Raw genomic sequence first — 64,684 nt, forward strand, 5'->3', positions numbered from 1 at the left:
CCCACAGGCTCCCCCAGAGCCCCCCACAGGCTCCCCCAGAGCCCCCCCCGGCGGCCCGTACCCGTGTTCACGTCGCCCACCGTGGCCTGCTTGTAGTGGCTGTAGACATCCAGCATCTCTTGGTCCGAGGGCTGCGACTTGAGCTGCTTCACCTCCTCGGCGGCCTTCTGGAACGCAGCCTAGGGGGGAGGGAAGGCCCCGCAGCGGGGACGGGTAAGCAGCGGGACGCGGAAAGGGGAAGAAGGGGCCGGGAAGGGGAAGGGGAAGGAGACGCCCGCAGCCCGCCGCCCCCAGCCCCTACCTCCGCCATGATGCCAAGCTCTGCCCCGCCGCCCTGGCCCCCTCACCGCCTCACCCCTCACCACAGCGCCCGCTGGCCAATCCCAGAGCCGCGTGCTGCGCCACGCCAATCAGCGCTCTGCAGGGGCGGGGAGAAGCTGGGCAAAGGGCCAATGGGAAGGCGGCGCTGCCTCACGGGAGAGCTTTAGGGTGGGTGCCGCGCTCAGCCGAGGTGAGCCCGGACATGGGGCCGCGGGAAGGGCGGGGCCGCTAGGAGAGGGGGCGTGACCAGAGAGGCTCGCAGCCAATCCGGCGTCGCAGCGCGTGGGGAAGGGCGGCAGGACTCGGTTGTGATTGGCGGAGGGGCCGCGCGGGGGCGGGGCAGAAGGGCGAACCGCGGTGGTGCCGGCCGGGGCGTCGCAGTAAGGCTGGGAGCAGTGGGGGTGTGGGGGTGGCCGCCATTTTATGCGGGCTGGGGGCTGAGGGGCGAAGGGGGGTGGCTCGGGCAGCGCTGCGCCTGAGGGGGCCGGATTGGAGCAGCCTCTGCGATCTGTCCAATAAATTCGAAGATTCCCAATTGTGTGCGTGTGTATTTCTAAGATGCTCCTCCAGGTTGCTCAGGCGGGTTTGAGTGCCTGTTCTGTTGCACCCTCCAGATCTCGACCTAGGCAGCAGCACCAACAAAGCATCTCCTTCTCTGCTCAGTGTCCCTCTGGGTACATTCGGGTGCAGAGAAGTATTCTATCAGCATCGTTTCTTTGTGGGTTGCGACTTATTTACAAGGAAAATGGAGCAGGGCGATGGGAATTACTGGGCAGCGGGGTGTAAACCCGTGTGAGGATGTGGCCCTGTGGGGTGCCAGCTCTGTCTCTGCAGAAGCCATTTGAGGAAAATACTCCTGTTCCCCTTCTTCAGGGTGCAGCTAAGATAAATACAGAAAGACTGGGAGATAGCGGATACCTGCACGAAGCTGGGGCGTTTAAATTACCACCCCCACCACATTTATTATTATTACTATTTTAAAGCCAAAATAAAAGCCCATAAAGGGACGAAATACGCAAGGGAATCCCTTGTGGAAGTGGTGAGTGAAAAGGCTGCCGATGGCTGGGCGGGGTGCGGAGGCCGTGCTGTGCTCCTCTTGATGTTGCAGCCCTGCGGTCTTTTCTCGTTTGTGTAGCACCTACAGCGCTTTAGCGTGTGAACAGAAAGCAAGGTGGCTGGGACACCTAACACACACAAAACAAGAAAAAAAAAAAAAAGATTGGAAGATTGCTGGGGTGGGAAATAGCTCATTTTCCTGTGGAGACAAAGAAGCCAACCAAACAATGTGTGGTTTGTTTAAAGAGGCGCTTGGGCTGGTAAAATAAATCCATTGTTGGTTCTGCTCTCTGTTAAAGCAATATGAACCCTGTAGAGCCATTCCAGATAGCTATTATTGTTATAAACCCGTGATTATACAGTATTACTCCAGGAAAATTATTTGTGTATTGATTTACTCTCTGTAAGGAGGTGAAAATGAGTGTTGTGTAACAGCTTAGGCATTTTTCGGGGTATTATGCTCTGTACAACATAAGTATATTAAAAAGGTTTTGGTTTTGTTCATGGTAGTGCAGTCTTTTAGAGCGCAAGGTTACTCACTTAGCAGGTAAAATCCTCAGCCACCTGAAAACCGAACAGCATATTTGCATTTATCCATAACATTTTTGTCTGTTTAACAGAGAGTCTGATGTAGTACACAGCACAGGTACAAATCCTGGAATATTTCATGTGCAGTGTTAATAATATCCTCGGTCTCAAAACTGTTTGCTTTGCGATTCTAGTTTACTGCTTCTGTAGAACTACTAAAAGTGAAGTCTTGGAAGACCTAACACTATTACACTTCTCATCATGTTTTAATTTTTGACAGAGGCTCATCTGCACCTTCTTTTTTAGCTGTGCTCATGTGCTGAGGAAAGCCAATAATTCCTCTTTGATGTTTTCCAGGTTATTCCAAATTAGTTCTCATGTCGGCAGAAAGCTCAACCATCACAGTTCGTCTTGTTCGCTCTTTTGAGCACCGGAATTTCAGACCTGTGGTGTATCATGGAGTTAACTTGGATCAGACAGTGAAGCAGTTCATTGCTTTTGTACAGAAGGGTAAGGGACTGTTATTTATTTGCTTGTCACTTATGTTGCCATCCCTGCACAAGAAATAGGAGGGAAACAAATGAGTGGGAATTCTGTGGCTTTGGTAGAGATGCCAGAGTTGCATTTATATCCCCTGTGTACTCTCCCACCTTGGACGAGAGGTGTCGAGTTATTAAGAGCTTCCATGGTCAGCATGCCATGCCTAGATCTGGGTAGGCTGCTCCACCTGCCTAAATCATCATGCTTACTCCTTTTTTACTGAGAGACATTGCTGCATTTTGCTCTGTGCTTAGGCTCCTTGAGCAGTGCTCTCGGTCAGCTACTCAGAAATTAACAGGGGTAAATCAATAGAATGTAAGGAGCCTTTGATCCACAGGAGCTACACAGTATGTGGAATGTGGGAATGAACATGTGTTTGCTATTTGTGAGAAGGAAGAGCACTGTGAAAATCGTTTCTGACACTGTGAGGTCTTGGTCTGCATGTTGGCTTCTGTGTTTGTCTACATCTGGAGCTTTATGGTGCGGATTTACTCATCTCCGGACCTTGTGTTTCAGAAGCCTGGATGAAAGTGACAGTGTATCTGAAAGTTAATAAACGTAGACCAGCCCACGCACCAACTCAGTAGCTAGGGTGTTAACTAACCTTGCAGGTGTATTTTTCACACATCAATGGAGACATTCAAAGTGGGCAGAATAGCAGGGTTTTATTTAATTATTATTTTTTGCATGGTGTCAGCTTAAACAAGTCTGGAACTGTTGCAGCTGATCACATTTGAGCAACTCATGGGATGTTGCCTTGGGTCTTACAGCTGTATTGTGTTTTCAGCAACTTCCTTACTTGTAGACAGTGATTGGCATGGCTAGATCTTAGGTGGCTTTTAGAAAACTACAAGCACTTTCAGAACATATGGTACAGCTGCTGTTACAAATAAGAAAATAAAAGAAACAAAGCTAAAAAAAACTTGCTTTTGATGTGTGCAGTATTGCAACTTGCTGCTATTTGAGACAAAGCTAGTGTCTTGAGTGAGGCTTTTTGGAACCTCATTCCCCAGATGGGCAACGTTGTTTCTGGCCCCAAATCCAGGTTCCTTCCTTTACTGTAATCTGTTTTCAAGGAGGAATTTGAGATAAATTTTTATACTAATGAAATTGTGGATTCATCCATGTTGCTGCCAAGCAGGTGACAGGCAGCTGGGCCTTCCAAGGCTCTGCTTAAATCCCTGGATGTCACTGGGGATGCTAGCACCAGGGAGGTGTTGATGTTCTTTCAGTGGCTTATTGGCTGTGGCTAAAGAGTTAATTTATTACCATTTGGCTTCCTTTTTGTGACTGGTTCTGTGTTTACTGAACAACTAGTTATCAATGGTGGTTATCAGGATGCTGTTGGTAGAAGGTAGTGAGAGACTCTGAACTTTGGACTGTACAAACCACAACAGGATGTTTCTGGCAGATTTTTGAAGGATCAGACTCCCATGATCATATCCTAATTGCATTGAGTTGCTGTCCACGTGGGTCATGCTGTTCAGAGGAACTTTGTGCTTGGGTGAAGTTAAGCTAATATGGAGCAACTGTCAAATATGAGCCAAAGGCTGTGTTTCAGTATTTATTGCTCAAACAAGTCACTTGTGCTAATGATTGATTTTGATGTAAAGGGTGTCTAGGATGCATGCACTGCACTTAATGTGCATTACTGGAAATTAAAAAAGACAACTTTGTTTTAACTTGGTGATTTTATTTTAATAGATGTGCCTTCAAGAGCAGGACTTCCCCCTCCTTTTAAAAACTACAAGTATGGTAGGTACTTTTTCATGCTTTAATTCTTGCAAGATGCATCTGGAATCATAGAATCTATACCAGTTAAGATCTATACCAGTTTAGACGTAATCTATACCAGTTTAGACATTTTAGGAGGTAACTATTTTAGCATACTCATGCTGGTTACAGTGCTTGCCTGTATTTGCAGCTCTGTCAAGCTCATGTAGCTGGGGCTATGCCACTGGGTTCTATAGAACCTGACCATTGTTTTGACTTTCTGTATTAATCTTTGAATTAGGCTGCATGTTGTACATTCTTAGCTAATTGGTATTGATGTTTTTTGGTATTATTTTTTTATTACTTTCATAACCACCTTTTAACTCTATTTTTACTTTACGGAGCAGCTTGTGGCCTCAAACACTTTGAATTTGTAGTTCTGTTCGTACTTATGTATTTCAGTATCTTTTTACTAATTGTGAGGTCAAAAAGGATCATGAAGCAGAAGCTTAAGGCAGTAAATGGAAGATGCATAAAACTCATATTCTTAAATAATTTACATAATATGAGAGGAGCAGGGGAACATTGCTCAAAAGTAGGTTAGAAAACTCTTTAGAGCTGATGGAAGTAAATTGTCTGGTGTCAAGTTTAGACTGAATTTATCTTCTAATGTAAATGTACGTGTGTATTTTCCTTTTGTGGAGCTTGGCATGAATGTGTGCAATTCATCTGTTTGGGATAGAAGATACTTTCAAAGGAAACTAAACTAAGTTATTTCACTTCATGGAGTTTGGTAACTCAGATGTCCGTCGCTTACCTTCTCCTCAGCCGACAGTTCTGAAAGTTCCCTTGGAGCTTTGCTACAAGTGATCATCTGTCTCCCACGTTCTTGGCGGTAACAAACTCCTTCCTCTACAGTGATTCGAAGAAGTGAATGAGGAACCTTCTTAATACGTGTGAATGGTGATCGACTCTATTTGCCTCTTAAAAAAAAAAGCAAACATTTCATACTTTGTTCTTGATGATGGTGAAACAGTACAAAATGAAAACAGAAAAAGGGTCAGGGATTAAGATTTGCACTGTATCTCTGACAAGGACTTGAATGTTATTAGTTTTAATGTATTACCTGATGTCTTAAAATCTAGGTAACTGTAACTCTGAATTTGGTGCTGCCTTTCAGCCCCGATATCTGTTGCTTTGGGTAGATGAGGGAGCCCCACATAAGGGCTGCTACCAGTTGTATTTCTGGTGCTGCCTATCCCTGCTGCTAGTTCTTTCATCACTCACAACATCAGTTTAGTTTTGCTGCAAGCATATGTTGTGGTTGAGCACCTGATTGTGCTGCGTAGGACTGAGCTTAATGTGGGTGAAAAACACGGCAGAACTTTAAAACTTGTTATACCAGTTAGTGGGGGCCTACTTTTAGTGGGATGGTGCCAGCTATGCTGAAATTTCCACACAGGAAAAATCAAGCCCAAGTTCCTCACCTTCCCCTTAGGCTGTGAATCATCCAGGTTCGTGTTTTTGGCATCTCTTGCGTGCTCTGTTGTCTTTCTTGTATTTTGGTGATCAAGGGGCAGTAAGACTTTCGCATGAACACTGCTAATAAGAGTCAGATTTCTTTCTGCTTTGTTTGGCAGTGCTAGAAATCCCAGTTGGACCTTGCTGGTTTTTATCTTGACTGCTTTGGCTTCCTTCTGTCCAGAATCCAGCAGCACTTGGTTCTCCTGACCTCATATATATCGCCATCACCTTTTTCCTCTTGGCTTGGTGCTCTGACTCGCATCTCCAAGCTTATGACTTTCAAATTTTCATTTCTTTGTACACATCATTAATGTCCTTGATCTAGAACTCTTCTCAGTCTATCTCCTCATCTTTGTACCCTGTCATTACCTTCTTTTCACTGATGATGGGTGCTATCTTGTCTCATAATCAGCTTCTGATTTTTTTTCCCCATAAATGTGGAGCACTATGGTCGATACTTCACAGAGACAGACCTAGAAAGTGATTTCTTACCTATTGTCATGGAAGGTCTGTTACCAGAAAAGGAAAAGATAAAAAAAATGGAAATATGATTGAGTGGGACTAGATTGGGACTGTTTGATATAGCAAAAGCAATTGAGAGGAAGTAACTAGGATGAGAAGATACAGCAGTTTTATCTCTATAACAGAATTGGAGGAGCCATTTAATAGCTCAAATGAAGATACAGTGAATTTCTGGATGCCAGTCATGAAGATGTGGACAAGTAAAATTGAGTCAATAGTTCATAGAACAACTGTGCAAAGACCAGATAAAAGGGAAGGTGGTGAAGTAGATCTAGAAGTTTAAAACTAAGAGGCAGAGGCTGGATGGTATTTGCTGTGGGAGCAAGGTTTCATGATTACAGTATGCTTTTGCTGCGATTGTTGGTCTTTCTGCAATGCTTCTATGCAAGATGGATCCTGGTAATTGCAATCAAATATGTGCTTTGCTTCTAATCCTGCAGCTAGGACTGCATGTCAAGAATGCCTTTTCAGTGACCTCTGCAGTGGGAATATGGAGTAGTTTTGACCTTCTGTAATATTTTAAATAAAACATTCAAAAGGGGCCAGAGTATTACACATTTGTGCATTGAAGGTACGGAAACAAACTCAGAAACAAAATTGCGCATTGAAGGTATGGAAACAAAATGCACAAAAATATCACAGGTAAATATGAAGAGGATGTAGAAAGAAAGGAGAGATTATACATATTCATGGGAAAAGAACTTGCTCAACACGTTTTCTAACACGGATATTTTCTTCATGAGAAGGAAGATTTCAAATAATAACCTGAAGTGGTCAGGTTACTGTGTCTTAATCACTTGCTGTCTGTCAATTCAGCTGCATTTGTTGACAGCACATAAATGCAGTTTGTCCTGCCCCAATTGCATGTATAAAACCTGTTAGGTTAAAACACCCTAGCTGGCATTTAAATTGATGTGTTTTGACTGGCAATTGGGATGGTCATTTAGCTACTTATTGTAACTCAGCCAGTAGACAGAAGCCCAATAAGATGGTGGATTGACTGCTTTAAGGCTGTGGCTGCAGGACTGGGAAATTAAAATGTTTTCTCCTCTTTCAGACTGAGTACGTAAAATTAATAATAATAAACAATTTTTAAACCTTACCCCTCTGTTACTGTCTTCTTCCCCAAGCATAACTTCTGGTGTTGCCCGCATATTAAAGTTTATTTTAGGAAAACATTGTATTTTCTTTCAGATACAATGAAGATTATTCACCAAGCACACAAATCAAAGGTATGGTTATTAGCTATTGTATTCCCCTTTTACATGCTTTACTGCAGGCAGACCTCTGCTCTGTAAGACAAGACCGGGACAGAGAGACAGTAAATTCTTATCTTTGTATTCTGGTTCTCTAATTTGTAGACTGGTGAACTTGTAGTGAGTTTGGAAGATGATGACAAACTGATTTTGAAAGAAGAGAGTACGTTGAAAGCAGCTGGAGTAGGTATGAGTACGTTTATATTGACTGAAGGTGCTGTTCACTGTGGTTGTCATTAAACTGATAAGTGGCTGATTATGTTTGGATAGCCTGCTGAAAAGTAAATGGTATTCCTGATTCTCTTTACACTACTTGGTAATTATTCAGGGAGGAAGGGGGGATAACGTACATTGAAATCATTGAACTGAGGGCAGCAGGTATCTGCACTCCGAATGTTCAGAATGCAAATTGTGATTTCAGAAGGTACGCTTATAATTCTGCTGAGAGTAATTTTAAATGATTGGCAGATAGATTATTAGTACCGTGTCTGCTCAGTCTTATCAGTAACATTTAAACCGATGTTTTGGTTAGAAATGTAAGTAGTGGAACCAGTATGGAATAATGAAATAGGATTTGATTTGTTTTAATGTGCAACATGCAGTCCTTGGTAGTCAGATTGCTTAGGAAGACTCGAGGAGTATCATTTAGAGAATGTGCTGAACGCAGCATGGAGTGGAAACTTGACCTGATTTCTCACATTTTGACAGGGGATTGCATATAGGGCATGTCTTTTGGTAATAATGTAAAGAAATGTCTGTCATGATAAAATTGATGGTCCCTGGATGTCCTCTGGGCTTCTCATAAACGTGGCTGAATGACTTTGTGGCAGAGGGGTACTTGAGGGATGTAGTAGCATTCCACCTTGTATAGACATTTGCTCATTTGATTCTGATTTGCCTCACTATGATGTTTAACCACCTGCACTCTAAGTGCAGGGGTGTCACAGAGAAAACTCCCTCTGCTTCCTGATGCCCTCTGATTGCTCCCCAGAAAGAACAGGTTTTCTTTCTCATGGTCATATAGTCTAAAAGGTTTAAAGAGTTCAACTTCTGACATTTGGCCAGTATTCTGCTTGCATCTTTCTTAGAATATTGGACCTCAGTGTTCTTGGTTATATTTTGTGACATGGTTGTAAGCCACCTCCTTTTTCTCTTGGCCACAAAAACAAACAAGCAAACAAAACCCTGATTTTTGGGGTGTGAGAAAGAGGACCTGATTTTTCATAAGTTGGAGTTTTGTGTTTTGTTCTTGTTGGTGATGGGGTGTTTTTTTTATTTTTATTATTATTATTATTAGTTCTGTCTTTCCCCTTTTCATTGTTTCAAGATTTCTACTATTTGCTTTTCACTTTAAAGTGATTTGGAGTGCCTCTTTAATGTTTCTCTCTGAAGTGTACTGCACCTGCCCTCAGAATACCTTTCCTAAAGGTCTTTGGGCATTCTTATAATATGAAAAATAGTTATTTTCTAGCGGCTTTTATTTATTTATTCATTTATTTATTTTACCAAAACCAGGTAAACTAGACCTTTTCATCTGGAAGAATGGTTCCTCAGGAAGGAGGATTATTGGGACTCAAGTCTTACATATTTGCAACGTAGCTAGCAGAAGTTTTACAATTAGTCGTTAGGACGTAGTTTGTATTTGTGACAGAAGAGAAAAACTCTTGCTTTGTAAATGACAGCATGCTATTATGCGATTTTGAATTTTGATATGTTCTGGCATATTTTGATATGAAAATTAGCTAAGTTAAGAATGACGTATTTGTAGTAAAATCTTGCAAAAGTCCTTCTTCAACAAGAAGTGGAAAATGGGAAACCAAGGAAGTGAAGTGTGATGGCATGTGCCATTAGTCCTCGTTTTGTACATTTCATTTAAATCAGTAAGATTTGAAATCTCCTATTGGCATATTGTCAGTGTTTTTTTTTTTTTTAATATCTAGTCTGGACAGGATCTACTCGAATAAAACAGAGAGTTTCTATTAGGAAATCTGGGAAATTCTGAGGCGTGCAGACCATTTTTTTCTAAGCTGCAGTTGATTGCCCTTGGCACTTTATAGGATTGGGCTAGAGAGTTATAAATTATGAGGACATTAGATAAGTATCCTCAGGAAAGCCTCTATGGTAGTGATTATTATTACAGCTATTATCTACTCAGCAAAGTTAACGCTTGCCTGTTTTTTATTTTTTTTAAGAGTAGGGTGTATGTTAATCAAGTGTTCAGCATTCATTGCAAACAGTCTTGTCTGTTTTCTAGTTGAGAGTCTAAAACCCCTTCTACTTTTTTTTTTCTTTTTTTTTTACAAGACAGGCAGACTTCATTAACTTCAGGTTTAATTTAAAAAACGAACGTGGAACTTATTGGCTCAGCACCTTAAAGAATTCCATGTTTAATAATTGTGAAGGCTTTCCATCAGATTTGTCTCTGTTCTGAATTAGTAATGTTGCTGACTTACTGTTTTAGAAGAGGAAGTCCTTGACCTACTGGGTTGAAAGAATTGTGACTGCTCTGAACCTTTGTGGGTCCTTTAGCTCTGCCATATCCCCTGTGAATAATTAGAGGTATTTGAAGGTATTGCTGGAGAAGCCAATTTGTGTCTTTCACTTTGCATATTGTTGAAGCCTCATGAATTAATCATCAGCAGGGCAAAAAATTAACTTCTTCAGACACATATTTTGATGGGTCATGAGGGAGAATGTAAAGTGATCTGTAAAATATTCTACTGATCCTCTAAGTATTAAATTATTATACCTACAGGCTAATTTCATGGAAAAAAAAAATGTTTCTTTTTCTTTCCTGGAAGAAAAATGCACAAAAAAGAGAAAATCATGCTTCATTATTTTTCTAGCATTTGAAGGCATTAGAAATGCAATCATTTTATTTGCTGAATGCTTATACAAACAATTCGGTCAACTGTGTTAAACAAATCTTGAGAGATCTTGTGTACATATTTTCTTCTATATGTTCAGGTTCTTGTTTTCTTAACATGGTTAAACTGCATCTTTAGTACCGGAATCTTTTTGGTAAAAATAAGCTGGGGAGGTTGGGAATTGTGTGGCGATGCATAATTATTGTCTTTGCCCCAAAAGTTGCCAATTGTCTTCTCAGATTCTAAGTCGCTTGTTGTTGGGTGGTTCATTTACTGGTGTGCTAAATATTTCATTTTTTATTCGTTCTAGCAAATGAGACCGAATTAGCATTCTTCTGTGGGGAAGATTACAGAAACTACAAGGCTAATCCTGTTTCGGCCTGGTGAAGATCCCAAGAGATTGTTTTGTTTTCCCCTACTCATTGTAAATTTTCCTTGTTCTGCTTAATGAGTTTTGTTTTTTTTTTTTTAAAGAAAAAAAGATCAATAAATCCTAAAGGATTGCTTTGCAAACAGTGCAATTCCCTTCCTATAGAAATTAATTTCTGTCAATATGTTAAGACTGAGAGAAGGAAGACTGGGGGGCGTACATGCCTTTTTTTTTCTTCCTCCCACATTTCTTTTTCCTTTGCTTGCCTTTTACAATGGGGGTGGTGCAACCAATGTCTGACCTGTGACGCACATTCTTGGTAGGATCCTACAGCAGATGCTAGCTACGTACTGATATTACACAATGCACAGTAGAAGTCCCTCTTAGCAGTAACTTCTAGTGAAAATGGAAACTTTTTGTGATGCAATCGCTGGGCATTTTAGAGAGTTTGACAAGAGAGTCTGTTTCAAGTAATAGATTTACTTCACTCTCTTCATGTTTAGGCTCTTTTGTTTAAATGGTGCACACTGGCAAATGTTTCAGTCTATTCACTGGTGAATGCTTTCCTTTATACTTTCTTCTAGCCCTCTTTAGCATGCTCAAAGAGAAAATGACTGTTAGAGGCCCTTGTGTTCAGGGGCCAGCTCGCTTGTTACTACATTACTTCATGGAGACACCTTCACGTAAGTGGTAGCAACCTGAGTTCTGCCAGGGCATCAACATGCATAAATAGGAGTCAGGATTTATTCCAAATGTTGTGAAAGCTCATGGTTTCAGTTTCAAGAATGAAAACTGAATGATTGCATTTTTGCAAGGAGAAGCCAAATCTGCACAACAGATGTCTTCAGGACTATTCTTTCCTGCTTTCCAAGAGCCAAATGTTCTGTCACTGTATGTTAGTTCTTGGTAACTCCAGGCTTTCCTGGAATTAGCCAAATTTAGGACACTAACCAAATTAAGAACAGGAAAAAATAGTCATGCTAACAAAATAAAATAACTCGTTTAGATAGACACTTAACTGCTCGTTAGAAGGTTGCCAAGATGGGACACTGTGTCTTTAAGCCTCTCTTCAGGGAAATAGAAGCGATTCTGGCTCTCTGCCTTGTAGGCTTTTTGGGCATGGGCTCTGCTAAATCAAATGTGACCTCATGTGCAATTGCTTTAGACCCAGACATCTACCCTCAGCACTGGGTGAGAGCTGACAACACCATTTCCACTAGAGACTTTCCAGAGAAGTAAGCTTACAGTTTCCTAGAACTTTGATTTTTATTTCATTTTTTTATTGTGATAGACAGGTGATAGTGAAAGCAGATGTGTGATATCCAAAGCTTTTAAATAAAAGTTCTCTTTACTTTAGATGTAGGGCCAAAGAAACCTCTATGCATTGTTCCCACCTCATTTTCTTCATCCTTCATGACAACTCCCTGGTGTAGGCTGGAGACCTCTCAGGTAGCTGGTGTTACTCCCCAACAGCTTTGCTTCAAATAGTGTTGTATTCTCTCATGAAAAAGGTTACCACATTGTTATCTGCTGTTATAAAGGTGCTTATATCTTTGTCTTGTAAGGAGCCCTATACCATTGCGTTCTCTTGGGATTTAGATGCTGATATGCATGCTCTGATCAATTTTCGGGGAGAATTTAACACTTCCTCCATTTTTCAGTCCATGCCTCCTTTCTGTGGCTGGTACCTGCTCCCCAAACGTGGCCCTACATCTCAGCTACCTTCTTACACAATCTGACATGTTTGCCAGCTCAATATGATTAATGAGTGTTTGTACTCATCTTTGCAGACGGTTAAAGCTAATGCATTCCACTCCAGAATATGCCATTTTTTTACAATATTTTTTACTCCAGATTTTCAATAATGAATATAACTGCGTGGGAAGCAGATGGCATACTGTGGAGATCATTGTCTTGGGCTGTCCTACCACGGCATCTCGGTGGTGTCCCTCAGCATGCTTAGGCTCTCTGAGCAAAGGTTGTCATTGTTTTGCTCCTGTTGTAAGGATTTTCATTTGCTCTCCAGCCCTTTCAGACAGATTTGGATTGTTTTTGTGATCCCTTCTCTCTAATGTATTCATGTTGGACAGTCGCCAAATTTTAACGTGTCCTCTCTGTAGTTACAGCTAGTACAGTTACAGAAGTTCAGCGTGACACTGAGTGTGTAACCGTGAAAGTTCCACAACATCAACAAGAAAAACGTAAATGTTTTAATGCCAATTAATAATTATTTGTCTGTCACTCTAGATTAGTTTCTCTTTCTAAGGAAAGAGTTAAACTAGGGCTCTGTGAGCTCTGTTCACTTTGGCAGTGGCACTTCCTTGGCTGCTTTCTGCCTCAGCACAGTAGAGCTTTTAGTAATGCTGTCAATGACCATACTTGAAACTGGATTCTTCCTGAAGTGCTTCTACTGTGTTTTTTTTTGTTGTTGTTTTTAATTGAGGCTTTAATAATGCATGTTTCCAGAAAAAATGAAAATAAAACTGACAACCGAAACAAAGAGCCACCATAAAACCATAGGTAATGACAGAGCTTGTTAAGATAGATGCTGCTCCAACGTGTTTCGGTGGGATATGGTGGAGCCGTACGTAGCCTCATTTTAGAGTGGGTTGGATTCCAGGATTGTTGCACACTGAATGAAATCTAGGAACACTGGCTAATAAATCAGTAAGGACTGAGATGTCTTTGCCTGTGTTGTTATGAAATCCTCTATTAAAGGAAACCACCCACCAACCACATAGCTGGTACCAGGGTTTGTTACCCTGGCACAGGCTGTGATCCACGTTGGTTCACAACTGCTGTTGATCAAAGGTGGCCTCTATAACATATACCAGGATAAGTTATGTAGCTTTGTAAGCATTCTTAGGCATTGTGGTGCAAATAAGGATCTGTCTTACGATATGATGTCCCACGAGCTTTTCACCAGCCTTTTATTTTTATTTATTTATTTATTTTTATTATTTTATTGTTTATTTTTATATTATTTATTTATTATTTTTATTTTTTTAACAAAAAGAACAGTATCCTGGCTGGATACTGAAATAAGACCTGTGTTCTCAGTTATCACAGTGTAGCAAGGAAGGGTGGTCAAATGGGGACTGGGGGGAGCTATGGCGTTCCTCGGAGGAAGAGAACTACATAAGAGACTGGAGTTTTCTTTAGGAGGCATGGAAGAATACCTACTGAAGGAGGAGAATATATTAGGAAAGGGATTACCATGAGGAAGAAGAAGAGGTAACGGTGTAACTGAATAAGCACAGAAAATGGTAAATGTACAACACCCCTGGCACATATGTACTGGAATAGTGTTTTTATATCATTATGAATTTGAATCATTTTTTTTAATAATTGAATGCAGAAACAGGTGTAATAGGTTATTTTTTCTCAGGCTCTGATACAGTGCTTTCTACACGCAGCTGTCTGTGTGCAGTTTTCCGTTCAGAGGCAGTCACATTGCCTCTTGCACATGCAAGAGCACAGGTAGCTGAGTTAGATGCTGACAGTTACTGATGGCAAAGAGGAGTCCTCAAAAATCAGATATGCACCACAGATAAAGTTGAAGAACTGCTTTATCTGATGAAAATGTTCTTAGAAGTGATCCAGAGATAAGTTGTAAGCTGTGATGTTTCATTCTCAGAGCGTTCAGCACATCCCAACAGATCCTTTGCTTAGTGACCTTGCAGGTCACAGTCCCACGGTGACACAGCCGTGGCAGGACATCTGGAGCTTCTGTCTTTGCAAGCTAATAGCTACTGAAATCCTGGATGTTCAGAGATCAAGAATGAGAAAACAACCTGCGACGCTTGTTCTTGCTCTCATAGGACAGATAAAGTCAGAGTCTGTGGCAGCTGGCTGGAGGCATTACAAATGCTTAAGGCAAGTGCACGTTTTTGCTTATTGAGGTTTGTTGGGCTGAGCTCATTCTGGTTGAATGGTACCAGTTGGCTCCAGATCTTCCTTCCATCACTTCCTTTTTGTAGTGCTGCTTGGCATGGATGTGCAGATGACTGATGAATCAACCAAAGATGATCAGTAGATAATTTCATTACTATTCAGGTGATCAGGACACTGCCTTTTCCTGCGACCTACTTTCCCAGTGTGACATCGGGGAAACACACTCCCTTTTTTTTTCCTGCCACTTCCCTTTCTTTCATGCTGCCATCTCTGCTTATTTGCAGTGCTTTAATGGTTAGCTTTGTACCTCATCTGCTATACAACAGCAACATTTTCTGTGGCAGTGGATGATCTTTTTTAATTCAAGAAGGAATATCCTGTGAAATAAAGAAGAGACCTTTTCTACAGCTTAGCTAACTGTGCAGAGCAAGGGATCCTTTATTGCTTTACAAAAGGACTTGCATATGACAGCACTGTCCACTGGTCAGTGGAAACAACAAAGTTTTTATCATAATGCTCTGTATCTTGCAAGGAAACAGGAGAGATGTTATGTGGGGGATTCAAAAATCCAGCGAAAAAACGAGACCTATCGCCATAAACTGTCTTTGGCTGCAGAGAAAGCCACCAGATGTCAGCACAGCCTGTTCTTTCTCCAGGACCTATGTAAGCCAAGAAATAGTGAAAGACTAGCAAGAGCGCTTATCTGTGAATTGGTTTAGCCTGCGAAGTCTGTGCTAGGGCTGTGATGATGAAAGCTGAAACTTTCCTTGCAGAAAGTGTTTCTTTTTATATTAAAATCAAAGAGCGGCAAATTGAACTGGTATCAGTGCTTAAATTCGTCTTGTTAGAGTGCATCCTTTGCGGAGACAGTTCCAGCGTGTCTAAATCTTTGCACGCCGTGAGGAGGCATTTGCAGAACATTCATTTGAGGAATTGTCTGGAAAAGATCAGTGTTAATTTGCTGAGCTTTTCTCAAGTAGACTTTAAATATGCCTATTTTTTTTTTTTTTTTCCAACACAAGGAAAACCACTCAGAACAGACACACATGCAAAGCAGAGCAAAAAATCTTCGGCAACACAGCTTAAACACACAACAAACGTGTCCTCCATGCTTCTGCCCCTAAGCTCCTGCTATTTCTCCCTCAGAGTGCCATGGATGAGGAGAACCTGGCACCGTGCTCTCCGAGCCATGCTTTCTGAGATGGGATACGAGTTGTGGAGCCCAGACCCAAGCACTGTGCAGAGCTTTATGCTTTGAGTGATTGAAATGTGCATGGATGGTGCCTGGTTAAGAGAGTAAATGAGAATTGTTGCACAGGGACAAGGCGTGACTGAGCTTTCTGCTGGGACTCCTGTCAGCCTGCTTGCAGAGGAGGAAAGTAAGCGATGGGGAGAGAGTGGGTGACATCAAGCCTTCCTTCTCGTTTGGGCTGCTGCTTCTGTTCCTTTCTTCTGCCCTGGTAGCACGGGTGTGCCAGGAGCAGTGCCTCGGTTCCAAGCTGTCACCGTAACCCTCAGCAGCCGCTCACAGCCTGGAGGAGATGCACGGGCGACTGCAGCCTTCTGCTGCCTGCGGGGGAAGACTTCTGTGTGCGTGGGTGCAGTCAGCACTGTGGTGCAGATTGGCTGCAAGTTGTTATTCTCGCTTCTCTTCCTTACACACAGCACCCAGTTCTGCTTCACAGGAGACCAGGACCTCCTCTGGAAGCGTGGTACGCCTGGCGGGTAGCTGACAGCAGAGGTGGGTGTTTGGGCTGGTGAAGCAGTGGGGGAGAAGATGGAGCATAAAACTTTCGTCCTCCTGTAGATATGATATTTTTGATCAGATATGGATTGTATTTTTTGTTTGCTAACATCCTCTCTGTCTGATAGCGATAGATTCTTCTCTTGTAGTAGGCCGAAAGCTAGAAGGGTGTGAGTTTCAGTCCGCAGTGAGCGCATTCAAGAGCTCAGTGTGACAGTTTAGGTTAATAATAGAATTTATCTTTGTATGTCCAGTTCTGCCCTCTGGCAGGTGACACGGTGTTGTGTACCATCAATGTCAGCAAGGGCTGCAAGAACTGCGTCTGTCTGCCCTCATTTCACATCTTGGGAAGGTTTAATTCCGCTTTCTAACCTGGAGCCCAGGGAGCCTACAGGGCCAAGGGCCACTATAGGAAAACAGGTTCTTGGTGTGTTACTTTTCTCCTTGGCTTTTCAAAGCTCCAAACATATTCTTTAAGGACATTTTGGGAAGCCCTTTTTATTCCATGGATGGAGATTTTTTAAGTGGAAGGTATGGTATCGCTCTGGTTTTGACCTTACTTTGAGGTCACACCTTTGGCTCTGTGCATGTGTTTGGTGTCCGTCCAACTGGAGCACATCTGTTGGTTTTAGAGTCAAAGAAGCAATCTAGAAGTCGAAACCCCATAATCCCATAGTATTATGGCAATTTCTCCACACTTCCCCCACCCCTCAAATAGAAGGAACCTGATCTTGCAGAAAGCAGCCTTAAATCTCGCGTACTATCTCTGTTTTCTAGAGTGCTGAATAATGCAGCTACTTAAAAGCAGACATCCAACTGCGGACAGCTCTTCAAGCCAGCAGGCTGGCATGGGACAGCGGCAGCTGAAGCTAGCTAATTGTGGATCAGATACAGGGAAACAGATAACGAGAGCAAGTAACCAGCTAACAGCAGCTGCAGTAGGTCCTCCACTGCTGAGGTTTCTAAATGCAAAGCAGATTATCTTTCCAGGGGAATGGCTGTGGTGCCATTTCAAGTCTTTGAAAGATTCCTCTAATGCTTTGTGTATTATGTGATCCTCCCGACTGCCTGCACACAGCAGTTATTTTTAGGCTTTGAATAAGAAACTCCTATGCAAGCTCTGCCAAAAAGAACTGGCCCCGGTCACAGGTGGCTCCTTCCTGCTGTTTATTGCATGCTTAACTTCAGGGCAGTAAAAGCCTTGTACAGAAGTTCTGACAAACATGCCTCTTATGAAGATGCAGTAAACAGGTAACAGAAAATTGTCTTACTGCAACAAATCTTGTTCCTCAAAGCTGAGGCACAGCCTGCAGATCGCAGCAGCTCTGTGCAGGAAATGTGAAGCCCAAGGATATAGCAGACTTTTGGGGCTGCCTGTAGCAGCTCACACTGCTGTGCTGGCCATCTTGGAGACATTGAAGGAAATTGTCTGTATAGAGGTGCTTAAGCAAGTGTGTTCCCCTAAGGATTTACCTGTAGCTTGATATGTCACTTTGTAAGTAAATCCCTGAAGAGCAAGGAACCGATTGGACTGTTAAAAGCCTCGTATTATAAAACAGAGGGAGTGAGAGAACTGTACCTGCAGAGGTTAAGCTTCAGCACAGGCATTTAAATGAACTCATTAAAATCAAGTTACAAACTAGCTCATTAAAATGCAACGCTGCAGGTCTAGAAGTTGGTTGATCTGGCATGCCACTTCTATGAGGAAATGATTTAAGAAACGGAGAACAAAATGATAGTATTAAAACTGCTTTTTTTACCTTTCCAGCCCCATAAACCTCATTGGACACTCCCTCTTCCTTGAGCTTGGTATCGACAGGACTTTCAGTTTACTGAATTAAGCTCGTTAGTTCCCGTGCTGCAACTGCTGTGCAATAGCATTAGCCTTGTGTAACGACGTGTGTCTGCACCCACTGGTGACCTCCCACGTGCGTACGTAGCTGTAATACGGGTCTTGGCACACTGGGTCATAGCAAAGATCAGTTTTCACTTGTTATCTTGGTAGCAAGGAGCTACCAGCTGCTGGCCCAAGTGTGTTTTATTTCCTAGTGTTAAATTCCAGATAATCACCCTACGCTCTACTCCTGCCATTAAGGTAATGGTGTTGTTGGGGGGGAGGGTGGAAGAAATGGGATAAAGAAAGACTGAAATGAGTTCTGATGTAATTTTATGGACCTGTTCAGAATATCTTTTATATAATTACAGAGGCCAGTGGTTAAAACTGGCCTTACTCTTACAGCTCTTCAGCTGGTTCTTACCTGTCCCAGAGGCACACAGTAGCCAATACAGAAAATAAAAATATGAAAAATTTACACTCCACCTATATACTCTGCAGTAATATATGTTTGTGTATGCCCTTATATACAAAGAGAGACAGAACGTCCAAGTACTAAAAACAATTAATTTGGAAATTTTAAGCTAACCTCACTAAATCCCCTATCCACAGACATGCACAGGGAAATGATCACTCAGAAGCACCTCAAACTGCTTTTCAGTATTCCAGAATCAGAATAAATCACCCAGACCGGTGTGTCAAAGGTTTTAGAGACCTGATGCCTACAGAGGGCACCAGCAGAAATGCTGTTCAGTTTTAAAAGAGCTGGTGAGTGGCTGCTCAGAGTGCTGGCACGGTGCCTCACCCGAAGACACCCGATCGGCCTTTTTTTAGATGCTGTGGAGCTGTGGGAGTGTTGAACTATGTGTAGGGCTGGGACCTGTCTGGGAAGCACTGTGCTGCCTCACCGACACAGCCAGCTCCTGCTCATGACAATTGTCTCTTTGCCATCAGTGGGAAAGGGCACGTGGGTGTGAAGAAAGCAATCTTTACTTGTGCTGGGCAAAACGGTGAGTCTTTAGCCTTCAAGTGTCTCACAAAATAAAAGCACACCTTCCCCCTGCAAGCTTGTGTAGTACTCATTCTTTTTTTCCTACTCTTTTGTTTGCCTGACCTAAAGATGTGAAAATAAGCTTGGCCAGGAGGAAAAGAAAAAAAAGAAAAAGATCCCAAACATTGGAATACTTTATTGTAAACAGAAAATGTGCAAACTGGTGCTTTTATGTTGACTTTGCTTGATGATGAAATGGAAGAGAAGACTAGGAACAAGCTTGCTGAATCCAATTTTCCCTCAAGCATGAGTTAAGCTTGGAGTGGGTGGAATTATACTCATGTGAAACTGCCTGAAATCCATGTGGAAACTTAGGCTACCATTCAACCACAAATAACCAGCGCTGGGTAATCAATCTGCTCGGTGAGTGATTTGATCAGGTGCTGATCTGGGCTGGGCTCTGGAGGTGGATGGGAAAACCTGAATAACTGCAGTTTCCTGAAGGGGGCAGAGGAAAAAAATGGTACTTTCTCTGTGCTGCCTAAATAAATAAATAAAATCAGCTGATTGTGAAAACTTGGTATTTCCCTCATGCCGATTTACTCTTGTTCAGCGAAAAGAAGTGGTGTTTGGAGACTTTACTGTAAGCCTTGCGCAAAATTGAACCCCCTCCATTTCACTGGCAGCTTGAGCAGTGCTTGGAGAACATTGCTCACGGGTGTCATTTGAGACTCAACAGGGAAGTCTGAAGTTCCTCTGTCCGTGAATCATTCTGGTTGCAGAAGCAGTGTTCGCTTGTAGAAGGGCTTATGTGCCCCAAAATTAATCCATATTTTCCCTTTTGTATTAACTGGTCTTGTAACAGGTGCTTTTTGGTCCCACAAATGCTGCATTTGGTGCTGACAGCTGTTGTTTTTCAAAGCAATGCTGAACACTGAATGCTGAAAGTGGTGTCTTTTACTTTGCTGTAGGAAAATGAGGCTGTTACAGCCATGCCCTTGTGCCTGACCTTGCTGAGGTAGCCTTCTAGTGTCATCTTGATTGCCTGAGCTTTTGTGAATGGCTGTCCATTCTCTATATGGATGATTGGGATGTCCAAAACCTAAAGAATTATTCTAATAAAGATCAAGGGCTTGAAGGGATATGACGTGAGAGGTAAAAGATTAAATTAGGGTAGAATTCTTCATTGCCCTGTACCTCATCCAAAGTACGTATGAAGTCTGAAGAAAAGCATCTGACACCTGCTTTGTGATTTAGGAAGTGCCTTCTTCAGGTGCAAGGCCCAAAATGCTGGCTGTATTTGAGGAAGCAGGATACTTGGATTTGCTGTCAGGTTTGGATACATTTACTAAAACCTGCAGACACTACACAACACAGATACTGTTCTGCTTTTACATGGCTGTAGAGTTCAGTGAGGGGACCAAACCCAGAGATGATTTGTGTTTCTAAACCTCACTGCCTATGTTGACCCGGACACTCAAGAGACAGGATGTCTTTGCTGTCATAAAGCCCAGAAAATCCGTGTTCCTTCATATTTAAAAGAAGAACAAAAGCACTGACATTTATGTGAGTAGATAGGGAAGCAAGAGGGAAGTACTGGTACAGAGAGCTGCTAGCCAGCACCAGCAGAGGCAGAATCCATTGGTTTTCTGTGTATATTGGTGCTGCTAGCTCAGCCTTCACAGTGATTTTTAAGGCAACATTTGTCCCAGCAAGCCAGCAATATCATTTAAATACTACTGTCTAAGCTTGTTCATGGTAGTCCATTTTCTAAAGTCACCAAATTTTATTTGTTTTTTACTCACAATATAATTATACCAAAACATACATATATTTAAGAAAAAGAAACACCTTTATAGAAATGTTGATAGTGCTTTGAAATCTACCGTCACCCTGGCGCATCGTTAGACGTGGCTAGAGGTCTCCCCGCTCGAATACTCCCCTGTTGCGCTGGGCAGAACAAACTTCACGTATCTCCCCTTCTCCCAGCCCCTCCTGATTCGCACGAGTCTGTGGTGGATGCAGGGCAAGCTGAAGATGACCTTTGCTAAGATCACAGTACATGGGACGAGCAGCGTGAGGGTGTAGGTGGGAGGCAGGTAGAATTTGTACTGGTTCTCGTCAAAGGCCCTCGACCATCCGTACGTGAGGGTGTGCAGAGTGCTGATTAGCAAGGCAATAAATCCAAGGGTGGACTAAAAGGAAGAGAAACACACACCGGTTAGCAGAGGACCTCATGCCTGGCTATTTTCACCTGCAGGGGTACACAGTGTGGAGAAAGCAATGAGGATTCCCGTGGGTTTTTGCTAGAATAAAATGCGACTGGAAACCTTTCATGGGTAGTGTGCCAGCCTGCGTTTTTCTTTTTCTCATCAGATGTCAAGTGTGATACTAGTTCAGCAGGAGTCTCCCAGAAAATGCTGCTGACCCAGCCGAGGGGTGAGCTCCAGCCCCAGCGCCCGCTGAGCCCGTAACCGCGGGGAGCTCACAAATGCTCTGGCTCTGCCGTGGCCCATCCGTGGCTGGCAATGGCCAGGGAAAGCACACACCTTTTTCACAGCATCACAGCTACAGACCAGCAGTTGGTACTGTCAGAAGCCGATGAAGCCTAGCAAAGAGATCTGCAGGTAACTGCTGGCACCTACAGGAAAACTGCAGCGTGCTGAGGTTGATCCAGAAACTGAAGTGCTCTGGTCTGAGGTGAGCAACAGCCCTCATGGGTTTCCTTCTCTGTCCTAGAGATGGGTGTTGGTTCGTGAACCAAACCATGAGGCTATGTGATGGACTAAACCCTTGGAACTGGAAGCCAAGAGCCCTTTATCCAGAGGCAGTCTGCTCTGCAGACAAGAACTTGCTCTATTTTCAGCTGAGACTGTGGCTCCCAAGCACCCACGGAGACATTTTGCCTGAATACTGCCACCTCCTGCTCATGGTTGCTCTCAAGAGGGGGGTTAAATTGTAGTCCCCTCAGTGGTGGTTTCCTGTCTGATCCGAGCTGGGCTCCAGCTGCCAGAGTCCCCCCAGCCACACGCCTTCGCCACCTCCCCAGGAGCCACTGGCTGTGCTTTCAAAGAAAAATGTGGGTGCAAAAATGTGGTGCAAAGATTTGTGTGTCTGCTGCCCAGCTCTGACTGGCTGCTCTCAGCCTGTAATGACAACCAGCCTTCAAGATGCCCAGACAGGAGAAATTTCACCACACGCTGCTGATGTCCCCAGCTTAGGGAAGGAGGCCTTTAAAAGTTGAAATATTTGGCTTGCTGCAATCAGAGATGAGCAAGAAATGCTGTCTTCCTGCAGGTATGTCCAGGAAAGAACGCACAGCAGGGAGATCAGAGATCAGGGCAAACAGGAGGAAGAACCTGTCACATTGTCTTGAAAAAGAATCTCAGCTGGAAAATGTCTCCTTTCAAAACATCCCTTCCTGTTTGTGGTCACTGACAAACCATTTTAAAACCCAGATAACTTTTTAAAGTGCTGCTAGCAACAAGCTAGATTGAGTCTCCTCTACCCTTCAGAGCAAATTATTTATGAGAGGACTGGGCAGGCAGGGAAAGGAGAACTCTAAAATATGCCCCATATCTATGTACTTTACTTTTACAGCACCTATCAGACCGTCATGTGGGTGCCTGTAAGTCCGGCCAAGATGTCACCCTCCCAACACCCTGCCAAGTTAGGGAGTGCTTCTCTCTGTGCCACAGCTGAGCGCTGCGCAAGGTCGTCCCCGGAGGCAGCAGCAGCCCTGTGAGCTGAACCTCGTCCTGTGGGCATCCCCGCACCCACCCTTCCTTCCTTCCAGGCTGCCTTCTTCCCCATCCAGTTCCTAAGCCCAAGCGATAACAGGCAGCAAACCCTAGCAGGGTCAAGATTTGTTTCCCTTGGAAAATGAAGGTGTTTGCTGGAATATGCCGTGATTGCAGCTGAAACAGATAATGCTCCTAACAGCGGGAACCGACCCGTGGCTCATCCATCATTTATCGACTCTTAGCTTCCCTCCAACAGGCAGAACATCCCTGGGTGGGAAGAGGCTGGAAGTAGCAGCGTGAGACTAATCTGGCAGAGCACAGATGTAAAACGGGGCAGGGAGAAAGGTGACGGAGTGCAGTCCGAAGGCAGCAGGTGCTTTCTGCACCGGGCAGCACAGGTGGCCTTCAGGGTCAGTCCGGACGGGGCTCCGTGTGCGGCAGAGCTGCAGGTAATTAGTTTGGTCCTCTGCAGTTTCTCTTTCAACTGCTGCTGGCAGAGCAGAAGTGGAAATCAGTACGACGAGAGGCACCACACCATCACAGCCATGCGGTGACCCGGCGTTGTGTGCAGGTCACGTGGAGCAAAAAAGGTAATTGGCAAGGAATTTGCCCGTGTGCCTTGCCCTGACACAGCCTGAGCTTGGAAGCTCTGGTCTTGTTTGTCTTCTTCACACAGCTCCTGGCTGTGAGGCTTTAATGTGTGAAACAGTGCAGGGATTTTTGCACTGTCACAGCGTGGGGAATATGGGGCCGCCTGCTGGGTAAGGTGTTAAAACCCTCTGAGTGATGGCTGTATGAGGATGGCATCTTCCTAATGCAGGCTTGGCATGCATTTTCTGTTCTGTATTGATTTTTCTTTCTCCTCCATCTCCTCAGTGTCCGGAAGGCTCCCTGCAATGCATCAGCAGAGGTGACTCTGTCACACGTGGCTCATCTAGAAATGAGTGCAGCATCCAAAGCAAAAGACCCCTTCCTGACCCAAATACGCTTCTGACTTCTGTTGCCATTAGTCCTAAAAAGTCATTAGCTGTGTGGAAGTTGGCTCTGGCTCTGGCTTCATTGACAGGAGTGCCAGAAAGGGTCCGATGACAGATTCTTTGTATCCTGCAATCAGGAGCTAAGCGAGAAACCAGGTCAATTCAACCTTCAAATTCCAGGAGGACTTTTCAGGGTGGGAAGGTAAAGGCAATCATACACGTTTTTACTTTTGTGCCAATTAGACAGGATCCATAAATCACTGGGGAACATTAAAAATGTCTCCTATAAGTTGAATTGCATATGAATTATTCCTGTTACCTAGTTACTCCCCTTTCTATGGGAAGCCACGATGCCTCTGATGCACTGTAATAGGGTCACGTGCTGGATGTCCTGAGCAGCACCCGTATCTCTGATTCATTTCCTCAAGAAAAGTATCAACAACTTATTGAAGAAAAAAAGTATATCATTTCTAATTAAAAAGAAAAACGAGCTGGAAGCTAACATGCTAGGAGACCTGTGTTCCTCTTCAGGCACAATGCCACCCGTGCATCTCCTGCACGTCCTCAGCTGGGAGCTTGTGTAGCGCTGCCATGCCTCATCCCGCACTTACAGCAAGAGCTCTGAGTGGCCTTTCCATGCCCTAAGCCAGGCAGTCGCTACGTGGGGCAGCCAAGAGCTATTTTGGAGCCCAGCGTTACGTATTTGTTTGGTGCCAGTGCTGACATACCGTTAGAGAGACCCGGGAAGGGATCACAGAGGGCAGAGATGTGACAGTTGTGTGACGTGCACGGGTAAGAGACAATGTATGTGTTACATGACACAGCGCCAGCACCACCAGGAGAGCTGCCTGCGGAGCCAGAGGCAGATGCAGGGAGTTTCAAAGGCTCGTTCCAGGCTGCAAGGATGTTTTTCCCTTCATTTAGGATTCCTGGTATGAGATGCCTAAGCCAGGACAGGAATTTATCCGATGTCCCGGTGGCTGCAGCCCTCCCCAGAGATGTGATGGTGAGAGTTAATATGCTCCTGTTGTCCAATCTGAAAGAGATATTTAAAGCCAGATCTCTGTTCTCCCCGAGGGATGATCTCCTGGGGTCAAGCTCTCCAGGTGAGGCTCTTCTACGCAGTGTAAATAATTACTCACCAGGCCACAGCAAAAGAGGAGGGAAAAAAAAACACACACACACACACACAAAAAAACCCTGACTTGCTAGCTTGGAGATCAGGGCACTTGTGGGAGAGCAAGCTTCAAACTCCTGCTCTAATGAATATTGAATTATTTATGCACAGCTGAAGAGCTTCAGCAGGGGAGAATGAATGACAGATTTGCACCTCTGCGTGCCCGAGCCCTGCATCCCCTAATCCCTGGGCGTGCGCTGGTGCCATGGGTGGAGGGGCTCCGCAGGGGAGGTGTTGGGGGCTGCATCCCATGGGGTTTGTGTGCGCTGGTGCCACGCTGGTCGCTGCAGCATCACCCGAAGCATGGAGCAGGCTAAGCAGCGGCAGTGTAGGAGGCACAATTAACCGTGGGATTTAGGACTCTGAATTTGGTGAATTTGGCCTCAAGTGCAGAGGGTATTAGAAGTTTTATTTCCTGCTATCCCTGTTAGCCTGAAGCCTGGCTCCATGCGTGTCCTTGTGCTGGGAGGTTTTGGGAAACACAGGTCACTCAGGTCACTCTGGGGATCTGGCCCTTAGGAGCCTGGACATTGCTGCAAGTGGGAAGAAGGCTCCTAAACCACTGAGAAAATCTGGAGACAGGGACTTTTCACTGATCACTCGGATCTGCGTCCTGCACCAGCTGTCTCCCCGGCTTGTTATCTGCCTGCCTTCCACAGCCTGCTGCAAACTGCCTGCAGCACCTCCAGCACGCAGGGCATGACTGACACACGGCCAGCTCGCGGGGGACCTTGAGCACAGAAGGGAATAACCCTGCCTTCTCTAAATGGCCCCGAGGCTTTCTGCCTTTCTGCTTTGTGTGACTTCAGGAGCGTTTTAGCTGTGAACGGCAGCACTGCTCGCGGGCAGAGTGAGGGGGAAAGGAGCCTGGAGGACTCTGCATGGGGACATCCCACAGGCTGGTTTTGCTCAGGATCTCTGTCTAACGTTAGAAGCAGGGTGAGGAAGAATTTCAGCCAGCACATTAAAGACTCGCTCTTGCAAAGCTCGCCGCTAACCGCCACGTGGATGCACACGATGCATTACATTTTCCCTTCCCCTGACACAGCAGCAGACAGCACGCATCCTGCGTGACAGCGGGGCGGTCTCCAGGACACACCGCATCCCGCTGCCCCGAGGTGTCTGCTGGGCTCGCGTCCCGACCGGGGACGTGTGGAGTGGCAGAGGTGGCCATGTGCGGGGATGGCAGGCTGACCCCTGCCCTCCGTGGTGTGCGAGGGCCTGACCCTGGCTGCAGAGTCACTCCGTGACATTGGCAGATGTCAACTTTACCTGGATGAAACTGAATTCCCTCCAGTTGAGAGAGTTTGCGATGGATGGAAGTGAAGTGATGGCAAGTAACGACAGCAAGCCCAGGGCAATTATTCCAACAGAGATATAAATCTCCATCCTCCAGACTTCCTCCTCTACCCAGATATTCATCTTCTTCTCCACAGCCTGGCATGACAATGAAGTTTTGTTAAAATGGAGCGCTTAGGAATAGAGGAATTGATTTTTATTTGTATTCGTTTTGGTTCTGGAAGCAGATTTCCTGGATGAACACTGCTTCCTAGTCCCACCTCTGGTGCTCCTGGCCCCTGCCCTTTGGGAGGTGTGAAAATGCTCTTTTATCCCCCTGCTGCTTGTCCCAGCTAGGTCAGATTTGAAGCCTGCTGGGAAGAACTGCTGGATGATCACAGCTCCCACGGCCTGTAACCACAGCAGCAAGCCCCAAAGTTGCATTTGGAAACATAATTGGAATAAGAACTCAGTTTAAAGCCATGAAAACAAATACAGATGCTTGAATATGCAGCAGTCTCCTAATAACCTTCATTTTAAGTGCATTTGGGGGGGGAAATTGTTCATGCTAATGGAAAGGAAGATGGGCTTTATGCTGCATGGCAGAGAACAACGTTTAGAACCATCCTCTTTAGCCCATTAAATGGGTTTAATTTACTAAACAAAGATGTTGCTAGAAAACAGGAGGTAGAGGGGAAATGAACAGAGGATGCTTGCCCAAGATTAATGTGCGACTGGCAATCGAGAAGGGCCTGTGCCAGGCTGGAACTGGGAGGCTGGAGGTGTCATCTGATGGATATTTTGAGCAGGCACTCCTGCCAAAACCAGCCATCCTGCTCCCAGCTGCCTCCGCAGCCCCTTCCCTCCTCTGTGCTGGGACAAGCGTTTGGGTGGCCGCAGTGGGAAACGCTTGGAAAATATCCCAGCACAGAAAGCAGACTGGCGTGGGGGCAGTTCCTTGATCTGGTTCACCTCTCAGCTGCACAAAGCTTCTTCTGCCATCCCAGGAGAAGCAGGGAGGAGCAGCAAGAAGCCAGGGGCAGAAGAAGGGCAGTCACATTTTTCCATGGCACTGCCAGGCTCCAGAGCTGGCTGGATTGCCTGAAGGTTGGCAATCCCATGCTGGATAAACACTGCCAAGAGCCTCAATAAGGCAATAAAGTACTTTTCCATTTCCTTGTTCCCTTAGACTATGATCAGCTCTCCACCAATATTTTGTTATGATCCTGGAGGCACGTTGTGATGAGGACACACCTCCTACATAAACAAATCCTCAGGGTTACGGCTTGGTCGCTCCAGCAGGCATCTGCTGTGACCATCAGTGTGAGCCAACAGGGATCCCCCTGTTTCTCAGGCATGCCAGGTGCCAGGCAATGCTGGATTCAAAGGCTTGTCTATGCTCCTCTGGAGCACTGGCATGAGGGATTTTGATCCTAAACCTGGCTGCAAATGCCTGGACAATATCCTGCTAACGTGCCTGGTCCTCAGTGCGGACAGATGGGTGCGTGCCTAGTACATGGCGTGCCGCAGCGGGGCACAGTTGCCTCGTGAGAGAAGTGCTCACAAAGATAACAGCTTCTTCCCCCACGTGCTTTGGAAAGTGAGTGCAAAGGCTGAGATATGAAACCTGCTAACTGACATCTGGAGGTGCGTGGAAGATTATTACGGGCGCTGACCTGGAGGGTGCCAACATTACCTGCTTGACGGCCATCTCAATTAACTGGTAGCGGTGGGAGCGGCGCATGGGCAGACACAGGCTGTACACGGCATGCAGGGCAGCGCAGAAGAAGCTGAGGAGGCCAATCTGCTTTCTGTGCTGGAGCCACTGGTCGAGCCAATCTGGAAAACGCCGGTACTTGGTGCCGTAGTAGAGCTGCAAGCAGGCTGCCAGCACGCCGGGTAGGTAGACAAGGGACAGCATGACGTAGGCCACGCATGGCAGCGTGGTGTTGACCACCTCGATGGGTATCTTGTAGAATTTGTTCTTTTGCTCCCTGATGTAAGGGTGGATGACCTGCCGCACCAGGTTGTAAGTGAAAAAGCAAAGAAAGAGCCCCAGAGCCAAAAAGATGGGGATTTTCCAGGCTGGCAAGAGGCGCAGGGGAATGTTCTCGATCTCACAGGCTGAGGACATGCAGCCCATGTCCACGGGGGTGAATCCCATGACCTGAGCAATCTCTGCAATGGTGCGCTTAGCTTCTTGGTTATTTGAGCAGATCAGAACCTGCAACAAACGGAAGGATACACACAGGGCAAAGAGAGATCAGGCTGCAGGAACAAGTGTGGAGGGAGGGCTGCTATGCTAAAGGAAGCCCGTGTTATCACCAAGCATCTTGCTTCTTGGCAGGCTTTCTGATGGGGATTTACTGTGGCTGCCAAGGACCTCTCTCCTGGACGGGTTTCCTTTCATGTGTGCACCACCAGTTTGTTTTACTGTCTGTGTTTAGATAAGCAGACAAATAAATAGTACTTTTCACTTAGACAGAGACTTCAAAGACTACAAAGCAAGGAGTAAGTGGGGTATTTCACTTCTGAGCAAAGAAATGCAGAAACTGCGGGAGCCTAAGGCCATTTACTGTTGAAGTCAGGCCTCAGCTGCTGAAATATTGTGGATTTAGCCCTTGCCAGAAGAAAACAATACCTGCTTATTACCATCCCTGGCACCTGACTGCAGCGTCCATGCAGAAACCACGTTAAAGCCCTTGACCACCGTGCAGGCTGGGAACAGGGAGGCCAGGTACTCGGCATTGGACTCTTTGTGGTGGTTGATTTCAGTGTTGTTACTGACATCCACCAGGATCTTGCCCACCAACACGTCGGCCAGGTCACAGAGCGTGGAGTAATGTTCCCTGAAAACCGCCACAAAAATGACATCCGTCTTCTTCACCGCCTCAGCCTGGAAGGTGACTTCTGCCGCAGAAGGGAAGAGGCCAGCTTTGCGCTTGGGGTTGCGGCTGCCGACCACCACCTTGAAGCCGGAGCACACCAGGCGGATGGCCAGTGACCGCGCGAAGTCCCCGCTCCCCAGCACCCCAATGGTGCGGCCGGCTGTGGGCACCGTGGGGTCACCTTCCACGCTCCGGTGGCCAAGGAGGGGTTTGGCCATGTCTCCTCCAGACATCCTGGGGGGAAAACAAGGGGAAATGCAAGTTCGCCGTGAAGCTCTCACAGATGCCCAGACCACAACCGTGTTCAAGGGGAAAATGCCACTTATGCCACGTGAGTAGAAGTGCATGAGGTCTTGGGCAAAGAAGGAATTCCCTGATGCCTGCAGGCATACAGCACTAGGTCCCAGTAGCCCAGGACTCATCTGCTAAACCTGCCAGCATGTGTGCAGTAATGTCCAGCCACCGTTGGAGGGGGACAAGACACCATGTGGAGGTGGTTTTAGGAACAAGTTTCCCTGGTTTGAGGGTTAAACACCTGCTGGCTGCACTCATTTGTCCTTTGTGGTTCTTCATCTCACACTACAAAGCCAGAGCAATCCTAACAGCCAGCAGCAATGGCAGCTCTTGGAGCCCCAAGGAACCAGTGGAGATCTTCCTGAAAACCCTGGAGTCCAGGGGGATCTCAGAGCCCACATTTGGGAGTGGCACGGGGTGCTTTTGATTTGTGGGAGCAGAATCAAGGCAAGGAGATTGATGTAAAGTGAAAGCATCCGAGAAATGGTAAATGAAGAGTTGCAGCCTTTGCCTCTTCCAATGTTTGGGTCTGTTTGCTTCATCTCTTCAATGAATAATGAGAACTTACTCATGACATTTAAAACAATATATTAAAATATGATGAGATTTGCTCATGAAAGATCTTGATGAGCTTTACAAACATTAATGAATTTTGCCCTGTTACACTCTGTTCTCCATAACAGATTAGATATTGAGACCACAAAGAAGCTTTAAGCAGATCAATAAATTCAACAGCAGCACACCAGCCAAGGTCAGGAGGAGCTCAATCAGGGAACTGCCAGGCTGTTCACATGATGTGTCACCTACAAAAATCAGCCTTTGTGCTTAAAGAATGGCAAATAGCAAATGTGACACCATACTTTTAAAGTGCTCAGGAGGTGGCCTGGAGAACTTACGTACCAGGACACATGGCTTTTCTATTGGGCATGCTGGTAGAAATGATAATAAAGAGCAGAATTAACAGACTTGTGATATACTGGGAAAGACATAGTTGGTTTTGGCAGAGTTCAGTCTGGTCTTACAGCTGATGCAGGTCTTTCAAAGTGAAGGTGACCACTCGGACAGGGTGACCTAGTCACTAGGCTTTGTTTTTCATAGGCTTTTGCAAATGTTCCTTATGTTTAAAAATGCTTTAAAAATGTTTGAAAATGCTCTTCTGGGATTGAAGCAATATTGGTACAAAGAGGAAGGGCACTCCTGCATGAATAGCTACCAATGGGAAACAAAGGGTAAGAGTAAATAAATAATTTTCATAATGGGAACGGGTTGTCAAGGGATATCCCCAAGGATCTGTGTTGTTCAACATGCTCATAAGTGAGCTGGGAAAGGGATTGAATACTGAGAAGATTGAGTTTATGGGTGATAATTGTTTAGTACTGTCAATCTTTATTATGAGAAATGTGCAGAAGGATCTCCTCATTCAAAGTGCTTGAGCACCAAAATTCACTGCTGGCACATGCCAAGTGCAGCATATGGGCATAAAAAGCCCCATCAGTATGCTTTAATGAGCTGTAATTTTGTTAAAAACACTCAGAGAAAAAATAAAATAAAGATCTGAGAGCCACAGTTCTGTGCAGGTACCAGCTCGGGGCTCCCTGAGAGTTACACGACAAACGCAGCCGGAGTTACCGGTGCAGGGAGATTTCTTACACAACAGCCACTGCCATCTCTGGTCTCTCAGCCCTGTTCCTCATGGAAAGCCTACAGACACCTTCAGAAGATGGACCTCAAAACTATCATAAACTGTTCTCTGTCTGCTCTCCTTGCCTCTCAGCAAGAGACAAAAGATATGTGTACGTGGAAGAAGTGCTCTTGGAAGAGAAACAAGTGCCAAAGAAAGACAAGCTTTCTTCCTCTTTAAGAACACCTCTTCTCTGCTTTCTACATATCACGTAGACTTCCTCTCATGGGCTGAATGAGTAAGAGAGAATTATTCATATTTCACTCTGAAGGTTTCCGCTTCTGTTCCAGACCCATGGAAGGATTTGTACGCCTGAAGGCTGACTTGGTTATGCAGGTCAGGCCAGGTGGGTTAATCAAGGCTGCTACCTACACACACTCACCTGCATTAGGTATAGTCTGTTATGTGTCACAGTCACTGCAAAACAACACAAAAACCCAATTGTACCACTGTATAAACCCACACACTGAACAGCACACTGCAGTTCTGCTCACTCCCCTGCAAAGAGGGAATAAAATTAGAAAAGGGCCATAGGGAATGAGTGAGAGAGAAGACAGGGCCTGCCAACTACAAAAACAAACAAACAAACAAAAAAAAAAAACACGTAGTTGAGGATGGGGAAGAGACCACCCAGAACTTCTCCAAGTAAAGAACAGCCTCATGGTTGGAGCTCAGGTCAATGCCAACCCTTGTGCCCTGATCCCAAGAAGGCTGGAGAACAACATAACAAGGCCAGTCCTCTTTGTCTACAACCAACCAGGCCACAAAGCCACACAGTAAATACACCTGAAAAGATTTTTTTTTTCCCCTTTTTATCGGGCACTTTATCAAAAGTTCCCTGCTTTACTTTTAAGAAACTTTCTTGCTCCACCTAGATTTATTCGTGGCCAACACTATTTGTTCTAGGGCCAGAGCTATTGTTTAGCTTAACAGGCTCTCCTGCCTACGCAACCCCCCCTTTCCAACAACCTGTGTGCACAAACTGTTACCCTGCAATAGAGACACATCTCTGGCTCCCGGCCACGGGGAGAGGAATCAATGTTCAGGGTAACAGAGCAGGTGATTATGAAATGGGTCTGCAGGGATGTGGATCCTGCTGCAAGTCTTCTTGTGGTGTGTTTTGTCTGTCCTGTTACTGCCGCTGAAAATGCACTGAAGTGTATGCAGTGCTGGGGGGTAAACAGACTTGATGCCCCTTGTTATTTTGATTAAAAAGGCTGACAGAACCAAACAGCCTGTGAAGTCATAACAGTTAAAAAGCAAGGCTCCTCAGAATGTCTTTGGACTGGAGGTGTGGGTTTTGGTGCTGTTATTTTGGTCATATGCTGACCGTCAGGTCCGCAGAGAGGGGCTTGTCCCTGCTTGGTGCAGGCCCTGTGCCGCTACAAGCAATGGCCACCTCATGCCTGCTCACGAAGACTCTTGCGAGGAAAGGGGAGAAAATCTCTCTATGGCAGTAAACACATTTTTTTTTGAGAGAAATGCCGTGGTCTTTGGCAAACAGATGCCTGGAAATGGAGCTTGTGATTAGGTAACAGTTCTTTTTAACTTCTGTATCTCTGCAGAACACGCAGACCCCATCTCTCCTGCCTCCAGCCTGGCTCCTCTCCAGGCTGCCTGCCCCTCACCTCGGGCTCAGCCCTGTGAAGCCAAGGGTAAACGTGCTCACGTTTGCCTACAAACCCTGCCCACAATGCTCCCTGCCAAGGCTGGCTCCTCACGACCTGGCCAGCCCACCCAGGGGCAGCGCGGCCAGGTCACCCGCAGGTGGAGGCCGCACAGGCTGGACACAGCCTTACCATGCCACAGCCTTGGATAAATCTCATTTATTGATCTTCCCCACCAAGGAAACTGCACCCCTGCAGAGTTACAGCATGTGAAGTTCAAGGAGATTGGTGTCTTACCAAGAAAGCTACAGGATGATTTAAAGCTCAGCCCAGTGGAAGTAAACTAGCTTCACTCCTAACCGGGAAGCAGTTCCGTAATTAAAATATCTAATACAAAGTAAAGCTGCCCTTCAGCCATACTATTAATGACACCCTTATATCACTGCTTGGGGATGCTGCACCCAGATGCATTGTGCTTGTTACTGCCTGCAGTTCACCTATTGCATCTTAATGACTTCTATTATTTGTAGTACAATAGCAGTGACAGCAGTGAGCAAGATCAGGAGCTCCAGGCACCATACCAAACCTGGATAGAAAGCAGCTCCTGCCCCAAAGAATGGGATCAGACAGACAAAAGCTGGGTGAAACAAAGCAGTCAAATCTCTGCTGCCCAGGTGGAGGGCAGGAGGGGCTCTCGCAGAAAAAAAAAACAAGGATAACCCTACGTATTTTTCGCTTGAGGCTTGGCAGAAGCTGTTAGCTTAGGCTTGGTGCCAGGAAACAAAGCTTTTCTGCCACACGGCGGGGTTCTGCAGCTGGACGGCAGTACTGTGCTGAGCTGGGCTGCAGGAGCCCCTCCAGGTGTGGCTGCACTCCCAGCAACGTCAATCTGCACTCAGATAATAACCCACTGCTAATGGGAAGCTGGTGCTATTGTTATCCTCCCTTCACAGACATGTGGTGACTGAGATAGCAGTGATAGCAGCGCTCCAGCACATTTGCCTGGGAAGACCCTGATATCCTTGGCCACATCTTTAACAACAAGACCATCTTTTCAGGACCCTTTCGGTTATTCTGGGCAGACGACTATTCACAGTCTGGTGGTGCTTGGCTTGGAAACCCTGGACCAGGATGTACCCATCATGGCAAGGCACAGGCCAAACAAACAAACAAACACACAAAAAAAACTGAGATCCATTTCACTATCTTGGTATTAGGATTTAGCAGATAAAAGTCAATCTAGTTTTACCATAGCTCTGATTATGAAACAAACAAACAAACAAACAAAAAACAAAAACAAAACAAAACAGTATCTCAAAGATATCAGTGAGTCAAACTGTGCCAAAGAACATGGCAGAAATCTCATAAGGAGCTCTGTGTAATGGTGCTGTACAGCACAATGAAACTGGTTCCTGTTTGCAAAAAGCCTCATCTCTGAGCTCATCATCATGTACAGAGTCTTAGCAGACAGCACCTTGGCACCTATATATACCGCTTCTGTGTCTTCCCCTGAGGTCAGGTTTTGTTTAGACTGACCACAACTGAGTCTTGAGCAGCTGTGGATTCAGCCTGGTGCATGTCCTTACAGAGCCTCATCAGAGCTTCAGTTTCAGCATTGTGGGTTATCTGAGATAAAGCACATGATTATTATCTACATCCCCTGATAAACTTTGGGGTCAAGCAGCAGGAGGAAACAACTGATACAGAAGAGGCCTTCCTTCATCAAGACATTGAAGAAGAATGTCCTGGTGTCTGCACCGCGATGGTCCCTGTGTGCCATGGAGCATGGTCCCACACATACACACACAGTCGATGGCAGTGGTCTCTTTGATTCAGTCTGCATACACGGACCTTTTTGTACCTCCTGTACTGACCACAAAACCACAGCTCCTGTTTGCAGAGCCTGGCATTCTCTATGAAGTCGACACACCAAGCAGTCACAGCTGGAGAGATTCATTCAGTGCCAGAAGTTTCTGTTCAGGTCTTGCTGTCCATAGAAATACCCACTTTTTGGCTACAGCTGCTTTGTTTCCAAGGAAAATAAAGCATTTAAGTCTCTCTCACACCCAGAGAGGCCCTGTAAAGAGCACTGCCAGTACCATGTACCTGCTAAGACTGGCACAGATTTAAGTAAGAAAAGGGCTTATCCAAAGCTGGTTAACCCCAGCTCTGCTCACACTTCAGGATACTTCTTAGTCCCATCCAGGCTGACTGGAAATAACATGTCTGCTCTGTGGGCTGCTTGCAGAAGAGGGAGGAAGAGGGGAAAACCAGGCTTGCTGCCTCTTTCCCTCTTACTCCTTCTAAAACAGATTGAGCTAGCTCCCCACCAGTGTAAACTAGGAACCTGCAAATGCAATAAACCAACCGTCTGTGTTGCTTCAGCCAGAAAAGTGATGTTGCAAACCTCCCTGGGATGCCAGCCAGGCGGTAAGAATGAGGAAATGCCAGCAGCAGGGTCCCCCAGGTCCCCATTTGCCGGAGAGGGACGTCCCGGGCAGGCAATGCTGGGTGCTGAGGCTGTCCCCAGCCATGTGGTGCGGGCAGACCTGCTGTGGGCTCCTGGGGCTGCAGCGTGCCCCTGCCACTACACCATGCTGTGCCCTCATCCCTCTCCCTACCCCTGGGCTGGTGTTTATCTGATCAGTTGTTAAAACCACTTCCATAAGCTCGCTCAGAGCCCAGCTTTCTCCCCTCAGAGTCTCTTGATCCAATGAATCAATCTCCCTCGCTGCTTCCTTTCTAACCCCCAAAGGTCACAGCATGTGATTCACTCCCTCCTTCTCTGCGGACACATTTTGAGCTTTGAGGATGAGTTTCATGTTTTCTTGGAGGATGCACGGAGCCAAATTTTCCATTTGAGCCCCTGAAAGGCAGAGGCTGGAGCAGACGCCGCTTCCCCCACGTGCCACGTCTACTCCTACCTCCCAGCACACTGTTTGCTTTTGCGCAGCCACACGGCACCGCTGACTTGTGCTCTGTGATGCCCGTAACCCCGTCCCCATTCCCATCCCCTGCCTGGCCGGTCCCTCACCCGCTGTCCTCACGGTCGGTCAGTCCAACCCCACGGGACACAGCTCGTGCCCTGCTTTTTTAGACCCTCCCTCCAGTTTGTCACAGCCTTTAATTCTGAGCCTCTCCTCTCGAACGTTTCCTCTGGGTCACCCACAAAGCGGGTGAGTGCCTCCCTGCTCCGTCACCCGCTCACGACAACGTGGGCTGGCGGGCGCTGCCCCCCCTGCTCCATGCACCCTCCTGTTTAAACATTGATAAATATTGAGGATGTTGGTTTTTGAAGCCAAAGGTATGTCCCTGACCACAGGATGTTCTTTGGAGAACTCAAAAACATGTTTCAAAACAGGGGAAAGTGGAGGAGAGAGGGCTCCCAGAATTTTCCACTGGAACAACATAAGTCGGCTTTTCCCACACAAGCTCAGGCATTTTGGCCACGGTTTTCCTATAGAAATGCAACAGCCTGTTGGCACCTGGTGAGCTTAAATGGGCAGTGCTGATGCTGGGCAGAAAAATCACCCATCTGCAATATTGGCTGTGACTCGACTGAACTGGAAAACAAACTTTTGGCTGACCGTTTTCACCAAAACTGTGTACTTTTAAGCACAGTTATCCCCAGGTTGTGCCACAGATATCCCCAAGCTCTCCTCTCCCAGATTTGCCACTGAAGTGCAGCTCACATCTCCCATGCTACTGGCACAGCACACACAACTTTATCTGGTTGATGGGTCCCTGAATAAGAAGATTATTTCCCCAGCTTATCATTGAGGGACAGTTTACAGCAACGTTAAGTGCTGTAGTGAAGTCTTGGGGGGCTTCTGTTGCTTCCTTTTGGGGTCTTAATTGCCTTGCTGCTCTTGCCAAGTTAACGACTATCTCTCAGTGATGCACCCACTCCTGAGCTCTCCCCTTTCTGTAATGCAGGGAGAGCAGGTAAGTAGCCAAAAGCATGAATGGCAAAATCTTTTTGGGTAGATCTAATGACAGCCTGCAGGTAGGCATGACTGGAGGAGGTGCTGCTGCCCAAAACAAGCAGGGGAAATTCTCCCCAGCACAGCGTGTCCGGGCTGGGCTCCCGCCCTGCTGTCGGTAGCGGCGAGCTCTGAGCCCAGTGGCCACCCCAGGGAGCTGGCAGACCCTGGCTGTTTGAAAACTCATAGTTCTTTCCAGGAAAGACACAGAGGAATTGCACTGCCTGCGCACGCAAACATTTGGTTTGGCCACTGCCACCTGTTAGAAGGGTCTCCAAGATCAGCATGCCCTCGCATCTCTGGCTCTGCCTCTTGCAGTGACTCAGAGGATGCACAGGGCCCTGCGGTGGAGAGGGTGGTGGGGAGTTGAAGCCCACAGCATGGGGTCAGCTCGGCTCCTGCAGACTCCTGCTCTCACCTCCCGAAGCACAGGCACAGCACGCAGTGAGCTCTGAAGCGCACAGGGTCTTGCTGGTCACCTCGGGGAGGTGAATTCCCCCGGTCCCTTTTCTTCAGGGACATTTTGCTGCTAATGTCTTGCTGTGAAGTGATGGTGTTTGTGCATTTCTGGCCAGCTATTTAATGCTTCTCTCTATTTTAATTCACTCCTTCAGGTGGGTGCTGAGACCACCAGGAAAGGAAGAATTGTTATTGACCGAGGAACTGAAGGAAAAACAAGAGACGAGGGCAGGTGGCTTCACTGGGAATGAACCATGGAAGGACGATGACTACGGTGATCATGCTGCCTTGTGAACACAGCCCTTGCTTTGCCCACACTGTGTGTCCTTTGGGGTTCACTCAAGGTATGCCATGGACATACCTGGTCTGCTGAGCAGCTGTGATGGGCAGGAGAGGTGTCCGGGGAGGAAACTCCTCTGGGTAAAACAGCAGCACGTAATAATTCCCTGGTAGGTTCTCCAGGATGAGGGAAGCATGGTGCAGGGGTGCACACCATGTACACAGGACCCCAGCGACTCAGCATGTGCCATACGAGTGCACCCAGCAAATATTTCACCACTGACCCATCAGCCATCCTGTGCCTTGGTGCACGCTGTGCTCATGATGGTGGAGGGCCTCTGGCTGGCCACGGGAATTGGTGCTGTCTGACTTGTAGGTCCTGTCCAGCTGGGATCCCTCTATCATGGGCTTTAATGCATTTTTTTATTGGAGATCTACTGGAGCAATACCTCCTGCACCCACCTTTGGCAAGAACATCCTTGTGGTAAGAAGTTCATTTACCCTAAGTACTCAAGGAGGTGCAGGTTGGTATCTGCTAGTGATGATCAGTGGTTGGGATCAGCATACTTCTGTGGTGGACACGTTATCTACAGACCCCCATTCCTGAATCCTGTGGTCTGTGGGGAACTCTTAGGACATTTTTGCAGAGCCTACTGTGGTGTATTTATATGAACTAAACTGAAATGCATATACAAGTGTTATCCCAATTGAGTCTTTAGACAGACTCACCAAAAATCTGAGGACTTGGAAAAAGATGGAAGGACTTTATGTCTGAACTCCTTAAACCCTAGCCAAAATTTTCAAAAATGTTCAATTGATTTGGACACCAAGGTACCTAAGGCCTTTTGAAATGGGAGGTAAGCTCCCACATCACTGACATGCTTTCAAAACATTTTATCCTTTCATTCAAGCTACATTTCACTTAGATGCAGACGTGAAGCAGCTTAATCCACTGCAGGGGAAGCGACCCTGTGAAGAAGCAGTATCTTAAAGTTTGGAAATAATTAGCACTTGCCTCCATTGTGAAGTTGGCAGGAAAGGTAATTCTAATCGGTGATGGTAAACACCAAGGTAACTAATTGGTGGGTTTTAATTCTCGTTATGTGACATCCCATAGCCACGGCTGCCCGTGCCTTTCACACCTCTCCGGAGAGCCGGCTTGCTTGGCCTACTTCTTCCACCATCAGAAAAAATGTGTTTCCCATGAATCTAAAGCTGCTTCTATTTATGGGTGTAATGCTACAAGGTCGCAGTCAAAGCATAGTTCTTGACAATAAAAAGCAAAACAAACAAAAAGCAAAAATAAGAACCAAAGCAAACAAAAATTATGCTTTCAAGAAGCATGTTTTCCCGAGGCACGCTGTGTTTTCTTTTTAAACAAAGACTTGTTGAGTCACCAACATTTTCTTCTTTACAATTATGGAGGAAATCAAATATGTGCAGTGAGTATCGGATCCCATATTATCGTACATTTGTTTTATAGCAAATGAGATTTTAAGAGAGGAGAAATCTTAAGCCTGATGTAGTATTTAAATCTTGTTAGCCCTCCATCTCCTCAGCCCGCAGGATAATGATACTGTAGACAATGGCTTTCCTCTCTCGCCATCTCAGTTTTGATTTCTCTCCATGGGAGACATTTTCCAATGCACCAGTTTTACCTAGAGCACATGGACTGCAGTGTCCTGGGGTTCTTGTTGCACGTCTGTCCTCTGCCCAGCTCTGCAGGGTGCAGGCCTCCAGACTGTCCCCAAAATGCAGCTGTCACGGCCCTGTGCTGTCCCAGCAAGGGTCATAGGGCAGGGAAAGTCCCGTGCCGGGTCACCTTGCCTATGGGACAGTCCTACTTGAATGCTGCGTCTCCAGCTCCTTCACAGCTTTCGCCGTTCAGCACTCTGACATGGGGCAAATGCCGAAGCCGCCCCACGGAGCATCCAACCCTGCAGCCTTTTAGGAATCCTACACAGTCAAGGAAGCTTAGCAGCCGCTCCCCACTCACCCATGGGGGACTGAGATTTATTTATTTTTAATATCTCAGTTCCTGATTTCTCCTGTGCTGGAAGAAGTCCTTACCCTCCTCAAAAAGCTGCTGATGAGAAAGTGAAAGCCGAGCGCGCCCTGCTCCAAGGGGCAAGCGCCGCATCCCACTGCTGCTCATCCACCTGCAGCTCCCTGCCCCACACCCGGCTCTCGAGTGGGCTCCGAGCTCCCCAACCCTCCGGGCTCGGTGCTGTCCCCGCAGGCTCGCAGCGTTTCCCATTTCTGCCCGGGCAGGGCGCTCCGTAATCACGGCCCTGCACAGCCACGGGGCAGCGCGACCCGCTCCTGCAAAACCTCGGCCCCTCCGCAACGCTCCGGGGGGGGAAAGGGGGGGAGGTCCCAGCCTCGGGATGGGGGGGTTTCATCCCCGGGATGGGGGGTCCCAGCGCCGGGCTGGGGGCTCGCAGCCCCGGAGGTGCCGGTGACCCATTGCGGGCACAGCCGCGCCCGGCCCCGCGCCGCTCTCCCGGAGCCGCGGGTTCGATCCCCGCCGCCGCCTCGTGCTGCTGCTCCCCGCGGGGTACTCACCTCTGCGCCGGGCCGGGCAGCGGGAGGGCGAGCGGAGCCGTCCGGGGGCTGCGAGGGAGGCGCGCTGATGTCAGGCCGCCAGCTCCGCCCTCCCTGCCCATGTGCCCGGCTCGGCACGGCTCGGCTGGGCACGGCTCGGCACGGCGCGGCTCCCCCCCGGCCGCCCCTTGGGGGCAGGAGGCCGGGCACGGCTCGGCTCCCGGCTTTAGGGGCGCGTTTTGGAGGCGCCGAGCGCCTTCGTTTGGCCGGGAGGGTGCGGCTCGGCGCTATCGGGGGCCGCGCACTTGTCCCTGTAGCCTGTGCCGGGGGGCAGATAATGGGGAGAGGGAGCTCTGTCCTGCAGCCGCCCCAAGGTTCGGCACGGCCCTGCTCCCCTACCAGCGATGGCCCTACAAGGAAAGCCGCAACGCCACGGATTCACTAATATTCCCCCCAAAGCTGCTCTCTCTGCTCAGCTGCCTCACCTGCCCCTTCCCTCGGAGGCTTTTCGAAGTCTTCCCAAAAGCATCTTTGGTCAGGGCTTTATGCAGCCACTGCTCCGAGGCTTCTTGAGCTGTTCCCGGGGGCCGGTGTGATTCGTGCCCGTGGCTTCCTGGAACAACCCATTGTGCTGCCTCGTGGCCCTGCTGGGGTGGCAGAGCTGGTGCTGCCAGCTCGGTGGTGTCGGCAGAAATAAGGGTGTTACGGCCTGATGGGGTGTCCCGTGCGCTTTTACTGCTGTGCCACAGCCTGCTGTGGAGGCAGAAAGAAAGAAATCATTGAGCTCCGCTGAGCTTTCTGGATCTTGCTACCTGCCCCCCCGCATCAGACTTTTTTTTTTTTTTTTTCCTTTTTCTGCCCTTTGAGTTTATTACAGACCCCTTAGCCATTGCCTGTTTCTCCCGTGGTCACAGAGATTCGTGCCACACGATTCCCCCTTCAAGTCTCCGCTGCAGCCATGCGGCTGTCCTTTTCACCAAAGTGTCATCACCTTTCTTTCAGAAAGAAACATGCCAGGATTAACACCCGTTTTATAACTTCCTCCATCTTCTGGATCTGAGCAGGCCACGAGTTTGCTGAGTGGCTCAAGCCTTGTGGTACCATTTTTCCTGCAGACGTTGAGCTGCAAAGCCACTGAAGTCTCCCCACATTCAAGTGCAGGATGGTTCCTTCCTCCCCATCACTGCTCCCCGCTTGCTGGACCTCAGGGATGTATGGCGTTAGTGAGCACATTTTTCAGGGACTTCCTTTTGCCCTCCATCTATCATTTTAAAAAGTGAACTGCCTGCATTTGGGATGCATTTCACCCCATACAAGTGTTGCTGTGACACCCAGGAGGATGCTTGGGCTGTAAGTGCCCGTGTCCCGGTAGGGCTTACCCAAATCCGGGTACCCCAAATTCACCACTAAGTCCACATCACCACGTTGTGGCTTACAGAGATCTGCCATCCACCCCCACCCCACTTCAGCCCTTCCTCCGTGCCCCCCGTGGTCCCATTTTGGGTCGCTCTGCATCTCCCGGGGGGCTGGCAGCATCCCTCGGGGAGGTCGGTTGGAAAACATAACGCAGAGCTACCAGAAAACCGACTCCTGCCACTAATCAGCTCCCGTCAGGTTATCGCTTTCGCAGCCGCCTGGCTTTTCGGAGAAAAATGTATTTTATCAGCCCTCTGCGGAGGAGACCTGGTGGAGATGCTCAGCGCTGGCGCTGCCGGGGCTCGTCCCCGCCTGTCGTGCAGGCGCCATCTAGTAGGAAAAGGAGAAAAATACCGAAAATGAAACACGGTGCAAAGTTGAAATGAGGTTTCTTGCAGGAGCATCCACCTGGGGCAGGAAAATAATTTAATCCAAAGCAGAGGCGTTCTGGGGCTGTGCAGGTTCAGACTGGGGACAGTGCACATGGGAATCTGCAGCAAATGGTTAGGGTATGAAAACCTCCCCAGATTAAGCAACTTTTGTCCAGAATGGGTCCTGATTTGCTGCATATTAAAATTCAGAAGATATAAAACTAGAGGCTGGCACCTCTCTGTATAACCACCACGCAGACCACAGGGGCCGGTTCAGGATAATCAGGCAAAACACATCATTTCCAGGCTGCTCCTTGATAAAATTATCAGGGTTGGATCCTGTTAATTATCCGCATGGGTTAATTGCAATGTGCTGTCTTGGGCTGCTGTGTTCAAACCGGCTCTGGTCGGTGCCAGGCGCTCCCATTCCCAGTGCAGAGGTCGCATCGGAAACCTCTTCCTGCCATCCGTGCGTGTGATTTCCCATCGCAAAGGCATCTGCTCTCGTCGTACCGCATGATTTCACCACAGATCCCATAACAGTGCCGCCGCCGCTTTCTGACAGTCACATGGGTGCCTCGGAAGCGCATCTGATGTCTTTCTACGTGAATGCCCAGCCCTCGGGGTGCGCCTGACAAACCCCCCTGCATGGACCCCCCAGAGCTAAGTTACAGAGACCCACAATGTTAATACGTATTAAAAACAAAACCATGATTTTATAGCAGTCCCATGATTTTTACGCAGCTTTACTCACCCTTCTCAGCTTGGGGAGGTGATAATGCCGGGTGTGTGTTATCCGTGGCCCACGAATTCCTGCTGGCAGTGGGGGAATTCCCCCTTCTGCCAGGGATACACGCGTGTCCCCATCCAGCAGGTCCCTGTGACACGTGTGCCAAGGAGCATGGCTCCCTCAGGCTTTTCCTCCTTCTTTTTTTCCCAAAACACCAAGAACTGGAGGGCAGGGATGCTCGGTCCGGCAGCTTCGCTGTGCCGGGGACTGCACCAGCATGGTTGCATTTTGCCTGGAGCAGAGCCTTAATTCTTTTCCACTTTCATAGATAAAAGCCTGAATTAATTAAAGAAGAGAATAGAAATCACTTTGATTTCCAGAATACCAGAAACTCCTGATTATCATAGCTCCCACCAGTGCTGCAATAATTGAGGGGCTGTTGCTGTTTCCGCTGCGGACGCACTTTTTGCAGGGATTTACAAACGGTGCCCAAATTTCCCGCTCTCGGTACAATGCAGTGACTCAGGGCAGGGATCTGTCTGCAGGTGCATCCCCGTGAACCAGCCACAAAACCCCGAACAGCGTCCGATTCCCTCGTGGATTTCTCATTAGAAATCCAGAGTCCCTAATGGCAGCAAGCTACAGACAGCGTCTGCTCTCCAATTACACTCTGATTGTTCAAAATAATAAAACTTTTTTTTTTTTTTTTTTTTTTTTTTTTTTTCTTTGCCTTCTGGTCTTTGAAACGCACAAGGGGAACGCTCCTAGCTTTTTCACCTCATCAGAGAGACTTAGCATTTATTAGTATTAAAAAAGGTGGTGGGAACTGAATGTCTCACCTCATCACTGGTCCGCTGGTTCCCGTAAGCTTTCGGAGAAGCGCTGAGAACCTCAGGGCGATGCTGGTGGTGGAAGAGCCGGCCTTTGCTGCAGTGTGGGAGCAGCAAAGCACCTGCAGGGCAATGGCTGAGCAAGTCCTGCTGCAAAGTGCTGGGCCCAGAGACAGCCGTGCAGGGCAGGATGCTCTGAGATACATTTTGCACTCTTGCATCAGGGAAGCGGTTGGGTAGAGATGTGCCTGGCTCTTTGCATCACCTCTGTATGTCCTGGGGTCTGTCCTCTGGCTGCTGCAGCTTTCCTGACTTTATCCCACTCTGACAGCATTGTCCAGAGCTTGCCCAGCTCCATTGCTGGCCATGCAGTAAATACTGGAGTAAATCGGGAGCCTTACCTCGCCTGAACACCACCAGGTTCTCACCTCGCCCGAACTGCTTCAGGTACCAGAAACCGATGTTTCAAACCCTGCATTCCTTGAGACACTTCCTTGTATCTCTCCCAGGAGGCTCAAGAAGCAACATCCATGCTCTTTCATACAAACATGGGGCTCCTATTTTACCTGCTTACCCACCCTTGGCACCTGTGTCCCAACAACCCAAGCATAGGGAACTTGCTTGGGATACCTCGAAAAGCAGCAGGACTTGGCTTTTCCTTTGTCTAGGTGCTGGCAGATGGAAGGGGAATGCCTCCTCCAGCCTCTCAGCCCTGGGTCTGTTCAAGCAGCACTCCTGCTCCTGCCCCGGCATCACCCAGGGGCACTTAGGTGGAAAAAACCCATCCAGCATCACAGATGAGAAGCCTGGCTTGTTCAGAGACACGTCACCAGGCCAAAAGATAACCACCAAAAAAAGGGAAGTGAAAGGAACAAATGTAAAATTTGTCAGTATTAGCGGTGCAGGGAAGCATGGGAAGTTAAAAAGATCACAGACAATTGAATTTAATTGAAAAAGAAGATTAAATAAAATGAGACTTGAATACGAAGAGCTAATTTGGATTAAAGAAACAAGCTGATTGCCTGAAGAAAGAAAATGGAGGATGAAAATGGTTTTATTTTGTATCTGGGTTCCAGTCCTGTTTGTACCAGGACAGTTAAAAAAAAAAGGAACATTCCCCTTTAAAATTATAACTTTTTTGGAGCAGGTCACAAACCACAGGGAAACGGGGCTCTCATCTGATCTGAAAGGACTGGGGGAGATTTGACCACGTATAGGGAAATGGTAGCACTTGATCCAAGGCTTTCATGCTCCTGGCACTGTTGCTGGTGGCAGGAGGGCATCAGCCTGTCCCCCAGGTGTCAGAATTGGGCATTTCGGTGCAGCGCACGGCACTGTGCTCTCTGTGCTATGCACAGGGCAGGCAGTGCTGGCAGCTCGTGCACCAGCTCCTGAAAGCCCAATTGATAAGGAAATAGTTTGAGGCAAAATGAGCAGTTCTTATTCACAGCACAAATGGAAAAATATATCGGATATAGCATAAATGTGAAGAAGGGCTTAATTTAAAGTATTTTTTTCATTTTTTTTTTCTATTTTTTTTTTTCCTTTTTTCCCAAGTTAGAAGGACCTTTATACCCAGGGAGTTCTCCTGAAGGCAGTGGGATGCTTTAGTGCACTCCCCTCTCCAGGTTTCTTAATGTCCACCTGGCTGCTACACCCTTTTCAACAGCACATCCAGCGACTGGTGTCCTCCTCCCAGTGAGAGATGCCTTGAGCTGGGGGCTCCCGCTGGCCCTGGTGACATCCTTGTCCCCATGCCTATCCTGTCCCCATCCTTGGTCACATCCCCATGCCCCCCTGTCCCACGGCTCTCAAGGGAAAGGGGCTTTGGGAGTGCTGGTGCCAGGGCTGGGGAGGACAAACCCCATGCCTCAGGGACCAAAATCTGCTCCAATACTGCATGAGGGTTTCAGTGCAGAGCAGAATCCAGCTGTGATTTCATTAAGGAGGCTCTCGCTCCTTGTGCTCAGTATTTAATTTAAAAGGAGCGTGTGTGTTGAGTTCAGGGTGTTGATTAACCATGACTCCGAGATAGAGGGAAATTACTAATATGGGAAAGTGCAGTCAGTATTTCATGGCGAAGAGTAATTGAGCTAACAGTTGACATATGGAGTTGTGTGGGCAAACTAATTAAATTTTACATCTTCCCAAGCATTTGTGAGTTTTATAAGCATTTGATTTATATATTAATTAAACCTTGGAGTGAAATAAAGAGGACATAACTATTTATACTGCAAATGCGTCCATCAAGAGGAAGTGCTTTGATATATTTACAAGAAGACACCAAAACACCTCGGTGAGTCCCTGGCTCAGCCTGGCAGAGGCAGAGGAGCCTCTGCAGTGTCTCAGCTGTGTCCCAGCCATGTCCCAGCTGTGTCCCAGCCATGTCCCAGCTGTGTACCAGCCATGTCCCAGCCATGTCCCAGCTGCCATGCAGGGCCAGCCCAGCGGTGCTGAGCATCCTGCACGCTGCCAGATGCTGTGTCCTTGGGTGCTGCAAACCTGCACAGGGAGGTGTTAATTCCCAGCTGTGCCTGAGTCAGGTGTTTAAGGAAAATACAAGTGCTGGGCCATGTTCTGCTCTCAGATGGTCATCCTGCAGGCAGCCAGCTCCCCCTGCCCTGCAGAGTGCTGATTCCTCCTCTTCACCAGCAGGAATAAACCCTGTGGGCCACAGAGACCAAAAGCTTCCCACTGCTCTTGGTGCATTGCAAGCAGCTCATGAGGAAGCTAAGATGTGATTTAAATATTTACCCAGCCCATTAGCAGAGCATGAGAGGTGGTTACTGAGCGTCCTGTGATGACCTTGCCGAGGATTTGGAGCTGTCTTATTAGTGAGATTTCAACTCTAAAGGGAACTTGCGTGGGGTGGGTGCGTTTGCAACTACATAGAAGGATGCCCAGGGTGCCCTCACTGCCCTGTGCCCCCTGCACGGCTCACCCCCAGGGGCTGTGATGCCTGTCTGAGCCCCGTGGTTCCCCAACTAAATAAGAGAAATGTTTTTATTCGGCTCCGCAGCAATGCTTACCAGCAGCACAGGCTTGGGGGTCATGCCGTAGCACTCCCAGCTGTTTCTGAAGCCTGGGTCTGGCGTCTTGCTGATGCTAAAAAATGAATCTACCCTTTATATTTCCTTATTATTGATGAGTTATTTTAACCTCTTTTCAATGTTGAAACAGGAGCAGCTTGTGGTGTCTGCAGTGACACAGGATTCAAAGACGTTCGATTTCGGTAGGAAAGTGGAATTACAGCTAAAACATGGATATTAAAAGTCCTTTAAATTTATTAAACTATTCATAACAGGTACACAGCTGATATTCAGATCCATCAGGACTATGAAATAGATGGTAGCGATATTTTAGGAGTCATTCTGTGTGCTATCCCACCTACCCCCGGGGACTCCATCAATCTTGTGGTGGCCAATGACTCCTGCTCACTGTGTCAGTGATTAATGTCGTGACCCACTGGAGAGGAAGGATTACAAAAGCTCAGTGTTTGTGTGCAGCGTGAGTTATAGGCTGGGGGGGGGGGGGGGGGGGGGGGAGAGAGATGCTAGGACCAGGCTGGGATTAAATGGGGAGGGAGAAGAGAGGCTGGTGCTCAGCGTGTATTGTATTTAAGATCAGCGTTTTGCTCAGCGTCCCTTCTGGAAGCCCTGGGGGAGGCAAGATGCAATTCTGCTGCATGTCATATGGCACAGTGGGACCCTGGTTCCTCCTGAAATATTGCATGCGGGATTGGTCCCACATCAGATGCACAAGCGATCTCTCAATCCCTGCAACAATGCAGTCCACATTCTGCAGCATACTTCCTGCGGGCCAAGCCCTGCCCTGGCTCTGGACAAGGATTCACCACGTGAGAGGCAAACACCTCTGCAAGCCCATTCCCTTCCACCTGGATGTCAGCTGAAGGTATTCACATAGCAAGGTGGAGCTACCTGGGAGCTCCCTGCCCAGGCTCTGAACCTCAGGTTTTGCTGCCCACGCATGCCTGGAGGAGACGAGGGGCTGATCCATTACCAGTGATTAAGTACCCATAATTAAATGGTTGACAGCATTTGCAGCAGGGCTCAGGGAACTGACAGTCCCTGGAAAACCCTGGGACTAACATGCTCCTGTTAAGGCCAATGTCACCTATTGCTGAGCAGACCAGTGTCACAATACTGCATGGGGGCTCAAGAGCATTCAGCAACAACCACACAAATACCTCTTCCCCCCAGTCCGGCACAGCTATTAATATAGCAGGAACTACTCAGGGCTCTCCACAGCGTTACATTTCATTGGCATTTTAGTTACACCGTTGGAGTACAGTGTGTCATCAAATTGTGCATTCCCCGTCTGCAAATCAATGCAGTTAATGCGATGCGCAGCATCTTGCGTGCAGCGAGTTCTCGCTGTTTTGCTAACAGTGCCAATATGTTAAGCCTAGAAATGCATCCAACACAATGAATTTTAATTTCATGTAATAATGGGACCTGCAAACTCCTCTCTGCATGATATTAAACCTGAGGGCTGGGATACGGTGCTTTGGAAAATAGCCGCTGCTGTGTTACGGGGCAGGCAGATCACCTTGAGGCAGATCTAATTGAATGCTGCTGGAGTATCAGAAATCATGCTGAATGGTCCCGTGGTCGATGGGGACTTTTGCCTAATGTCACAGGTGGAATCACTAATGAACCTGATTAAATATAAGAAATGATGTAAAATCCAAGCAGCCTCTGTGCTCTGCTGCCACTGGTCTGAGTGGGCACATGCGTAGAGTCTCCTGAGTGCCCTCTGCAGCCACCCTTGTTGCTGCCCAGGTGGGTGCCCACTTGTTCCCCAGCCTGATTTCGGGGACTGAAGAGCACTGCAGCTCCAAAATAATGCAACCTATACATGGGAAGCAAAGGGCCAGGACTTCCTGCAAGAGAGGTTTTGCCTGCAGCAGCAGAAAATGTAGTGGGTGATGGATTTGTGGGATGAAGCTACCCAGTAGCAGGTGGCATGGCCTCGGGCACCCTCCCTGTCCCCTGATCCCTCTGGTTTTTGCAAAGGGCCCTGCTGGACCTCACTTACCTACAAAGGCCAGGAACAATTTTAAGGACAACGTTACATCCCCACTCTTCCTCCTCCTTCCTGACATGCAGTCTGTCCCTGCACTCCATAAACATGCCCTCTGCTTGGGTCGTACCCAAGCTCTGGATTGCTATTGATATTGTGAAGAGCCACAGCAATCTTCAGGAAATTTGTGATCCGGTCCTGGCATATTTGACAGATAACACTCGAAATACAAATGTCAAAACACATTTAGATTTTCCTCTTTTCTAACTAGCCCTGGAGAAAACGCAAACCCTTCTTGACAGAATCAGTTCAGGAGCCTCCTCTAAGCCAGGCCCTGAGTGTTGGGAGAATCTGCCTCTTAAAGCCATATAGATCCATCGCTGCTGTACAAAAAATGCTCTTCACCCTGAGGCAAAGTTGCTTAAGAAAATCCTGACGTGATTAGACACCACTCTCTTCTGAGAAAAAGTAAATATACTATTAAAGGATAACTGAGATGCTGCATACACTGGAAGTATTGAAATTACTTGATGTTGCAGTCCTGAAATGTCTCTGACTACCAGGAGGGCACAGGGAAGGGCTTGAATGCTTGTATTTTTTTTCTGGATATTGCTGTGCAGGTGTGCCATAGCCCGAATATGTGCTCTCGTGCTCTCCTGTAAGCACTAACAGGTACTGCAGTTCCCCAGTGCTGATACTGGGCATATTCAGGCTGTGGGTTGGTGAGGTTCACAATCATCGGCTTGAACTGGCTCCAGCACTGGGCTTCAATTTGATAACAGTTTGTGTGTGTGCTTTGGCATGCAAGAAGCCCTTTTGCCTTAAATTAGTGTAATGATGCCAGTTAAACTGTTCTCTCCCTTGTAGTGCCTTGGAGCCTGGACCCATGGCTCTGTTTGATGATACACAAATTAAACAAAAAGCCAGCTTCTGCTCCCAGAAGTGTATAGTGGAAGTGCAAAAGGAATGCATTGCCCACATGTGCCTGCAAAAGTCAGCAAAATAATTAACGTATTTAATTTTATTAAGTCAACAGTTTTAAGCATAGCCTTAAATGCCGAGCCCCATCAGGGCTGTAATTAGGAGTGTTGCTGACCTGCAGGATCTGCAGGCAGCTGTAAGCAGAGAACTTTGCATGTGCATATCATCAGGCACAGGCATAAGTCAGAGCATTTTCAAGGTGGAGGTGATTTGTTAAATGATGCTCTTGAGTACACACACGTTCACATCGGTAGCTCAGCTCCATTCAGTCTTCATAACCTTCATAACCTTTAGCGGTATTGGGCCAAGAAGGACACGAAGCATCCCGTGAAGAGAGTCAAAGGACAGAACAGGGACTTGATGGGGCGATGATAGAAAAGGGGATTCCTGGAAAAGTGAAAGTAGAGAGATGATCGTGGAGAAGTCGTGGACAGCGTTAGGGCAGGCTTTGCAGGCTGTCACCTAAAAGCATGCATGTCTTCATTTTTGCTTTCAGTTTTGGAGGACTGCTTTTCTGCTTTTAATCTTAAAGGGTTGCTTCTCCTCCTGATGGCTCATGCTAAGAGAACTGAAAGCTGCTTAATGCATTGATACATTCCCTTTCCCAGTGCTAGATCAAGAGTGTGGTCCCTGTGGGTGGCAGAGCCCGGTGCATGTGCTGGCCTTACTGGGAAGCAGGTGCTGTGTCTGAGAGTAGGGTGAGCACCTACTGCTCCTTTCCTCCAGGATGCAGGGGGCCCCAGTGGACCATTTGGGGTTTTACCCCTATAGAAACCACACGGACAGGGGGGTGAATATGGCTTTAGCTGACTCTGCTCCTGTCCTGTCCTCCCCAGGGCTGCAGAGTGTGGCAGAAAGCAGTGCTCAGCAGGAAGCTGTGAGTATTTACCAACAGCAATGCTTTGTCAGAAATAAAATGCAAGGAAGTAACGGAGGCTCAGCAGTGGCATGCAAGTGTGAAGAAAAATTCATCCAAATGTAATGACCAGAGAGAGCAGGAGTAACCATTCCCAGCAGGGTTTGCTCACAAGTATTAAGAAAAGTGGGCGCATGGACCTGTGCTGTTTGGGATGCCCATGGATGAGCCCTGTGGGGTTTCATGCTCTGAGTCCCATGGTGCTGGCAGGGTTTGCTGGAGGTCCTGTAGGGTCTGCTCACTGCCCTGCCCGGCTTTACCTCCTGTGCTGCAGGCGGCGGCTCGGCCAGCCAAACAAATCATGCAGCACAGCCTGAGATGCGCAAAGAGGTCTTCTAGCTTTATTCACCTATAAAACTCTCTTTCTCTAATAAGATCTACCAAATAAAACTATTTACTGAATAACAATGTAGCAGGCAGAAAATAAAAACATAGGGGCTCAGGTACCTGATTTAAAGGCTTGGTTTATGAGTGTCTCTACAGGCGACGGAGGGAGGGAGGGATGGTGTGTGGGTAACGCTGCCCGCATGGTAAAACCAGAGCTTTATGCGATGGCGTGTGCAGCATACCCAGGCCAATTAGCTTGGAAAAGGATTACTGGCCTGACACAGGGGAGAAAACGTGACAGGTTCAGCAGGAGTGTCCCTCTGCAGGCCGCTGTTCCCAGTAGTGTTGTTGCTAATATCCTAATACCCTAAGCATCTCTAACTGTACATAGATTAATGAAACCATGCCAGTGAGGGCACAGCATCAAACCAGGCTGCCTGCTCAGTGATGGGTGGCAGGGGCAGGAGGTGTTCCCCAGCAGTGGCTTGCCAGCAGGATTTTGTCCTTCTGTGGCACCATGCATTGCCTCCAGCAAGCTGCCCTAGTGCAGAGCAGCCCCGTGTGTGTTCCAAGACCCCTGCTGACAGCCAGTGTGTTGGGGGCAAAACTTGGAGAGTTTGGACTGTGAAACCTCCTTTCCTTTCTTTCTTAGGGTCTGTCTGCTGTTTAAGTCCTCGTTCTGTCCCAGCCGTCTGGCTGGCCGTGGAGCTGAGTAGTAGCTCACAGAAGTAAAGGAGCCCCTGAAGTTTCTTGTTGGTGTAGCTGCATCTATTTTATTTTATTTTATTTTATTTTATTTTATTTTATTTATTTTATTTCATTTTATTTTAATTCAGTTTTATTTATTTATTTAAACCTCCTTTTTCTTATTTTTCAATTTTCTTTTCAAAGAGATTTGCAAAAAGTGTGTCTACATAAAACCATCAGGCTCTTGAGCCTTCAGATCTCTGTTTTCAAACACTGCTTAGGAAACCAACCCTCTCAAATTCTGGGCATCTCTGTTTGACCTCCTCCTTCTCCACCACCAGCAAAGGTGACTGCACAGAGCTGCTTCTCCCCATGTTGCTGAGGGGCCTCACACCACCACGTGCCAGCCTCTCCTCCCCACGGAGCTGTAGGGGCCCCAAGGACATGAGCGAGCTCCCCATGGGATCTTCACCACCTCGCAGCTGGGAGCAGCCCAGGTGGAAGAGCTGAAGTTGGAGTCGTGCTCTCCGAACGGCCCCAGCCAGCAGATTGCAGCCCTCAGGCCTAGTGCCATCCCAGTGCACCACCACCCTGGGCGCCATCTTGTCCCCACCCCGGCGGCCATGCCAGCAGCGAGGTGCCATGCTGGAGCCTTGTTTGTGCCCAGAAAATGGCTGTGGCTCCTTCTGCACCGGGTGGTGAACAGCCCCTTCCAGCACTGCTGCTGTAGACACTTTTTGGTTTATAGGGATGGGAGACAAGGTGGGATTTCATGGCTGGTCTGCCAAGCAAGCTTGCTGGCATGCATGCAATGAAAACATCTTGGTAACGCTGACGGATTCCCTATTACATTTTTCACCCTCTTCTTTTCCATTCCGATAACTGCTAGGCAGGCAAAGGCAGCTTTTGCAGAACTCCTGTCAGGGAGCTTGGAAGTTATGATTTGCAGGGCTTCATTCAAAATAATTGTGAAAAGTACAACTAAAGTGATGGAAGCAGAACAAATCTGAGGATTTTTTTATTATTATTTTTTATTTTTTTCTTCTGTGTGGTAAAACATTACTTTCAGCTAACGTTGATTCAATTTGAAAGGGAGTTTCAGTGGAGTGAAGAATAAATGAAATATGAATATTTTCAGATTTCTCTGTGATACAGAATGATGTAGAAATTAGTTCCTTTACCATTCTAAGTAATACAGACTGCGATGTCTGCAGTTAAGATTTCTGAACAATTTTCATGATAAGATTCTAGTTTTCATTTTATTATAACTTTGACAAACATTAGATCTTTGCACGGGAGTTTTTCATCTTATGGCTGATACATACAGATGCTCACATAGATTTGCTTGCGTATACTAATGCAAATTTTCAGCTTAAAGAAAGCAGTTATGCTTGGGAATAAATTTATAGAAAATCACATGATTTATCTATATTATACAAACTGCTAAGGGTGTTTTTCCTGGAATATGCTTCATGCATTGGAGAGGAAGCTCTGCACATTGGAGAGGAAACTCCAAGTTTGATGGCAGGACTGCTGTCCAGGCTCTATTTAAAAACCCAGGCTGAGTGAAGTTCTGGGCCCTGGTACATCTCGGTTCACTCATGCACATCAGAGCCATGGGGACTCAGCTGTGTCCAGAAGAAAAGGGACAGGGTTTAGGGATACGAGGGAACCAAGGTGGAGGTAGGGCAGAGAATGGAGAAGGGAAGATGGGAGGAGTGAGACACAGCTCAGATATGGCAAATGGCACCAGGTATGGAGGACAAGAGCAAGAAAAGCAGAAGGGGTGCTGGTGAAGGTAAAGGAGGTAGTCCAAAAGCCTGGTGGAGGACACTCCAAAGACTGGTGCTGACCCTAATTATCCTTGTCTGAAGAAGAAACCCGGCTGAGAAAGCCTGGATCACTGACTCCCTCTAGGGGCTGCATCTCCAACACAGTGTCTGCTTTCTGCTGACCACCACCCGGAGTGGCCAAATCTGGACTCTGAGGCCCAAATCCCCCCTCCTGCCTCCTGCCCCCATCCTGGGCTCTCCCCTGCCCATGGGGTGAGGACGGTTCCTTGCCAGGGAGCATTTAAAATCCTTTGTGTCATCCTTTGGGGCAGCGGTAGCACTGTTTTGTGTAGGACGTTGAGAGGCGTATGATGAATGAGGAAAGGAGAGCAAAAAGACAGCTCAGGACAGTTGAATTATGCTTCCCAGGTCCCAGCACAAACATCTGCTTTGCAGGAGTCCTGAGCCTCCCCGTCCTCATGGGTCACTCAGGTTACCAGGAGCTTTGCTGGGAGTGCACAATATACCTACTACTGGAGAAGCAGGAGGATTTGATGCTGCACTGTTTGCCTGTTTAGGGGATGTGGGCTGGGAAGCTGGAGGAGCCCTGGTTCTGCTCTGCCAGCTGTGTGGTGGTGACACTGGGGAGAAGCTGAAGCAGATGAATGGGGTGATGACATCTGAAACCACTGGAGCAAGATTTGCTGGAGTTCATATATTGGGCACCTCCGGTTAATAACACCAGTTGACTTTGGAGGGTTATGTTAAGGTGGCATTCATTAGTGTCTGCGAGAAACTGAGATGCTTCAGTGATGCAGCTGTGGAAAACCACAGGATGAAATTTGTGTGGGATGTAACTGCACCTAGTAAGATGTGTTGACTGATGAAGAACAGAAGTCTGGTTTCCGATTAGTATTTTTAACTCTACCCACCTTGTGCCTCTGTACTACAAATTCCATCCTGTGTGTGGCACTCCTGGTGGATGGCTGAAAGTGTCCTCCCTGCCCCACCAGCCCTGCCAGAGGCGATGTCACACTTGGTGACTCTCTGCCTCCTCTCACCAGAGCATCAGCACGTCTCCAACTTTCATGACACTGCTAGGAACAGCATTTTTTGAAGGACATTGTCACAGTTTGGATAAAACTGGCTGACAAATTGAAAGGACACGTGGTAAACACTGATGGAGAGACAGTGTGGTTACTGAAGCATCCTTTCTGTAGTAACCTGGCTGAAGATCCTGCCAAGCCACCAAGGAGCAAACACCATCCTGTCCTGGGGGCCACAGGGAAACCCCTCTGTGCTCAAGGGATCCTGTGTCTTCTGCTTGTGCACAGACAAGAACTGAAGAGTGATATTTTGACATCTATTTAGTGTAACATGCAACAAGGAAGAGCAGGATGCAAAGCAATTTTTGACCATGTTCTTTTTTACCAACATTTTTTTTTCCTTCACAATTTTTAACTCATTATTGTAATTATTTTGGGGTCAACTAATAGTACAGTGCTGGTACCCATTTCAAAAGAACAACATAAAAGATTTTGGATTAGGCCCAATGACTTCAAATAATTTTACTCCTGATGTAACCTAGAGCAGAATAAGGCCATGGAGGTCTATAAATAACAAGAGCTAGGCTCTGACTAAATCTGTAGCATTCTTTTCTGGCATTCACCTTGCATAAATTAAGACATTTCTGTAAATAAGGAAAAAACTTATTAAGCTTCAGAAAGGTTAGACTGTTTCCACTGGATTTTATGTCTGTTGCATAAATCCTCCCAGCTAATTCCATACTTTGTATAGAGATAATTTTTTACAGTGTAAGTTCCATTAGCACTCTCACGCCATATGTGCCATTTATTAACATGAGCAGCCTCCTGCAATCCCTGTAAATCACTGGCATCTGATTCTGCTTCCCAATTCAATCAGCATGGTCCCATTTGGGCCCCTGAACACCTAGAAGCTGTGCAAACACACGTGGTCAAGCAGCAGACCATGACTGTCTACAGAAGGGAAAGGTTCCTGTCAATCCATTTCATGGTGCCAAAGTCCCCAGGTTATCCAGGTCACAATGGATGTCTCAGCTATTTCCTGAACATGGAATATTTTCTCTGGAAGTCTTGAAGTTTCCACTAATAAATTAGTGAATAACTTAGAATTACCTTAGTTTCCAGATATCCTGAATATCCTGTAAATTGGTAAAAAAAAAAAAAAAAAAAAGATCCTCCTTATGTTAATCAAAAGTAATTATAAATACAATTCAGTAGAGAGCAAAACTGTAATTAGTTCCAAATGCTTTGCATTTATAAACAATATTCATTTTTATTAATTCCCTCGTTTCAATTGCAACAGCAGAGCCCCGATTTTGCAATCCCGGGTGCAATGCAAACACCCAGGCAGAGACTGCCTGGATAGAAGACCTCAACCTGAAAGCACTCCTCCTTGTGCCTCTGCACATCAGAGCTCCACACAATAAGATCAAGTTTCATTGCTCACCACAACCAGTGCCATGATTTAGCACTTTTAAAAATTGTTTTACTTTGCAGGGGCAGTACAAAATGCCACATTTCCAGTCCCTGTGCCTTGCAGTCTTGGAGTCGATGTATTTTACTCATTCACTTCACATAGCTATATCCTTGCCATTTTTCCTTCCCTTGGACAGAGCTCTTGGCTTTCAGACAATTCCTGCAGACCCTGCAGCAGTTGTGTCACCATAAGATGTGTCATTCATACTGGAAGCAGTCAGGTTTGAAAACCGGAGAACTGCCTGACTTGCATCCTAGGTGGCACAGACAGTGAGTGAGCAGACAACGAGGGGGATGCAGACAGATGATGTCTTTTAGCCTCCAGCAAGGCTTAATGTGGTTAAAATCAAGACACAGCTATGACTCTTGATGATGCCAGGAATACGATACACCAGTTGTTCGCAGCTCCTCAGAAAAAAAGTGGTCATCTTGTTTTGTGATAAAAGGAGTTTGCAGAATGAATACTCTCCTTTTCCTAGATGTTTCAGTGTGAAGTCTTAGAGGGAAGGAGCTGGCATTTTCCTTGGGGGGAAAGAAGAAGATAAATTAGATTGTGAATTTCTTGGTGTAGGAGTGTAGGACCCAACTTTTTGTTTTGTGTTTGTGTAGCACTTTGTGCAAGAGATTGTAAATGTATGATAAGTTTCTGGGTATCTAACAAAACATGCAAGTCACATAGTAAAGGGGTACATACTAGCCAGCATTTTTGTTTTTTATTTTTGTCAAAATCCATTCTGTCACACCAATGTAATTTTCTTCTGTAACTAGACATAGGCTTTGTGTGTGTAGCAAAGCATTGTATGCCATATCTCTTGCCTTTTAAAAAGCTTTTAACACTGTTACATGCAATATTCTTATAAAGGAAGTGGGTCAGATTTGTCAGTTGGAAATATTATAGGATAGTTTCAAAACTCATCTGGGCAGAGAAGGTATCAACTAGTCATCACCAAAACAGAAGGTGGGGCTCTCTAGGGCTCTGGTACTATTTATATTGCTAGTAATGACACCAGTGGTGGGATGGGGAACAGTTATTAAACTTACAAGCTGGTGGTGACAGCTGGCAGGCTGAGGGAGAGGTTGAGAAGTCCAAATAATAGTGGCAAATCAAAGATTGAATGAAAGGAAACCAGAGTGTCACCAGCATGGACAACTATGAGGTGAAGCATTCAGGGATGTTCAGATGCACAGACACAGGGTGCTGACTGCTCTCTGGAGGATTTGTGGGTGACAGGGATCACAGCAAGGCAAGAGTTCACAGTGATGTGCTTTTATGAAACAGGCAACTAGAAAGGCCTTGGCCAAAGATTCATGTGTCCAGGCTTGAGCACTGCTTACTAAAAGAGATGTGGAACAAGGGAGAAAGTCCAGGCAGAGCACTGGCCATGACCAGAGCTCCAGAAAACACCAGTGATGAAGAAAAGTGGCATGGACTGGGGTTAATCAACTTTGGAAGGACAGACAGACCATGGAAGCAAACTAGGAATTGTCAAGTATGTGAACGTCTGCCACCAAAAGGAAGGGAAACCCCTGCTCTCTCTGTCCATGACAGATAAAACAGTGAATTAGAGGTTAAACTGCAGCAGGGAAATTAAGATTTGACATTGGGATTTTTTTTTTATTATTATTATTTTTTTCATGGACAGATGGCTTGGGGAGGTTGTGGAGTTTCCAGCCCTGCAGAGATTTCCATGTGTTAGACATTGATCATGCCCGCAGTCAGAGACAGAGGTGGGATACCCACCTTCTGAAAATGGCATCGACCTTCTGCAGCTGTGAATTACAAGAGGGAAGCCTTGCAGTCAAGGCAGTTGTAAAAAAAATAGAACCATGTTTAGATCTCAGATTTCTTTTGTAAATCTTCTCATCACCACAGCCACCAGCACAGTGAGGACACATTCTCAGAAAAGGATCAAGGGTGCCACTTGGGATCAGATCTGTAGCGTTAATCATTGTATTGATAAAAGTACATGGCCAGACGTTTGCAAGGTTACCTTTTCTGCCTAACATGAGCTGAACTTGATGGATTTGATATGTTTCATCCACAGCTTTGCCTACGGTGCGCATTTACAAGTGTCAGCAGGCCTCAGGCCTATCACATAGGGCGGACACTTCTGGCTTGGAGAAGTACATTAACTCACACCAGGCTTTTCTTCCACACTATGTAAGCCATGGAGAAAGGCTTGCAACCCTGCTGTCTCCTTGGAGGAAGGTGACCAGCCGCTCCTTCTGTCACCACCTCGCCTTCTTCCTTGCCCCTGTGGTCTGCAATTGGCTCCGCTCGCCTAGCAAGAGATGGCTGGAGGTGAGCACTTCGGGAGGCCTCTCCTCCTCCTTCCACCTGTTTTTCATTCCTTGACTCACTGGCTTTGAACTGTAAGCAGTGACGTGACAGCTGAGTCATGGACACACCACCTGGATGCTGTCAGCATCAATCTCTCTTGTAAGGATCATAGAAGAGCGAAAAAGAAAGGACTGTGAGGGCTTCGCATTCGTCTTCCTGCCAGCAGGGACCGAGCCCTGCAGTGCGGTCTCTGGCTTTGCCCAAACTCGCCCCAAAATCCCAAGTACTGGAGCTTCCACTGCTCTCCCCCAGGAACTGCTCTGCAACTTGATAAAAATCATAGCCAAGGAGATCTCTTGCTTGTCCATGGTTATTATTTAGCCTAAGTTTGGCTTAAGTGAACAAAAAACTTCTTATTAATATCCACACTACAGATTTTTATTTTTTTCCTTGCAAAGGAAATTAACCAAGCTGCAAAACTGGAGCTTAAATGTTTTATTTGTGTTTTATTTAACAGTTTTAAGTGTCTCCTTGCTGCATGCATTGTTGTACAGAGCAGATGAAAAAAAAAAAAGATGCAGTCCTATGCCCTGGAGAGCTTACACTTTTGATTTAAGCAACATACAGTGACTGAGAATGACAAGTAACGAGACGGCAGGACACAAGTCATACGAGAAAGGTCAGAATGTTTCTAAATAAAGCCTATTGTCCTGCTTTTAATTTGGGTTTTTATCGGATCAGTCATCAGAGATGGCTATGTATGTCGGGACAATTTTATCACATTTTAATCAAACTTTTTTATTTATTCTTTTTTTTTATATTTTTTTTTAAATCTCACAAAATCATCTGCCTACTTCAGTTTCCTGGAGCTCCATTTTTACAGAAATCTGTGTTTTTCTATTACAGTTAATCTTTCTATCGGGTTAACCAGGCTTTTTCAAAAATAATTGTCACCATTAGTCTGGTTATTAATTCCCCAATCATCCCAGAGGTATGTGTGCTTGTTGGCTGATCCACGTGGCTGCTTCAGGACTGACTTCCCTGACCTTTGGCTCTGGCTCTCTGTCTCTTCTGCAGCAGCACCCTGAGTTAAATGTATTGCAGGAGCAGCAGCTGAGCCTCTTCACATGGGGCTTCTTATCCTGAGGTACAAAGCGACTTGTCTGCACAAACCTTGCAGCTGGCTCTGCTCAGTGGACCGACTCCTCTTCACAGGGCTTTTCACCAGAGCAAGCATCGCAGAGCTGGACCGTCAGCCTCACCTCTTCCATACATCTTCCTCAGACTTTTACATCCTGCTCTCTGTGCTTTCTACAACCGACAGAGGTGTAAAGCAAATCCTGACATCCTTAGGTCTGGTTCTGCAATCCCCACATATTCCTCTTTGAGCTACATGACTAACAGCAGAACACGTTTAATTGGAGGGATGTATGATATAAGTTTTTTGTGGTAGCAGAATGTTATGCCACAGATGTCCATTCAGCACCATCTGTCACACCTGTGGATTTGGCCATTATTTCTTACTAATTTTAGTCTTGTCTTTGTCTTGAGGGGACAAATTCTCTCTGGTACCAGACCGCAGGTTTAGTGAAGTCCCAGAGGGAAGCCCAAATACACTTCAGAAGTGTTTATAATGTATGTCTTTCATCCTGGTTAAACCAGCTGCCCATGCACATCAACTTCCCACAGCAATTTCTCCCTTCACGGAATAGAAATAATTAGCCTAATGGTTGGATGTGGAATTTTTGCTAAATTAAGACAAGGGATATGCATAACTGGACTGATTTTAGCTCTTCTGACCTTCCAGACTCCCCCTTCCCTCTCCTGAAGTCACGAAGGCTTGAGAGCTGCCAGGCATTTCAAAGGGCTCAGAAGAGAAATGGGTGAGTTTCAACAGGAGACTCTGCCAAGGGTTTGGTTTTATAGATAGACATTGCTGAAGAGCTTGGCCAAATGCACGTGTTATATTCAGAAGGCACAGGGAGGATCTATTAGATCTTCAAGTTCCCTGACATGGTTGTATGTATTGGTTACCCCTAGGTTTACCATAACCACGCTTTCATCATTTGTAGGAGGGCATCATATGGAGGGCCTCAGCTCAATTATAAAAACAGCTGCTTGGTTGTATGGACAGTGCAGAGTTATCCCAGCAGTCACACTGGAAAAGCATTAGTTATCCAAGGACACAAATTGAATAAGACAAATCTGGGGCCAACCTGTTTCTCCTCAAGCAGTCTGTAATCACACTGAGAATCAGAAGACTTGGGAAGGACAGTTAAATTTGCTCTCATTGTGACCCATGTTTCTAGCCTTCAGCTGCTTAAGAGCAAGCAAATTTGGCCTCTTGCTCCATTTTAATTTACTGTCGTTAAGTGAGACTTCATTCAGACCTGGCAGTTTGACAGGTGATGTTGCTCAGACTCTGGCTTTCGTTAAGGACAGTTTTGTTTCTCTCCAAAACCGCCGTAGTTCAGCTGAGGACCTGCTCCCAGGATGGGGACCACAGACAGCCTGGAGCTTCGCTGATGTTTCTTCCACCAGCCCTTGGTGCCAGGGCTGAGGATCAGCTGCTGTTCCCTTCACAGTTCCTGGGGACATGAGCAGCCACACATATTTGTGTGGGGACAAGGCATCTTCAGCACCAGCTTCAGTCCTGTGAGATCTCCATCTTCCCACACTGTTCATATAAACTCTCATGAATTAACTTCAAGGTTTGATCCTGCTCTGGGAGAAGGCAACAGTGAAGTCCCTCTGGCTTTGAAGTGGGGAGGAAGGTTCAGCCCCTCTGATTGCTCTTTTCCAGAAAATATCAGTTGAGTTCTCCTGAGTTTGATGAGCAGCTGCTGTTTTGGGGATGTGAAGACATTTGTCTTCCACTGATTGTCTCCAAACCCATTGGTATTTCTCCAAGCAGTGCCCTGAGGAAAGTTCTGTGTTTTGTACTGCTTCCTTGTAAGCAGCTAAACATGTTTACCTAAGCGCTCCTTTGCAAAGAGAGAGCCAGCAGATTTTGTCTTTCATGTACAGAAAGTGGATACTGTAAAATGCAAGTAGCAGCCGTTCACAGTGATCAATAAACACAGTAAAGCCTATCCAGTTGCAGTATTTGTTTTGTGTGCGTACAAAAACTTCTCCTGCACAATCTGCAACAGATGCCATGTCACTACTGGGGGCCCTATTCTGGCTGCAGGGCCCTGATATTATGGCAGCACAAGCCTCTGTGGGGTATCCCAACCCTGCCTTCCAGACAGCGAAATGAGAACCAGCTCCTGTCCTTCAATGTGATAAAATGTTTCCTCTGCTCTCCAAGACCCTACACATTTCTAAACTTTTCCCTCCATTAAGTAAAAGTAGCCAGTACCTTCATATTTTATATTTTGTGAATGGAAATCATATTATATGCACTGTGACCATTAACAGATCCAAATCTGCTTTCAGCAAGAAACGTGAACTTTTTAGTATAAGGAGAGTATATATTATGTTTTACTGGCTGTTGAATACATGAAGTTCCAGAGGGTTAATTCTGGCAATGAGAGTTGTCTGTGGGTCTCATGATGTGAGAAAGGCAATGAGTGAAACACTTCAGGGGAGCAGAGGGCAATGTTATCCAAAACTTTCATCAATCATGGCAAAAGAAAGCAAAGCAAAGCTGGTCACTGGGATGAGGGTATTGATCCAAGGTCTGTGTCTTTACTCACAGTGTTCTTGATTTCAGCTTGTTGAAAATATTTTACTATGGTTCAGGAAGTCCCCAAACCATGAATTGCTGGAGGTTGAGAGAAAATACCAGGGAAGTATCACCATGGACTTGACATAAATGTATGACATAGAAATTGTCAGTTTTGCTAAATAACAAACCTGACCTGTTACAGCTCTTCTTGCATTTCCAAGCTAAGGGCCAGATCCCAAAAGAAACTTAAAAAAAGGGATTAAAGAAGAATTTAGGCATGAAATCCAAACTGGAAATAAAAATGTTCCTCATTGGGTTCCCCCTCAGAAAAGGGGGAATGGGCACGCCAGAGCCAGTTGGAGCTCTGGTGCAAAGTGTCTGCGTTCTTCACAGTATAAATTTGGGAACCGTGCCCAAACTTTTCAATAGTTCTGTTTGTGACCAGTCCTAAATACACCCCAGTGTGGGGTCAGTGGGTTTGCCTTGGTACCGCACTGGTGACAGGGGGCACAGGATGCATTACATCCCTCAGCCCCTCGCTCCAGGTCTCCAGAAACCCAGACCCTCCTGGAGAGGATGTGCTGTACGTGGCAGTCACACTGTGTTTGCCTTAGAGCAATCTGGTGGAGGGATTAACTAGGGGATCAGCCCCTCTCACCGCATTACAGAGCAGTAATTAAATTATTCCCAAACAAAACCGCTGGAATCTGGCACCTAAACCTCACTGCTGATATCTCCATAATCTCTGCCTGCTTGTTCAAGTGCTTAACTGTCCTAAGAACTGTGCCAGTTTTGTCCTGCTGGAAGTTAGACCACGTTTCTCCTCCTGTCCCCGTGGCAGACCCCTGTCATACAAATTTTTCTGATTTTGCAGAAGGGGCTGGTGAGCCTCCATCAGAACAACGTTCCCGGTACTGGTCACCTCATTATAGAAGTGAGTTAATGCAAACAGGGAAGTGGCACCAGATCCCAAATGATGCAGGAACTTAATTATTCAGAAAAGGGTTAGGAAAGCAACCGTGTGGCTGCCGCCTTCGGAAAACAGGAGATTAAAAAGAGACGTTGGTGAGGTTTGCAGAGCTCTGGGGGAACAGGGAGGATTCATGTACACGGGGAGAGCCAAACTAGTGGCAAATTCCAGAACAAAAGGGAAATTAACAGAAGCTAAAGTGGGGATGATCAACAAAGCGGTGTAATTTATTTGTGAATGTATTTGTGTTTAATGCAGTTAATATATGGAAAATTATACCAGGGCTGTAACAGAAATCATTTTACAAGGCTTTAGACAAGTGTGGGGGCTTATAATAACACTGTAGGATGCAACTGTTAATTCAGAGGAGAGAAAAGGACTTACGTCTTTGTCACAATCTTGCCTCTTAAAACACTTAGCTGCATTGTGCTAAGTAATAGGCATCGTTACTCTAAAATGACTATCGATACAATACTCAGGGAAAGGTTTTCATTTACGAGATTAATTTTCCTCCCAGATTTACATACTTAGACGTGAAAAAACTCAGAAAGACCGGGAGGGCCAAAGCTGGATCCTGACCTCAGCAGCAGCAGCAGCAGCAGTGTGATGCCCGAGGAACACCAGGGAGGCAGGCAGGATGCTCACATCGGAATAACGGAGATGAGGTCTGGTCCTCAGGTGCATGCATGCCAGACGGAAAAGCCTTGCTGTCCCCTCCTTAAATTTCAAGGAGAGGTAACAAAGAGTCCTGAAGTCCTTTTAGGGCTTTTTTTTTTTTTTTTTTTTTTTTTTTTTTTTTTTTTTTTTCAGCTCTCGGAACAAACGCGTGTCCCCATTTGCATACGATGCCTCCGGGCCATCAGCTTCAACAAGCCTGGGATCAGGCTGGGCGGCTCGCTTCTCGACCTGCAGGTTTTGTCTTTTTTAAGACAAAATACACCGCCTGCAGCTGCGGAGAGCCCCCTCGAAGTGCCCCCCCACCGTGCACCGAGGCAGGGGGACTCGCCGGAGCCTTTCCCCTGGGACATCTCCGCAGGGGCTGCGCTCCCACCCCGGGACGGGTTCTCAGCCCACCCCTAGGAACTGGGGCAAGGTCCCCATTAATAAATGGGTCCCCATTTATTCCCCGCAGGGCAGAGCCCTGGAGGCACTTAGCGATGCGAGAAGCTCCCGCCGCGTTAGCACCGTTTAGCCAGAAAAAATCAAAGGCAATTAATTACAGTTTCTGGGTTGGGATAAAACCAAACCGAAAAGCAAACACCGCTTGATTGGGACGCAAACACGAGCAGGGAAACCTACAAACCACCGTGCCGTAACCCAGCCCAAACTCTGCGAAAGGCATTTCTTCACCGTGTCCCTCTTGCACCCAACCCCTCGACAACTGGGGAGCCGAGGCGGCCGGAACGGCCGTGCGGGGCCACCGGCGCGCTCTGCTGCGGGATGCTCGGCCCCTCGGCTCGGCACGGCTGAGGCTGGACGGGAGGAGGCAGAGGAAGCCGAGGGGAGGATGGCAACGAGGGTAAGAGGACGGCAAAGCCGCTGCCTGCGCTGCCCCGACGGGGCGGGACCGGACGGGACGGACAGGAGGGGACGGGATGGGATGGGACGGGACAGGACAGGATGGGATGGGATGGGATGGGACGGGACGGGACGGGACAGGAGGGGATGCAGGGGGTCCCCCGCACCGGTGCCGGCCGTCGGAGGCCGGCGAAGCCCCGCCGCCGCTCCCCGCCCCTCCGCCCGCCCCGCCGCGGGGGGGCCGCGCCGCCGCCGGTGCCCGGGGCATCTCTCCACACACTGGGTGGCCCCGGCGAGCGAAGCGGCTCCCCGCAGGCGGCTCTGCCCCGGCCCCGAGCCGCCCCCCCGAGCCCCCGGCCCCGCAGGTGGGTCCGGCCGCCCCGCCTCGCCCCGCTCCCCCCACGTCGGGGCGGCGCCGAGGGGCGGGCGAAGGGGGCAGCACCGGGCGGCCGCTCCGTGCCGCTCCGTGCCGCCCCCAGGTCCGTGCCAGCCCCGCCGGGAGTCCGGGGGGCTCGGCGGCATGGAGGGGCGAACGGGCTGAGGGGGGCCCCGACGGGGAGGCGGCGGCGGTGGGGGGGGGGGG

The 64,684-nt window shown here is 47.0% G+C and overlaps 3 protein-coding genes and 2 long non-coding RNA genes across 9 annotated transcripts in view; 2 read left to right on the forward strand and 3 right to left on the reverse strand.

Moving 5' to 3' along the window:
• The window catches only part of DBI (diazepam binding inhibitor, acyl-CoA binding protein), a 4,241-nt gene extending 3,788 nt beyond the window's left edge, over nt 1–453 (reverse strand). The window contains exons 1-2 of the mRNA XM_035331111.1: nt 302–453; nt 62–179 (exon numbers count right to left, since the gene is read on the reverse strand). Coding sequence (XP_035187002.1) covers nt 62–179; nt 302–310 — 127 coding nt within the window. The 5' untranslated portion in view covers nt 311–453. The remainder of the gene's footprint in view (nt 1–61; nt 180–301) is intronic.
• A 172-nt stretch (nt 454–625) lies between these two features.
• C7H2orf76 (chromosome 7 C2orf76 homolog) lies at nt 626–10,848 on the forward strand. Of its 4 annotated transcripts, XM_035331108.1 has the most exons (7): nt 662–701; nt 1,195–1,247; nt 2,261–2,415; nt 4,150–4,200; nt 7,399–7,436; nt 7,566–7,647; nt 10,638–10,848. In XM_035331108.1, the coding sequence occupies exons 3-7, from the start codon at nt 2,283–2,285 to the stop codon at nt 10,712–10,714; spliced, it is 381 nt and encodes a 126-aa protein (XP_035186999.1). In that variant the 5' UTR covers nt 662–701; nt 1,195–1,247; nt 2,261–2,282; the 3' UTR covers nt 10,715–10,848. The 4 variants fall into 4 exon arrangements, with proteins under 4 accessions (XP_035186998.1, XP_035187000.1, XP_035186999.1 ...); XM_035331107.1 differs by lacking the exon at nt 1,195–1,247 and having other exon boundaries at nt 626–701; nt 2,263–2,415; nt 10,638–10,842; XM_035331109.1 differs by lacking the exon at nt 1,195–1,247 and having other exon boundaries at nt 656–722; nt 2,263–2,415; nt 10,638–10,842.
• A 10,064-nt stretch (nt 10,849–20,912) lies between these two features.
• On the reverse strand, nt 20,913–40,703 carry STEAP3 (STEAP3 metalloreductase). 2 transcript variants are annotated; one of them, XM_035331104.1, is made up of 5 exons: nt 40,556–40,703; nt 28,977–29,457; nt 28,032–28,559; nt 26,330–26,494; nt 20,913–21,355 (listed from the first exon to the last, which is right to left on the reverse strand). In XM_035331104.1, exons 1-5 carry the CDS (start codon nt 40,597–40,599, stop codon nt 21,065–21,067), a joined length of 1,509 nt encoding a protein of 502 aa, XP_035186995.1. In that variant the 5' UTR covers nt 40,600–40,703; the 3' UTR covers nt 20,913–21,064. The 2 variants fall into 2 exon arrangements, with proteins under 2 accessions (XP_035186995.1, XP_035186994.1); XM_035331103.1 differs by lacking the exon at nt 40,556–40,703 and adding an exon at nt 40,092–40,248.
• LOC118169655 lies at nt 36,264–38,851 on the forward strand. The gene is made up of 2 exons (XR_004752217.1): nt 36,264–37,276; nt 37,403–38,851. It is a non-coding gene; the product is annotated as an uncharacterized LOC118169655 (long non-coding RNA).
• Nucleotides 36,549–39,870, reverse strand: LOC118169654. The gene is made up of 2 exons (XR_004752216.1): nt 38,667–39,870; nt 36,549–37,585 (listed from the first exon to the last, which is right to left on the reverse strand). It is a non-coding gene; the product is annotated as an uncharacterized LOC118169654 (long non-coding RNA).
• Nucleotides 40,704–64,684: the final 23,981 nt, after the last annotated feature.

Source organism: Oxyura jamaicensis, chromosome 7 (genome assembly GCF_011077185.1).
Source record: "Oxyura jamaicensis isolate SHBP4307 breed ruddy duck chromosome 7, BPBGC_Ojam_1.0, whole genome shotgun sequence".
In the NCBI taxonomy this organism is placed as follows: domain Eukaryota; kingdom Metazoa; phylum Chordata; class Aves; order Anseriformes; family Anatidae; genus Oxyura; species Oxyura jamaicensis.

Bases quoted from the DNA above. Each gene is read 5' to 3' on its own strand.
- STEAP3 (XM_035331103.1), bottom strand. From the start codon at position 40,192: ATGGGCAGGGAGGGCGGAGCTGGCGGCCTGACATCAGCGCGCCTCCCT. The intron at 29,458-40,091 runs GTGAGTACCCCG...TTTTCCCCCCAG, and splicing joins CTGCCCGGCCCGGCGCAGAG to GATGTCTGGAGGAGACATGG. The intron at 28,560-28,976 runs GTATTGTTTTCT...CGTTTGTTGCAG, and splicing joins CCAGGGATGGTAATAAGCAG to GTTCTGATCTGCTCAAATAA.
- C7H2orf76 (XM_035331107.1), top strand. From the start codon at position 2,283: ATGTCGGCAGAAAGCTCAACCATCACAGTTCGTCTTGTTCGCTCTTTT. The intron at 2,416-4,149 runs GTAAGGGACTGT...TTATTTTAATAG, and splicing joins CATTGCTTTTGTACAGAAGG to ATGTGCCTTCAAGAGCAGGA. The intron at 4,201-7,398 runs GTAGGTACTTTT...ATTTTCTTTCAG, and splicing joins TTTTAAAAACTACAAGTATG to ATACAATGAAGATTATTCAC.